Raw genomic sequence first — 72,089 nt, 5'->3', positions numbered from 1 at the left:
TTTATAAGGTTGATGGAAGATTTTGGGACCTCAAAAAAACGCTTTCACCTAGAAACTCCATTCACATCATTTGTGCTCCACCTTACTGTGGACATGCATGCTTGAGATTTTTTTTTTTAAATCATTTGTAGTTTTGGAGATATTTAACTTTAAGCGCCCCATGCATTGTCGATGCGGCAATGGACATTTAAAGGCAGGCTTACAACTACATACTTACGCCTAGTAACCTCATTCATACTTTAAAATGTTCATCTTACTGTGGACATGTTTGCCTGAAAAGGAATCTTTGAAATGTTGCATAGTTTTAGAATTGTACTCCTTTAAAAGTTCAGAGATTTATAATGGAGGCGGATGGAAGGTTTTGGGACCTCAAAAAAACACTTTCACCTAGAAACTCCATTCACAGTTAAAAAATTTCCCCTTACTGTGAACATGCATCCTTGAGATGTTTTACTTTGAAATGATTTGTAGTTTTTGAAATATTTAACTTTAAGTGCCTAATGCATTGTCTATGGCAATGGGTATTTCAGGCAATTTAGAGTTGATTGGTAGTACTTTGTAGTGACATTTTTTTTGGTCCCTAACATTCATCGAGCTCTGGACTTAGTAAATTCACCATTGGGTCACTACCGAAACGAAAGTTGGTCACTACCAAAACGAAAGTTAAATCCGAAAAAATCACTAAGTGTGGAGGCCAAAATCGTCCCCCCGAAAACCTGTTAGGAGTATGTTTCAGGCAATTTAGAGTTGATTGGTAGTACTTTGTAGTGACATTTCTTTTGGTCCCTAACATTCATCGAGCTCTGGACTTAGTAAATTCACCATTGGGTCACTACCGAAACGAAAGTTGGTCACTACCGAAACGAAAGTTAAATCCGAAAAAATCATTAAGTGTGGAGGCCAAAATCGTCCCCCCCAAAAACCTGTTAGGAGTACGTTTCAGGCAATTTAGAGTTGATTGGTAGCACTTTGTAGTGACATTTTTTTTGGTCCCTAACATTCATCGAGCTCTGGACTTAGTAAATTCACCATTGGGTCACTACCGAAACGAAAGTTGGTCACTACCTAAACGAAAGTTAAATCCGAAAAAATCACTAAGTGTGGAGGCCAAAATCGTCCCCCCGAAAACCTGTTAGGAGTACGTTTCAGGCAATTTAGAGTTGATTGGTAGCACTTTGTAGTGACATTTTTTTTGGTCCCTAACATTCATCGAGCTCTGGACTTAGTAAATTCACCATTGGGTCACTACCGAAACGAAAGTTGGTCACTACCGAAACGAAAGTTAAATCCGAAAAAATCACTAAGTGTGGAGGCCAAAATCGTCCCCCCGAAAACCTGTTAGGAGTACGTTTCAGGCAATTTAGAGTTGATTGGTAGTACTTTGTAGTGACATTTTTTTTGGTCCCTAACATTCATCGAGCTCTGGACTTAGTACATTTATTTTTTCACCATTGGGTCACTACCGAAACGAAAGTTGGTCACTACCGAAACGAAAGTTAAAAGGGAAAAGGGTACAAACTTTGCCAGGCTAAGTTAACAGAACAAGTCAGAACCTCTGTGCTGTAGTGGTTTAGATATACAGTAGGACTTGCAACCAGAAGGTTACCGGTTCGAATCCAACCAGGACAGGTTTCCAACCAATACCTGACTGTTGCACCTTTATCTGATCTTTCAGTGAAGAGCGTGTAAGAGACCACAGAAGTACGTACCATGGTGGAGCAGTGGTTAGGATTCAGGCCTTGCATACTGAAGGTCCTGAGTTCAAATCCCACAAGGACATCTTTCTAACTTTTACCTGGGGCTTTTACCTTTATATAATCTTTCAGAAAATTCCACGCAAGTCAACAGAACAGGTAAGGACCTCTCTGGTGCAGTGGTTTAGATACAGGACTTGCAACCACAAGGTTCCCGGTTCAAATTCAACTTGCGCACTTTTTTTTTCTTTCCCAAGACTCAAGACCCAAAAGAGTCTTGAGTTGAACCAATTACTCCCGCGGAGACATCAAATTTCTCTTTTGGGCCTTGAGTCCCAAGACTCAAGGTCCAAAAGAGAAATTTGATGTCTCCGCGGGAGTAATTGGTTCCACTCAAGACCCAAAAGAAGGTGAACTGACTGTAAAGATTCAAAATGTCATATAGAATAGAAACCCCATTCAAACTTTAAAATGTTCATCCTAATATGGACATTTTTTCCTGAAAAGGGATCTTTGAAATGTTTCATTGTTTTAGAATAGTACTCCTTTAAAAGTTCAGAGATTTATAATGGAGGTCGATGGAAGATTTTGGAACCTCAAAAAAACACTTTCACCTAGAAACTCCATTCACATCATTTGTGCTCCACCTTACTGTGGACATGCATGCTTGAGATTTTATCTTTGAAATCATTTGTAGTTTGGGAGATATTTAACTTTAAGCGCCCCATGCATTGTCGATGCGGCAATGGGAAACGAGTTCAGGCTACTAATCCTACATACTTACGCCTAGTAACCCCATTCATACTTTAAAATGTTCATCTTACTGTGGACATGTTTGCCTGAAAAGCAATCTTTGAAATGTTGCATAGTTCTAGAATTGTACTCCTTTAAAAGTTCAGAGATTTAGAATGGAGGCGGATGGAAGGTTAGGGTTAGGATTAAGGGACCTCAAAAAAACACTTTCACCTAGAAACTCCATTCACAGTTCAAAAAATCCACCTTACTGTGGACATGCATGCTTGAGATTTTTTATTTTGAAATCATTTGTAGTTTTGGAGATATTTAACTTTAAGCGCCCCATGCATTGTCGATGCGGCAATGGACATTTAAAGGCAGGCTTACAACTACATACTTACGCCTAGTAACCTCATTCATACTTTAAAATGTTCATCTTATTGTGGACATGTTTGCCTGAAAAGGAATCTTTGAAATGTTGCATAGTTTTAGAATTGTACTCCTTTAAAATTTCAGAGATTTATAATGGAGGCGGATGGAAGGTTTTGGGACCTCAAAAAAACACTTTCACCTAGAAACTCCATTCAAGGTTAAAAAATTCCCCCTTACTGTGAACATGCATCCTTGAGATGTTTTACTTTGAAATGATTTGTAGTTTTTGAAATATTTAACTTTAAGTGCCTAATGCATTGTCTATGGCAATGGATATTAAATCCCAAAAAATCACTAAGTGTGGAGGCCAAAATCGTCCCCCCGAAAACCTGTTAGGAGTACATTTCAAGCAATTTAGAGTTGATTGGTAGTACTTTGTAGTGACATTTTTTTTGGTCCCTAACATTCATCGAGCTCTGGACTTAGTAAATTCACCATTGGGTCACTACCGAAACGAAAGTTGGTCACTACCGAAACGAAAGTTAAAAGGGAAAAGGGTACAAACTTTGCCAGGCTAAGTTAACAGAACAAGTCAGAACCTCTGTGCTGTAGTGGTTTAGATATACAGTAGGACTTGCAACCAGAAGGTTACCGGTTCGAATCCAACCAGGACAGGTTTCCAACCAATACCTGACTGTTGCACCTTTATCTGATCTTTCAGTGAAGAGCGTGTAAGAGACCATAGAAGTACGTAACATGGTGGAGCAGTGGTTAGGATTCAGGCCTTGCATACTGAAGGTCCTGAGTTCAAATCCCACAAGGACATCTTTCTAACTTTTACCTGGGGCTTTTACCTTTATATAATCTTTGAGAAAATTCCACGCAAGTCAACAGAACAGGTAAGGACTTCTCTGGTGCAGTGGTTTAGATACAGGACTTGCAACCACAAGATTCCCGGTTCAAATTCAACTTGCGCACTTTTTTTTTCTTTCCCAAGACTCAAGACCCAAAAGAGTCTTGAGTGGAACCAATTACTCCCGCGGAGACATCAAATTTGATGTCTCCGCGGGAGTAATTGGTTCCACTCAAGACCCAAAAGAAGGTGAACTGACTGTAAAGATTCAAAATGTCATATATAGAATAGAAACCCCATTCAAACTTTAAAATGTTCATCCTAATATGGACATTTTTTCCTGAAAAGGGATCTTTGAAATGTTTCATTGTTTTAGAATAGTACTCCTTTAAAAGTTCAGAGATTTATAATGGAGGTCGATGGAAGATTTTGGGACCTCAAAAAAACACTTTCACCTAGAAACTCCATTCATATCAATTGTGCTCCACCTTACTGTGGACATGCATGCTTGAGATTTTTTCTTTGAAATCATTTGTAGTTTGGGAGATATTCAACTTTAAGCGCCCAATGCATTGTCAATGCGGCAATGGACATTTAAAGGCAGGCTTACAACTACATACTTACGCCTAGTACATTGGGTCACTACCGAAACGAAAGTTGGTCACTACCGAAACGAAAGTTAAATCCGAAAAAATCACTAAGTGTGGAGGCCAAAATCGTCCCCCCGAAAACCTGTTAGGAGTACGTTTCAGGCAATTTAGAGTTGATTGGTAGTACTTTGTAGTGACACTTTTTTTGGTCCCTAACATTCATCGAGCTCTGGACTTGGGTCACTACCGAAACGAAAGTTGGTCACTACTGAAACGAAAGTTAAATCCGAAAAAATCACTAAGTGTGGAGGCCAAAATCGTCCCCCCGAAAACCTGTTAGGAGTACGTTTCAGGCAATTTAGAGTTGATTGGTAGTACTTTGTAGTGACACTTTTTTTGGTCCCTAACATTCATCGAGCTCTGGACTTAGTAAATGTATTTTTCACCATAGTAACCTCATTCATACTTTAAAATGTTCATCTTACTGTGGACATGTTTGCCTGAAAAGGAATCTTTGAAATGTTGCATAGTTTTAGAATTGTACTCCTTTAAAAGTTCAGAGATTTAGAATGGAGGCGGATGGAAGGTCTTGGGACCTCAAAAAAACACTTTCACCTAGAAACTCCATTCACAGTTCAAAAAATCCACCTTACTGTGGACATGCATGCTTGAGATTAAAAAAAAAAAAATCATTTGTAGTTTTGGAGATATTTAACTTTAAGCGCCCCATTCATTGTCGATGCGGCAATGGACATTTAAAGGCAGGCTTACAACTACATACTTATGCCTAGTAACCTCATTCATACTTTAAAATGTTCATCTTACTGTGGACATGTTTGCCTGAAAAGGAATCTTTGAAATGTTGCATAGTTTTAGAATTGTACTCCTTTAAAAGTTCAGAGATTTAGAATGGAGGCGGATGGAAGGTCTTGGGACCTCAAAAAAACACTTTCACCTAGAAACTCCATTCACAGTTCAAAAAATCCACCTTACTGTGGACATGCATGCTTGAGATTTAAAAAAAAAAATCATTTGTAGTTTTGGAGATATTTAACTTTAAGCGCCCCATTCATTGTCGATGCGGCAATGGACATTTAAAGGCAGGCTTACAACTACATACTTATGCCTAGTAACCTCATTCATACTTTAAAATGTTCATCTTACTGTGGACATGTTTGCCTGAAAAGGAATCTTTGAAATGTTGCATAGTTTTAGAATTGTACTCCTTTAAAAGTTCAGAGATTTAGAATGGAGGCGGATGGAAGGTTAGGGTTAGGATTAAGGGACCTCAAAAAACACTTTCACCTAGAAACTCCATTCACAGTTCAAAAAATCCACCTTACTGTGGACATGCATGCTTGAGATTTTTTATTTTGAAATCATTTGTAGTTTTGGAGATATTTAACTTTAAGCGCCCCATTCATTGTCGATGCGGCAATGGACATTTAAAGGCAGGCTTACAACTACATACTTATGCCTAGTAACCTCATTCATACTTTAAAATGTTCGTCTTACTGTGGACATGTTTGCCTGAAAAGGAATCTTTGAAATGTTGCATAGTTTTAGAATTGTACTCCTTTAAAAGTTCAGAGATTTAGAATGGAGGCGGATGGAAGGTTAGGGTTAGGATTAAGGGACCTCAAAAAAACACTTTCACCTAGAAACTCCATTCACAGTTCAAAAAATCCACCTTACTGTGGACATGCATGCTTGAGATTTTTTATTTTGAAATCATTTGTAGTTTTGGAGATATTTAACTTTAAGCGCCCCATTCATTGTCGATGCGGCAATGGACATTTAAAGGCAGGCTTACAACTACATACTTATGCCTAGTAACCTCATTCATACTTTAAAATGTTCATCTTACTGTGGACATGTTTGCCTGAAAAGGAATCTTTGAAATGTTGCATAGTTTTAGAATTGTACTCCTTTAAAAGTTCAGAGATTTAGAATGGAGGCGGATGGAAGGTTAGGGTTAGGATTAAGGGACCTCAAAAAAACACTTTCACCTAGAAACTCCATTCACAGTTCAAAAAATCCACCTTACTGTGGACATGCATGCTTAAGATTTTTTATTTTGAAATCATTTGTAGTTTTGGAGATATTTAACTTTAAGCGCCCCATTCATTGTCGATGCGGCAATGGACATTTAAAGGCAGGCTTACAACTACATACTTATGCCTAGTAACCTCATTCATACTTTAAAATGTTCATCTTACTGTGGACATGTTTGCCTGAAAAGGAATCTTTGAAATGTTGCATAGTTTTAGAATTGTACTCCTTGAAAAGTTCAGAGATTTAGAATGGAGGCGGATGGAAGGTTTTGGGACCTCAAAAAAACACTTTCACCTAGAAACTCCATTCACAGTTCAAAAAATCCACCTTACTGTGGACATGCATGCTTGAGATTTTTTATTTTGAAATCATTTGTAGTTTTGGAGATATTTAACTTTAAGCGCCCCATTCATTGTCGATGCGGCAATGGACATTTAAAGGCAGGCTTACAACTACATACTTATGCCTAGTAACCTCATTCATACTTTAAAATGTTCGTCTTACTGTGGACATGTTTGCCTGAAAAGGAATCTTTGAAATGTTGCATAGTTTTAGAATTGTACTCCTTTAAAAGTTCAGAGATTTAGAATGGAGGCGGATGGAAGGTTTTGGGACCTCAAAAAAACACTTTCACCTAGAAACTCCATTCATATCAATTGTGCTCCACCTTACTGTGGACATGCATGCTTGAGATTATTTCTTTGAAATCATTTGTAGTTTGGGAGATATTCAACTTTAAGCGCCCAATGCATTGTCAATGCGGCAATGGACATTTAAAGGCAGGCTTACAACTACATACTTACGCCTAGTACATTGGGTCACTACCGAAACGAAAGTTGGTCACTACAGAAACGAAAGTTAAATCCGAAAAAATCACTAAGTGTGGAGGCCAAAATCGTCCCCCCGAAACCTGTTAGGAGTACGTTTCAGGCAATTTAGAGTTGATTGGTAGTACTTTGTAGTGACACTTTTTTTGGTCCCTAACATTCATCGAGCTCTGGACTTAGTACATTTATTTTTTCACCATTGGGTCACTACCGAAACGAAAGTTGGTCACTACTGAAACGAAAGTTAAATCCGAAAAAATCACTAAGTGTGGAGGCCAAAATCGTCCCCCCGAAAACCTGTTAGGAGTACGTTTCAGGCAATTTAGAGTTGATTGGTAGTACTTTGTAGTGACACTTTTTTTGGTCCCTAACATTCATCGAGCTCTGGACTTAGTAAATGTATTTTTCACCATAGTAACCTCATTCATACTTTAAAATGTTCATCTTACTGTGGACATGTTTGCCTGAAAAGGAATCTTTGAAATGTTGCATAGTTTTAGAATTGTACTCCTTTAAAAGTTCAGAGATTTAGAATGGAGGCGGATGGAAGGTCTTGGGACCTCAAAAAAACACTTTCACCTAGAAACTCCATTCACAGTTCAAAAAATCCACCTTACTGTGGACATGCATGCTTGAGATTTTTTATTTTGAAATCATTTGTAGTTTTGGAGATATTTAACTTTAAGCGCCCCATTCATTGTCGATGCGGCAATGGACATTTAAAGGCAGGCTTACAACTACATACTTATGCCTAGTAACCTCATTCATACTTTAAAATGTTCGTCTTACTGTGGACATGTTTGCCTGAAAAGGAATCTTTGAAATGTTGCATAGTTTTAGAATTGTACTCCTTTAAAAGTTCAGAGATTTAGAATGGAGGCGGATGGAAGGTTTTGGGACCTCAAAAAAACACTTTCACCTAGAAACTCCATTCACAGTTCAAAAAATCCACCTTACTGTGGACATGCATGCTTGAGATTTTTTATTTTGAAATCATTTGTAGTTTTGGAGATATTTAACTTTAAGCGCCCCATTCATTGTCGATGCGGCAATGGACATTTAAAGGCAGGCTTACAACTACATACTTATGCCTAGTAACCTCATTCATACTTTAAAATGTTCGTCTTACTGTGGACATGTTTGCCTGAAAAGGAATCTTTGAAATGTTGCATAGTTTTAGAATTGTACTCCTTTAAAAGTTCAGAGATTTAGAATGGAGGCGGATGGAAGGTTAGGGTTAGGATTAAGGGACCTCAAAAAAACACTTTCACCTAGAAACTCCATTCACAGTTCAAAAAATCCACCTTACTGTGGACATGCATGCTTGAGATTTTTTATTTTGAAATCATTTGTAGTTTTGGAGATATTTAACTTTAAGCGCCCCATTCATTGTCGATGCGGCAATGGACATTTAAAGGCAGGCTTACAACTACATACTTATGCCTAGTAACCTCATTCATACTTTAAAATGTTCATCTTACTGTGGACATGTTTGCCTGAAAAGGAATCTTTGAAATGTTGCATAGTTTTAGAATTGTACTCCTTTAAAAGTTCAGAGATTTAGAATGGAGGCGGATGGAAGGTTAGGGTTAGGATTAAGGGACCTCAAAAAAACACTTTCACCTAGAAACTCCATTCACAGTTCAAAAAATCCACCTTACTGTGGACATGCATGCTTGAGATTTTTTATTTTGAAATCATTTGTAGTTTTGGAGATATTTAACTTTAAGCGCCCCATTCATTGTCGATGCGGCAATGGACATTTAAAGGCAGGCTTACAACTACATACTTATGCCTAGTAACCTCATTCATACTTTAAAATGTTCGTCTTACTGTGGACATGTTTGCCTGAAAAGGAATCTTTGAAATGTTGCATAGTTTTAGAATTGTACTCCTTGAAAAGTTCAGAGATTTAGAATGGAGGCGGATGGAAGGTTTTGGGACCTCAAAAAAACACTTTCACCTAGAAACTCCATTCACAGTTCAAAAAATCCACCTTACTGTGGACATGCATGCTTGAGATTTTTTATTTTGAAATCATTTGTAGTTTTGGAGATATTTAACTTTAAGCGCCCCATTCATTGTCGATGCGGCAATGGACATTTAAAGGCAGGCTTACAACTACATACTTATGCCTAGTAACCTCATTCATACTTTAAAATGTTCGTCTTACTGTGGACATGTTTGCCTGAAAAGGAATCTTTGAAATGTTGCATAGTTTTAGAATTGTACTCCTTTAAAAGTTCAGAGATTTAGAATGGAGGCGGATGGAAGGTTTTGGGACCTCAAAAAAACACTTTCACCTAGAAACTCCATTCACAGTTCAAAAAATCCACCTTACTGTGGACATGCATGCTTGAGATTTTTTCTTTGAAATCATTTGTAGTTTGGGAGATATTCAACTTTAAGCGCCCAATGCATTGTCAATGCGGCAATGGACATTTAAAGGCAGGCTTACAACTACATACTTACGCCTAGTACATTGGGTCACTACCGAAACGAAAGTTGGTCACTACCGAAACGAAAGTTAAATCCGAAAAAATCACTAAGTGTGGAGGCCAAAATCGTCCCCCCGAAAACCTGTTAGGAGTACGTTTCAGGCAATTTAGAGTTGATTGGTAGTACTTTGTAGTGACACTTTTTTTGGTCCCTAACATTCATCGAGCTCTGGACTTAGTACATTTATTTTTTCACCATTGGGTCACTACCGAAACGAAAGTTGGTCACTACTGAAACGAAAGTTAAATCCGAAAAAATCACTAAGTGTGGAGGCCAAAATCGTCCCCCCGAAAACCTGTTAGGAGTACGTTTCAGGCAATTTAGAGTTGATTGGTAGTACTTTGTAGTGACACTTTTTTTGGTCCCTAACATTCATCGAGCTCTGGACTTAGTAAATGTATTTTTCACCATAGTAACCTCATTCATACTTTAAAATGTTCATCTTACTGTGGACATGTTTGCCTGAAAAGGAATCTTTGAAATGTTGCATAGTTTTAGAATTGTACTCCTTTAAAAGTTCAGAGATTTAGAATGGAGGCGGATGGAAGGTCTTGGGACCTCAAAAAAACACTTTCACCTAGAAACTCCATTCACAGTTCAAAAAATCCACCTTACTGTGGACATGCATGCTTGAGATTTAAAAAAAAAAAATCATTTGTAGTTTTGGAGATATTTAACTTTAAGCGCCCCATTCATTGTCGATGCGGCAATGGACATTTAAAGGCAGGCTTACAACTACATACTTATGCCTAGTAACCTCATTCATACTTTAAAATGTTCATCTTACTGTGGACATGTTTGCCTGAAAAGGAATCTTTGAAATGTTGCATAGTTTTAGAATTGTACTCCTTTAAAAGTTCAGAGATTTAGAATGGAGGCGGATGGAAGGTTAGGGTTAGGATTAAGGGACCTCAAAAAAACACTTTCACTTAGAAACTCCATTCACAGTTCAAAAAATCCACCTTACTGTGGACATGCATGCTTGAGATTTTTTATTTTGAAATCATTTGTAGTTTTGGAGATATTTAACTTTAAGCGCCCCATTCATTGTCGATGCGGCAATGGACATTTAAAGGCAGGCTTACAACTACATACTTATGCCTAGTAACCTCATTCATACTTTAAAATGTTCGTCTTACTGTGGACATGTTTGCCTGAAAAGGAATCTTTGAAATGTTGCATAGTTTTAGAATTGTACTCCTTTAAAAGTTCAGAGATTTAGAATGGAGGCGGATGGAAGGTTAGGGTTAGGATTAAGGGACCTCAAAAAAACACTTTCACCTAGAAACTCCATTCACAGTTCAAAAAATCCACCTTACTGTGGACATGCATGCTTGAGATTTTTTATTTTGAAATCATTTGTAGTTTTGGAGATATTTAACTTTAAGCGCCCCATTCATTGTCGATGCGGCAATGGACATTTAAAGGCAGGCTTACAACTACATACTTATGCCTAGTAACCTCATTCATACTTTAAAATGTTCATCTTACTGTGGACATGTTTGCCTGAAAAGGAATCTTTGAAATGTTGCATAGTTTTAGAATTGTACTCCTTTAAAAGTTCAGAGATTTAGAATGGAGGCGGATGGAAGGTTAGGGTTAGGATTAAGGGACCTCAAAAAAACACTTTCACCTAGAAACTCCATTCACAGTTCAAAAAATCCACCTTACTGTGGACATGCATGCTTGAGATTTTTTATTTTGAAATCATTTGTAGTTTTGGAGATATTTAACTTTAAGCGCCCCATTCATTGTCGATGCGGCAATGGACATTTAAAGGCAGGCTTACAACTACATACTTATGCCTAGTAACCTCATTCATACTTTAAAATGTTCGTCTTACTGTGGACATGTTTGCCTGAAAAGGAATCTTTGAAATGTTGCATAGTTTTAGAATTGTACTCCTTGAAAAGTTCAGAGATTTAGAATGGAGGCGGATGGAAGGTTTTGGGACCTCAAAAAAACACTTTCACCTAGAAACTCCATTCACAGTTCAAAAAATCCACCTTACTGTGGACATGCATGCTTGAGATTTTTTATTTTGAAATCATTTGTAGTTTTGGAGATATTTAACTTTAAGCGCCCCATTCATTGTCGATGCGGCAATGGACATTTAAAGGCAGGCTTACAACTACATACTTATGCCTAGTAACCTCATTCATACTTTAAAATGTTCGTCTTACTGTGGACATGTTTGCCTGAAAAGGAATCTTTGAAATGTTGCATAGTTTTAGAATTGTACTCCTTTAAAAGTTCAGAGATTTAGAATGGAGGCGGATGGAAGGTTTTGGGACCTCAAAAAAACACTTTCACCTAGAAACTCCATTCACAGTTCAAAAAATCCACCTTACTGTGGACATGCATGCTTGAGATTTTTTATTTTGAAATCATTTGTAGTTTTGGAGATATTTAACTTTAAGCGCCCCATTCATTGTCGATGCGGCAATGGACATTTAAAGGCAGGCTTACAACTACATACTTATGCCTAGTAACCTCATTCATACTTTAAAATGTTCGTCTTACTGTGGACATGTTTGCCTGAAAAGGAATCTTTGAAATGTTGCATAGTTTTAGAATTGTACTCCTTTAAAAGTTCAGAGATTTAGAATGGAGGCGGATGGAAGGTTTTGGGACCTCAAAAAAACACTTTCACCTAGAAACTCCATTCACAGTTCAAAAACTCCACCTTACTGTGGACATGCATGCTTGAGATTTTTTCTTTGAAATCATTTGTAGTTTGGGAGATATTCAACTTTAAGCGCCCAATGCATTGTCAATGCGGCAATGGACATTTAAAGGCAGGCTTACAACTACATACTTACGCCTAGTACATTGGGTCACTACCGAAACGAAAGTTGGTCACTACCGAAACGAAAGTTAAATCCGAAAAAATCACTAAGTGTGGAGGCCAAAATCGTCCCCCCGAAAACCTGTTAGGAGTACGTTTCAGGCAATTTAGAGTTGATTGGTAGTACTTTGTAGTGACACTTTTTTTGGTCCCTAACATTCATCGAGCTCTGGACTTAGTACATTTATTTTTTCACCATTGGGTCACTACCGAAACGAAAGTTGGTCACTACTGAAACGAAAGTTAAATCCGAAAAAATCACTAAGTGTGGAGGCCAAAATCGTCCCCCCGAAAACCTGTTAGGAGTACGTTTCAGGCAATTTAGAGTTGATTGGTAGTACTTTGTAGTGACACTTTTTTTGGTCCCTAACATTCATCGAGCTCTGGACTTAGTAAATGTATTTTTCACCATAGTAACCTCATTCATACTTTAAAATGTTCATCTTACTGTGGACATGTTTGCCTGAAAAGGAATCTTTGAAATGTTGCATAGTTTTAGAATTGTACTCCTTTAAAAGTTCAGAGATTTAGAATGGAGGCGGATGGAAGGTCTTGGGACCTCAAAAAAACACTTTCACCTAGAAACTCCATTCACAGTTCAAAAAATCCACCTTACTGTGGACATGCATGCTTGAGATTTAAAAAAAAAAAATCATTTGTAGTTTTGGAGATATTTAACTTTAAGCGCCCCATTCATTGTCGATGCGGCAATGGACATTTAAAGGCAGGCTTACAACTACATACTTATGCCTAGTAACCTCATTCATACTTTAAAATGTTCATCTTACTGTGGACATGTTTGCCTGAAAAGGAATCTTTGAAATGTTGCATAGTTTTAGAATTGTACTCCTTTAAAAGTTCAGAGATTTAGAATGGAGGCGGATGGAAGGTTAGGGTTAGGATTAAGGGACCTCAAAAAAACACTTTCACTTAGAAACTCCATTCACAGTTCAAAAAATCCACCTTACTGTGGACATGCATGCTTGAGATTTTTTATTTTGAAATCATTTGTAGTTTTGGAGATATTTAACTTTAAGCGCCCCATTCATTGTCGATGCGGCAATGGACATTTAAAGGCAGGCTTACAACTACATACTTATGCCTAGTAACCTCATTCATACTTTAAAATGTTCGTCTTACTGTGGACATGTTTGCCTGAAAAGGAATCTTTGAAATGTTGCATAGTTTTAGAATTGTACTCCTTTAAAAGTTCAGAGATTTAGAATGGAGGCGGATGGAAGGTTAGGGTTAGGATTAAGGGACCTCAAAAAAACACTTTCACCTAGAAACTCCATTCACAGTTCAAAAAATCCACCTTACTGTGGACATGCATGCTTGAGATTTTTTATTTTGAAATCATTTGTAGTTTTGGAGATATTTAACTTTAAGCGCCCCATTCATTGTCGATGCGGCAATGGACATTTAAAGGCAGGCTTACAACTACATACTTATGCCTAGTAACCTCATTCATACTTTAAAATGTTCATCTTACTGTGGACATGTTTGCCTGAAAAGGAATCTTTGAAATGTTGCATAGTTTTAGAATTGTACTCCTTTAAAAGTTCAGAGATTTAGAATGGAGGCGGATGGAAGGTTAGGGTTAGGATTAAGGGACCTCAAAAAAACACTTTCACCTAGAAACTCCATTCACAGTTCAAAAAATCCACCTTACTGTGGACATGCATGCTTGAGATTTTTTATTTTGAAATCATTTGTAGTTTTGGAGATATTTAACTTTAAGCGCCCCATTCATTGTCGATGCGGCAATGGACATTTAAAGGCAGGCTTACAACTACATACTTATGCCTAGTAACCTCATTCATACTTTAAAATGTTCGTCTTACTGTGGACATGTTTGCCTGAAAAGGAATCTTTGAAATGTTGCATAGTTTTAGAATTGTACTCCTTGAAAAGTTCAGAGATTTAGAATGGAGGCGGATGGAAGGTTTTGGGACCTCAAAAAAACACTTTCACCTAGAAACTCCATTCACAGTTCAAAAAATCCACCTTACTGTGGACATGCATGCTTGAGATTTTTTATTTTGAAATCATTTGTAGTTTTGGAGATATTTAACTTTAAGCGCCCCATTCATTGTCGATGCGGCAATGGACATTTAAAGGCAGGCTTACAACTACATACTTATGCCTAGTAACCTCATTCATACTTTAAAATGTTCGTCTTACTGTGGACATGTTTGCCTGAAAAGGAATCTTTGAAATGTTGCATAGTTTTAGAATTGTACTCCTTTAAAAGTTCAGAGATTTAGAATGGAGGCGGATGGAAGGTTTTGGGACCTCAAAAAAACACTTTCACCTAGAAACTCCATTCACAGTTCAAAAAATCCACCTTACTGTGGACATGCATGCTTGAGATTTTTTCTTTGAAATCATTTGTAGTTTGGGAGATATTCAACTTTAAGCGCCCAATGCATTGTCAATGCGGCAATGGACATTTAAAGGCAGGCTTACAACTACATACTTACGCCTAGTACATTGGGTCACTACCGAAACGAAAGTTGGTCACTACCGAAACGAAAGTTAAATCCGAAAAAATCACTAAGTGTGGAGGCCAAAATCGTCCCCCCGAAAACCTGTTAGGAGTACGTTTCAGGCAATTTAGAGTTGATTGGTAGTACTTTGTAGTGACACTTTTTTTGGTCCCTAACATTCATCGAGCTCTGGACTTAGTACATTTATTTTTTCACCATTGGGTCACTACCGAAACGAAAGTTGGTCACTACTGAAACGAAAGTTAAATCCGAAAAAATCACTAAGTGTGGAGGCCAAAATCGTCCCCCCGAAAACCTGTTAGGAGTACGTTTCAGGCAATTTAGAGTTGATTGGTAGTACTTTGTAGTGACACTTTTTTTGGTCCCTAACATTCATCGAGCTCTGGACTTAGTAAATGTATTTTTCACCATAGTAACCTCATTCATACTTTAAAATGTTCATCTTACTGTGGACATGTTTGCCTGAAAAGGAATCTTTGAAATGTTGCATAGTTTTAGAATTGTACTCCTTTAAAAGTTCAGAGATTTAGAATGGAGGCGGATGGAAGGTCTTGGGACCTCAAAAAAACACTTTCACCTAGAAACTCCATTCACAGTTCAAAAAATCCACCTTACTGTGGACATGCATGCTTGAGATTTAAAAAAAAAAAATCATTTGTAGTTTTGGAGATATTTAACTTTAAGCGCCCCATTCATTGTCGATGCGGCAATGGACATTTAAAGGCAGGCTTACAACTACATACTTATGCCTAGTAACCTCATTCATACTTTAAAATGTTCATCTTACTGTGGACATGTTTGCCTGAAAAGGAATCTTTGAAATGTTGCATAGTTTTAGAATTGTACTCCTTTAAAAGTTCAGAGATTTAGAATGGAGGCGGATGGAAGGTTAGGGTTAGGATTAAGGGACCTCAAAAAAACACTTTCACTTAGAAACTCCATTCACAGTTCAAAAAATCCACCTTACTGTGGACATGCATGCTTGAGATTTTTTATTTTGAAATCATTTGTAGTTTTGGAGATATTTAACTTTAAGCGCCCCATTCATTGTCGATGCGGCAATGGACATTTAAAGGCAGGCTTACAACTACATACTTATGCCTAGTAACCTCATTCATACTTTAAAATGTTCGTCTTACTGTGGACATGTTTGCCTGAAAAGGAATCTTTGAAATGTTGCATAGTTTTAGAATTGTACTCCTTTAAAAGTTCAGAGATTCAGAATGGAGGCGGATGGAAGGTTAGGGTTAGGATTAAGGGACCTCAAAAAAACACTTTCACCTAGAAACTCCATTCACAGTTCAAAAAATCCACCTTACTGTGGACATGCATGCTTGAGATTTTTTATTTTGAAATCATTTGTAGTTTTGGAGATATTTAACTTTAAGCGCCCCATTCATTGTCGATGCGGCAATGGACATTTAAAGGCAGGCTTACAACTACATACTTATGCCTAGTAACCTCATTCATACTTTAAAATGTTCATCTTACTGTGGACATGTTTGCCTGAAAAGGAATCTTTGAAATGTTGCATAGTTTTAGAATTGTACTCCTTTAAAAGTTCAGAGATTTAGAATGGAGGCGGATGGAAGGTCTTGGGACCTCAAAAAAACACTTTCACCTAGAAACTCCATTCACAGTTCAAAAAATCCACCTTACTGTGGACATGCATGCTTGAGATTTAAAAAAAAAAAATCATTTGTAGTTTTGGAGATATTTAACTTTAAGCGCCCCATTCATTGTCGATGCGGCAATGGACATTTAAAGGCAGGCTTACAACTACATACTTATGCCTAGTAACCTCATTCATACTTTAAAATGTTCATCTTACTGTGGACATGTTTGCCTGAAAAGGAATCTTTGAAATGTTGCATAGTTTTAGAATTGTACTCCTTTAAAAGTTCAGAGATTTAGAATGGAGGCGGATGGAAGGTTAGGGTTAGGATTAAGGGACCTCAAAAAAACACTTTCACTTAGAAACTCCATTCACAGTTCAAAAAATCCACCTTACTGTGGACATGCATGCTTGAGATTTTTTATTTTGAAATCATTTGTAGTTTTGGAGATATTTAACTTTAAGCGCCCCATTCATTGTCGATGCGGCAATGGACATTTAAAGGCAGGCTTACAACTACATACTTATGCCTAGTAACCTCATTCATACTTTAAAATGTTCGTCTTACTGTGGACATGTTTGCCTGAAAAGGAATCTTTGAAATGTTGCATAGTTTTAGAATTGTACTCCTTTAAAAGTTCAGAGATTCAGAATGGAGGCGGATGGAAGGTTAGGGTTAGGATTAAGGGACCTCAAAAAAACACTTTCACCTAGAAACTCCATTCACAGTTCAAAAAATCCACCTTACTGTGGACATGCATGCTTGAGATTTTTTATTTTGAAATCATTTGTAGTTTTGGAGATATTTAACTTTAAGCGCCCCATTCATTGTCGATGCGGCAATGGACATTTAAAGGCAGGCTTACAACTACATACTTATGCCTAGTAACCTCATTCATACTTTAAAATGTTCATCTTACTGTGGACATGTTTGCCTGAAAAGGAATCTTTGAAATGTTGCATAGTTTTAGAATTGTACTCCTTTAAAAGTTCAGAGATTTAGAATGGAGGCGGATGGAAGGTTAGGGTTAGGATTAAGGGACCTCAAAAAAACACTTTCACCTAGAAACTCCATTCACAGTTCAAAAAATCCACCTTACTGTGGACATGCATGCTTGAGATTTTTTATTTTGAAATCATTTGTAGTTTTGGAGATATTTAACTTTAAGCGCCCCATTCATTGTCGATGCGGCAATGGACATTTAAAGGCAGGCTTACAACTACATACTTATGCCTAGTAACCTCATTCATACTTTAAAATGTTCATCTTACTGTGGACATGTTTGCCTGAAAAGGAATCTTTGAAATGTTGCATAGTTTTAGAATTGTACTCCTTTAAAAGTTCAGAGATTTAGAATGGAGGCGGATGGAAGGTTTTGGGACCTCAAAAAAACACTTTCACCTAGAAACTCCATTCACAGTTCAAAAAATCCACCTTACTGTGGACATGCATGCTTGAGATTTTTTATTTTGAAATCATTTGTAGTTTTGGAGATATTTAACTTTAAGCGCCTCATGCATTGTCGATGGCAATGGATATTTAAAGGGAAAAGGGTACAAACTTTGGCAGGCTAAGTTAACAGAACAAGTCAGAACCTCTGTGGTGCAGTGGTTTAGATACAGGACTTGCAACCAGAAGGTTACAAGTTCAAATCCATCCAGGACAGGTATTCGACTCTTGCACCTTTATCTGATCTTTCACTGAACTGCGTGCAAGAGACCATAAAAAGTGTGTACCATGGTGGAGCAGTGGTTAAGATTCAGGCCTTGCACACTGAAGGTCCTGAGTTCAAATCCCGCAAGGACATCTTTCTAACTTTTACCTGGGGCTTTTACCTTTATATAATCTTTGAGAAAATAACATGCAAGTCAACAGAACAGGTAAGAACCTCTGTGGTGCAGTGGTTTAGATGCAGGACTTGTAACCAGAAGGTTCCCGGTTCAAAACTAACTGGGGCACTTTTTTTCCCCCCCAAGACTCAAGACCCAAAAGAGTCTTGAGTCGAACCAATTACTCCCGCGGACACATCAAATTTCTCGTTTGAGCCTTGAGTCCCAAGACTCAAGGCCCAAAAGAGAAATTTGATGTCTCCACGGGAGTAATTGGTTCGACTCAAGACCCAAAAGAAGGTGAACTGACTGTAAAGATTCAAAATGTCATATATAGAATAGAAACCCCATTCAAACTTTAAAATGTTCATCCTAATATGGACATTTTTGCCTGAAAAGGGATCTTTGAAATGTTTCATTGTTTGAGAATAGTACTCCTTTAAAAGTTCAGAGATTTATAATGGAGGTCGATGGAAGATTTTGGGACCTCAAAAAAACACTTTCACCTAGAAACTCCATTCATATCAATTGTGCTCCACCTTACTGTGGACATGCATGCTTGAGATTTTTTCTTTGAAATCATTTGTAGTTTGGGAGATATTCAACTTTAAGCGCCCAATGCATTGTCAATGCGGCAATGGACATTTAAAGGCAGGCTTACAACTACATACTTACGCCTAGTACATTGGGTCACTACCGAAACGAAAGTTGGTCACTACCGAAACGAAAGTTAAATCCGAAAAAATCACTAAGTGTGGAGGCCAAAATCGTCCCCCCGAAAACCTGTTAGGAGTACGTTTCAGGCAATTTAGAGTTGATTGGTAGTACTTTGTAGTGACACTTTTTTTGGTCCCTAACATTCATCGAGCTCTGGACTTAGTACATTTATTTTTTCACCATTGGGTCACTACCGAAACGAAAGTTGGTCACTACTGAAACGAAAGTTAAATCCGAAAAAATCACTAAGTGTGGAGGCCAAAATCGTCCCCCCGAAAACCTGTTAGGAGTACGTTTCAGGCAATTTAGAGTTGATTGGTAGTACTTTGTAGTGACACTTTTTTTGGTCCCTAACATTCATCGAGCTCTGGACTTAGTAAATGTATTTTTCACCATAGTAACCTCATTCATACTTTAAAATGTTCATCTTACTGTGGACATGTTTGCCTGAAAAGGAATCTTTGAAATGTTGCATAGTTTTAGAATTGTACTCCTTTAAAAGTTCAGAGATTTAGAATGGAGGCGGATGGAAGGTCTTGGGACCTCAAAAAAACACTTTCACCTAGAAACTCCATTCACAGTTCAAAAAATCCACCTTACTGTGGACATGCATGCTTGAGATTTAAAAAAAAAAAATCATTTGTAGTTTTGGAGATATTTAACTTTAAGCGCCCCATTCATTGTCGATGCGGCAATGGACATTTAAAGGCAGGCTTACAACTACATACTTATGCCTAGTAACCTCATTCATACTTTAAAATGTTCATCTTACTGTGGACATGTTTGCCTGAAAAGGAATCTTTGAAATGTTGCATAGTTTTAGAATTGTACTCCTTTAAAAGTTCAGAGATTTAGAATGGAGGCGGATGGAAGGTTAGGGTTAGGATTAAGGGACCTCAAAAAAACACTTTCACTTAGAAACTCCATTCACAGTTCAAAAAATCCACCTTACTGTGGACATGCATGCTTGAGATTTTTTATTTTGAAATCATTTGTAGTTTTGGAGATATTTAACTTTAAGCGCCCCATTCATTGTCGATGCGGCAATGGACATTTAAAGGCAGGCTTACAACTACATACTTATGCCTAGTAACCTCATTCATACTTTAAAATGTTCATCTTACTGTGGACATGTTTGCCTGAAAAGGAATCTTTGAAATGTTGCATAGTTTTAGAATTGTACTCCTTTAAAAGTTCAGAGATTTAGAATGGAGGCGGATGGAAGGTTAGGGTTAGGATTAAGGGACCTCAAAAAAACACTTTCACCTAGAAACTCCATTCACAGTTCAAAAAATCCACCTTACTGTGGACATGCATGCTTGAGATTTTTTATTTTGAAATCATTTGTAGTTTTGGAGATATTTAAGCGCCCCATTCATTGTCGATGCGGCAATGGACATTTAAAGGCAGGCTTACAACTACATACTTATGCCTAGTAACCTCATTCATACTTTAAAATGTTCATCTTACTGTGGACATGTTTGCCTGAAAAGGAATCTTTGAAATGTTGCATAGTTTTAGAATTGTACTCCTTTAAAAGTTCAGAGATTTAGAATGGAGGCGGATGGAAGGTTTTGGGACCTCAAAAAAACACTTTCACCTAGAAACTCCATTCACAGTTCAAAAAATCCACCTTACTGTGGACATGCATGCTTGAGATTTTTTATTTTGAAATCATTTGTAGTTTTGGAGATATTTAACTTTAAGCGCCTCATGCATTGTCGATGGCAATGGATATTTAAAGGGAAAAGGGTACAAACTTTGGCAGGCTAAGTTAACAGAACAAGTCAGAACCTCTGTGGTGCAGTGGTTTAGATACAGGACTTGCAACCAGAAGGTTACAAGTTCAAATCCATCCAGGACAGGTATTCGACTCTTGCACCTTTATCTGATCTTTCACTGAACTGCGTGCAAGAGACCATAAAAAGTGTGTACCATGGTGGAGCAGTGGTTAAGATTCAGGCCTTGCACACTGAAGGTCCTGAGTTCAAATCCCGCAAGGACATCTTTCTAACTTTTACCTGGGGCTTTTACCTTTATATAATCTTTGAGAAAATAACATGCAAGTCAACAGAACAGGTAAGAACCTCTGTGGTGCAGTGGTTTAGATGCAGGACTTGTAACCAGAAGGTTCCCGGTTCAAAACTAACTGGGGCACTTTTTTTCCCCCCCAAGACTCAAGACCCAAAAGAGTCTTGAGTCGAACCAATTACTCCCGCGGACACATCAAATTTCTCGTTTGAGCCTTGAGTCCCAAGACTCAAGGCCCAAAAGAGAAATTTGATGTCTCCACGGGAGTAATTGGTTCGACTCAAGACCCAAAAGAAGGTGAACTGACTGTAAAGATTCAAAATGTCATATATAGAATAGAAACCCCATTCAAACTTTAAAATGTTCATCCTAATATGGACATTTTTGCCTGAAAAGGGATCTTTGAAATGTTTCATTGTTTGAGAATAGTACTCCTTTAAAAGTTCAGAGATTTATAATGGAGGTCGATGGAAGATTTTGGGACCTCAAAAAAACACTTTCACCTAGAAACTCCATTCATATCAATTGTGCTCCACCTTACTGTGGACATGCATGCTTGAGATTTTTTCTTTGAAATCATTTGTAGTTTGGGAGATATTCAACTTTAAGCGCCCAATGCATTGTCAATGCGGCAATGGACATTTAAAGGCAGGCTTACAACTACATACTTACGCCTAGTACATTGGGTCACTACCGAAACGAAAGTTGGTCACTACCGAAACGAAAGTTAAATCCGAAAAAATCACTAAGTGTGGAGGCCAAAATCGTCCCCCCGAAAACCTGTTAGGAGTACGTTTCAGGCAATTTAGAGTTGATTGGTAGTACTTTGTAGTGACACTTTTTTTGGTCCCTAACATTCATCGAGCTCTGGACTTAGTACATTTATTTTTTCACCATTGGGTCACTACCGAAACGAAAGTTGGTCACTACTGAAACGAAAGTTAAATCCGAAAAAATCACTAAGTGTGGAGGCCAAAATCGTCCCCCCGAAAACCTGTTAGGAGTACGTTTCAGGCAATTTAGAGTTGATTGGTAGTACTTTGTAGTGACACTTTTTTTGGTCCCTAACATTCATCGAGCTCTGGACTTAGTAAATGTATTTTTCACCATAGTAACCTCATTCATACTTTAAAATGTTCATCTTACTGTGGACATGTTTGCCTGAAAAGGAATCTTTGAAATGTTGCATAGTTTTAGAATTGTACTCCTTTAAAAGTTCAGAGATTTAGAATGGAGGCGGATGGAAGGTCTTGGGACCTCAAAAAAACACTTTCACCTAGAAACTCCATTCACAGTTCAAAAAATCCACCTTACTGTGGACATGCATGCTTGAGATTTAAAAAAAAAAAATCATTTGTAGTTTTGGAGATATTTAACTTTAAGCGCCCCATTCATTGTCGATGCGGCAATGGACATTTAAAGGCAGGCTTACAACTACATACTTATGCCTAGTAACCTCATTCATACTTTAAAATGTTCATCTTACTGTGGACATGTTTGCCTGAAAAGGAATCTTTGAAATGTTGCATAGTTTTAGAATTGTACTCCTTTAAAAGTTCAGAGATTTAGAATGGAGGCGGATGGAAGGTTAGGGTTAGGATTAAGGGACCTCAAAAAAACACTTTCACCTAGAAACTCCATTCACAGTTCAAAAAATCCACCTTACTGTGGACATGCATGCTTGAGATTTTTTATTTTGAAATCATTTGTAGTTTTGGAGATATTTAACTTTAAGCGCCCCATTCATTGTCGATGCGGCAATGGACATTTAAAGGCAGGCTTACAACTACATACTTATGCCTAGTAACCTCATTCATACTTTAAAATGTTCATCTTACTGTGGACATGTTTGCCTGAAAAGGAATCTTTGAAATGTTGCATAGTTTTAGAATTGTACTCCTTTAAAAGTTCAGAGATTTAGAATGGAGGCGGATGGAAGGTTTTGGGACCTCAAAAAAACACTTTCACCTAGAAACTCCATTCACAGTTCAAAAAATCCACCTTACTGTGGACATGCATGCTTGAGATTTTTTATTTTGAAATCATTTGTAGTTTTGGAGATATTTAACTTTAAGCGCCTCATGCATTGTCGATGGCAATGGATATTTAAAGGGAAAAGGGTACAAACTTTGGCAGGCTAAGTTAACAGAACAAGTCAGAACCTCTGTGGTGCAGTGGTTTAGATACAGGACTTGCAACCAGAAGGTTACAAGTTCAAATCCATCCAGGACAGGTATTCGACTCTTGCACCTTTATCTGATCTTTCACTGAACTGCGTGCAAGAGACCATAAAAAGTGTGTACCATGGTGGAGCAGTGGTTAAGATTCAGGCCTTGCACACTGAAGGTCCTGAGTTCAAATCCCGCAAGGACATCTTTCTAACTTTTACCTGGGGCTTTTACCTTTATATAATCTTTGAGAAAATAACATGCAAGTCAACAGAACAGGTAAGAACCTCTGTGGTGCAGTGGTTTAGATGCAGGACTTGTAACCAGAAGGTTCCCGGTTCAAAACTAACTGGGGCACTTTTTTTCCCCCCCAAGACTCAAGACCCAAAAGAGTCTTGAGTCGAACCAATTACTCCCGCGGACACATCAAATTTCTCGTTTGAGCCTTGAGTCCCAAGACTCAAGGCCCAAAAGAGAAATTTGATGTCTCCACGGGAGTAATTGGTTCGACTCAAGACCCAAAAGAAGGTGAACTGACTGTAAAGATTCAAAATGTCATATATAGAATAGAAACCCCATTCAAACTTTAAAATGTTCATCCTAATATGGACATTTTTGCCTGAAAAGGGATCTTTGAAATGTTTCATTGTTTGAGAATAGTACTCCTTTAAAAGTTCAGAGATTTATAATGGAGGTCGATGGAAGATTTTGGGACCTCAAAAAAACACTTTCACCTAGAAACTCCATTCATATCAATTGTGCTCCACCTTACTGTGGACATGCATGCTTGAGATTTTTTCTTTGAAATCATTTGTAGTTTGGGAGATATTCAACTTTAAGCGCCCAATGCATTGTCAATGCGGCAATGGACATTTAAAGGCAGGCTTACAACTACATACTTACGCCTAGTACATTGGGTCACTACCGAAACGAAAGTTGGTCACTACCGAAACGAAAGTTAAATCCGAAAAAATCACTAAGTGTGGAGGCCAAAATCGTCCCCCCGAAAACCTGTTAGGAGTACGTTTCAGGCAATTTAGAGTTGATTGGTAGTACTTTGTAGTGACACTTTTTTTGGTCCCTAACATTCATCGAGCTCTGGACTTAGTACATTTATTTTTTCACCATTGGGTCACTACCGAAACGAAAGTTGGTCACTACTGAAACGAAAGTTAAATCCGAAAAAATCACTAAGTGTGGAGGCCAAAATCGTCCCCCCGAAAACCTGTTAGGAGTACGTTTCAGGCAATTTAGAGTTGATTGGTAGTACTTTGTAGTGACACTTTTTTTGGTCCCTAACATTCATCGAGCTCTGGACTTAGTAAATGTATTTTTCACCATAGTAACCTCATTCATACTTTAAAATGTTCATCTTACTGTGGACATGTTTGCCTGAAAAGGAATCTTTGAAATGTTGCATAGTTTTAGAATTGTACTCCTTTAAAAGTTCAGAGATTTAGAATGGAGGCGGATGGAAGGTCTTGGGACCTCAAAAAAACACTTTCACCTAGAAACTCCATTCACAGTTCAAAAAATCCACCTTACTGTGGACATGCATGCTTGAGATTTAAAAAAAAAAAATCATTTGTAGTTTTGGAGATATTTAACTTTAAGCGCCCCATTCATTGTCGATGCGGCAATGGACATTTAAAGGCAGGCTTACAACTACATACTTATGCCTAGTAACCTCATTCATACTTTAAAATGTTCATCTTACTGTGGACATGTTTGCCTGAAAAGGAATCTTTGAAATGTTGCATAGTTTTAGAATTGTACTCCTTTAAAAGTTCAGAGATTTAGAATGGAGGCGGATGGAAGGTTAGGGTTAGGATTAAGGGACCTCAAAAAAACACTTTCACTTAGAAACTCCATTCACAGTTCGAAAAATCCACCTTACTGTGGACATGCATGCTTGAGATTTTTTATTTTGAAATCATTTGTAGTTTTGGAGATATTTAACTTTAAGCGCCCCATTCATTGTCGATGCGGCAATGGACATTTAAAGGCAGGCTTACAACTACATACTTATGCCTAGTAACCTCATTCATACTTTAAAATGTTCGTCTTACTGTGGACATGTTTGCCTGAAAAGGAATCTTTGAAATGTTGCATAGTTTTAGAATTGTACTCCTTTAAAAGTTCAGAGATTTAGAATGGAGGCGGATGGAAGGTTAGGGTTAGGATTAAGGGACCTCAAAAAAACACTTTCACCTAGAAACTCCATTCACAGTTCAAAAAATCCACCTTACTGTGGACATGCATGCTTGAGATTTTTTATTTTGAAATCATTTGTAGTTTTGGAGATATTTAACTTTAAGCGCCCCATTCATTGTCGATGCGGCAATGGACATTTAAAGGCAGGCTTACAACTACATACTTATGCCTAGTAACCTCATTCATACTTTAAAATGTTCATCTTACTGTGGACATGTTTGCCTGAAAAGGAATCTTTGAAATGTTGCATAGTTTTAGAATTGTACTCCTTTAAAAGTTCAGAGATTTAGAATGGAGGCGGATGGAAGGTTAGGGTTAGGATTAAGGGACCTCAAAAAAACACTTTCACCTAGAAACTCCATTCACAGTTCAAAAAATCCACCTTACTGTGGACATGCATGCTTGAGATTTTTTATTTTGAAATCATTTGTAGTTTTGGAGATATTTAACTTTAAGCGCCCCATTCATTGTCGATGCGGCAATGGACATTTAAAGGCAGGCTTACAACTACATACTTATGCCTAGTAACCTCATTCATACTTTAAAATGTTCATCTTACTGTGGACATGTTTGCCTGAAAAGGAATCTTTGAAATGTTGCATAGTTTTAGAATTGTACTCCTTTAAAAGTTCAGAGATTTAGAATGGAGGCGGATGGAAGGTTTTGGGACCTCAAAAAAACACTTTCACCTAGAAACTCCATTCACAGTTCAAAAAATCCACCTTACTGTGGACATGCATGCTTGAGATTTTTTATTTTGAAATCATTTGTAGTTTTGGAGATATTTAACTTTAAGCGCCTCATGCATTGTCGATGGCAATGGATATTTAAAGGGAAAAGGGTACAAACTTTGGCAGGCTAAGTTAACAGAACAAGTCAGAACCTCTGTGGTGCAGTGGTTTAGATACAGGACTTGCAACCAGAAGGTTACAAGTTCAAATCCATCCAGGACAGGTATTCGACTCTTGCACCTTTATCTGATCTTTCACTGAACTGCGTGCAAGAGACCATAAAAAGTGTGTACCATGGTGGAGCAGTGGTTAAGATTCAGGCCTTGCACACTGAAGGTCCTGAGTTCAAATCCCGCAAGGACATCTTTCTAACTTTTACCTGGGGCTTTTACCTTTATATAATCTTTGAGAAAATGACATGCAAGTCAACAGAACAGGTAAGAACCTCTGTGGTGCAGTGGTTTAGATGCAGGACTTGTAACCAGAAGGTTCCCGGTTCAAAACTAACTGGGGCACTTTTTTTCCCCCCCAAGACTCAAGACCCAAAAGAGTCTTGAGTCGAACCAATTACTCCCGCGGACACATCAAATTTCTCGTTTGAGCCTTGAGTCCCAAGACTCAAGGCCCAAAAGAGAAATTTGATGTCTCCACGGGAGTAATTGGTTCGACTCAAGACCCAAAAGAAGGTGAACTGACTGTAAAGATTCAAAATGTCATATATAGAATAGAAACCCCATTCAAACTTTAAAATGTTCATCCTAATATGGACATTTTTGCCTGAAAAGGGATCTTTGAAATGTTTCATTGTTTGAGAATAGTACTCCTTTAAAAGTTCAGAGATTTATAATGGAGGTCGATGGAAGATTTTGGGACCTCAAAAAAACACTTTCACCTAGAAACTCCATTCATATCAATTGTGCTCCACCTTACTGTGGACATGCATGCTTGAGATTTTTTCTTTGAAATCATTTGTAGTTTGGGAGATATTCAACTTTAAGCGCCCAATGCATTGTCAATGCGGCAATGGACATTTAAAGGCAGGCTTACAACTACATACTTACGCCTAGTACATTGGGTCACTACCGAAACGAAAGTTGGTCACTACCGAAACGAAAGTTAAATCCGAAAAAATCACTAAGTGTGGAGGCCAAAATCGTCCCCCCGAAAACCTGTTAGGAGTACGTTTCAGGCAATTTAGAGTTGATTGGTAGTACTTTGTAGTGACACTTTTTTTGGTCCCTAACATTCATCGAGCTCTGGACTTAGTACATTTATTTTTTCACCATTGGGTCACTACCGAAACGAAAGTTGGTCACTACTGAAACGAAAGTTAAATCCGAAAAAATCACTAAGTGTGGAGGCCAAAATCGTCCCCCCGAAAACCTGTTAGGAGTACGTTTCAGGCAATTTAGAGTTGATTGGTAGTACTTTGTAGTGACACTTTTTTTGGTCCCTAACATTCATCGAGCTCTGGACTTAGTAAATGTATTTTTCACCATAGTAACCTCATTCATACTTTAAAATGTTCATCTTACTGTGGACATGTTTGCCTGAAAAGGAATCTTTGAAATGTTGCATAGTTTTAGAATTGTACTCCTTTAAAAGTTCAGAGATTTAGAATGGAGGCGGATGGAAGGTCTTGGGACCTCAAAAAAACACTTTCACCTAGAAACTCCATTCACAGTTCAAAAAATCCACCTTACTGTGGACATGCATGCTTGAGATTTTTTTTTTTAAATCATTTGTAGTTTTGGAGATATTTAACTTTAAGCGCCCCATTCATTGTCGATGCGGCAATGGACATTTAAAGGCAGGCTTACAACTACATACTTATGCCTAGTAACCTCATTCATACTTTAAAATGTTCATCTTACTGTGGACATGTTTGCCTGAAAAGGAATCTTTGAAATGTTGCATAGTTTTAGAATTGTACTCCTTTAAAAGTTCAGAGATTTAGAATGGAGGCGGATGGAAGGTTAGGGTTAGGATTAAGGGACCTCAAAAAAACACTTTCACCTAGAAACTCCATTCACAGTTCAAAAAATCCACCTTACTGTGGACATGCATGCTTGAGATTTTTTATTTTGAAATCATTTGTAGTTTTGGAGATATTTAACTTTAAGCGCCCCATTCATTGTCGATGCGGCAATGGACATTTAAAGGCAGGCTTACAACTACATACTTATGCCTAGTAACCTCATTCATACTTTAAAATGTTCGTCTTACTGTGGACATGTTTGCCTGAAAAGGAATCTTTGAAATGTTGCATAGTTTTAGAATTGTACTCCTTTAAAAGTTCAGAGATTTAGAATGGAGGCGGATGGAAGGTTAGGGTTAGGATTAAGGGACCTCAAAAAAACACTTTCACCTAGAAACTCCATTCACAGTTCAAAAAATCCACCTTACTGTGGACATGCATGCTTGAGATTTTTTTTTTTTAAATCATTTGTAGTTTTGGAGATATTTAACTTTAAGCGCCCCATTCATTGTCGATGCGGCAATGGACATTTAAAGGCAGGCTTACAACTACATACTTATGCCTAGTAACCTCATTCATACTTTAAAATGTTCATCTTACTGTGGACATGTTTGCCTGAAAAGGAATCTTTGAAATGTTGCATAGTTTTAGAATTGTACTCCTTTAAAAGTTCAGAGATTTAGAATGGAGGCGGATGGAAGGTTTTGGGACCTCAAAAAAACACTTTCACCTAGAAACTCCATTCACAGTTCAAAAAATCCACCTTACTGTGGACATGCATGCTTGAGATTTTTTATTTTGAAATCATTTGTAGTTTTGGAGATATTTAACTTTAAGCGCCTCATGCATTGTCAATGGCAATGGATATTTAAAGGGAAAAGGGTACAAACTTTGGCAGGCTAAGTTAACAGAACAAGTCAGAACCTCTGTGGTGCAGTGGTTTAGATACAGGACTTGCAACCAGAAGGTTACAAGTTCAAATCCATCCAGGACAGGTATTCGACTCTTGCACCTTTATCTGATCTTTCACTGAACTGCGTGCAAGAGACCATAGAAAGTGTGTACCATGGTGGAGCAGTGGTTAAGATTCAGGCCTTGCACACTGAAGGTCCTGAGTTCAAATCCCGCAAGGACATCTTTCTAACTTTTACCTGGGGCTTTTACCTTTATATAATCTTTCAGAAAATGAAAGGCAAGTCAACAGAACAGGTAAGAACCTCTGTGGTGCAGTGGTTTAGATGCAGGACTTGTAACCAGAAGGTTCCCGGTTCAAAACTAACTGGGGCACTTTTTTCCCCCCCAAGACTCAAGACCCAAAAGAGTCTTGAGTCGAACCAATTACTCCCGCGGACACATCAAATTTCTCGTTTGAGCCTTGAGTCCCAAGACTCAAGGCCCAAAAGAGAAATTTGATGTCTCCGCGGGAGTAATTGGTTCGACTCAAGACCCAAAAGAAGGTGAACTGACTGTAAAGATTCAAAATGTCATATATAGAATAGAAACCCCATTCAAACTTTAAAATGTTCATCCTAATATGGACATTTTTGCCTGAAAAGGGATATTTGAAATGTTTCATTGTTTGAGAATAGTACTCCTTTAAAAGTTCAGAGATTTATAATGGAGGTCGATGGAAGATTTTGGGACCTCAAAAAAACACTTTCACCTAGAAACTCCATTCATATCAATTGTGCTCCACCTTACTGTGGACATGCATGCTTGAGATTTTTTCTTTGAAATCATTTGTAGTTTGGGAGATATTCAACTTTAAGCGCCCAATGCATTGTCAATGCGGCAATGGACATTTAAAGGCAGGCTTACAACTACATACTTACGCCTAGTACATTGGGTCACTACCGAAACGAAAGTTGGTCACTACCGAAACGAAAGTTAAATCCGAAAAAATCACTAAGTGTGGAGGCCAAAATCGTCCCCCCGAAAACCTGTTAGGAGTACGTTTCAGGCAATTTAGAGTTGATTGGTAGTACTTTGTAGTGACTTTTTTTGGTCCCTAACATTCATCGAGCTCTGGACTTAGTACATTTATTTTTTCACCATTGTGTCACTACCGAAACGAAAGTTGGTCACTACCGAAACGAAAGTTGAATCCGAAAAAATCACTAAGTGTGGAGGGCAAAATCGTCCCCCCAAAAACCTGTTAGGAGTACGTTTCAGGCAATTTAGAGTTGATTGGTAGTACTTTGTAGTGACTTTTTTTGGTCCCTAACATTCATCGAGCTCTGGACTTAGTAATTTTATTTTTTCACCATTGTGTCACTACCGAAACGAAAGTTGGTCCCTACCGAAACGAAAGTTAAATCCGAAAAAATCACTAAGTGTGGAGGCCAAAATTGTCCCCCCAACAACCTGTTAGGAGTACGTTTCAGGCAATTTAGAGTTGATTGGTAGTACTTTGTAGTGACTTTTTTTGGTCCCTAACATTCATCGAGCTCTGGACTTAGTAAATTTATTTTTTCACCATTGTGTCACTACCGAAACGAAAGTTGGTCACTACCGAAACGAAAGTTAAATCCAAAAAAATCACTAAGTGTGGAGGCCAAAATCGTCCCCCCGAAAACCTGTTAGGAGTACGTTTCAGGCAATTTAGAGTTGATTGGTAGTACTTTGTAGTGACTTTTTTTGGTCCCTAACATTCATCGAGCTCTGGACTTAGTACATTTATTTTTTCACCATTGTGTCACTACCGAAACGAAAGTTGGTCACTACCGAAACGAAAGTTGAATCCGAAAAAATCACTAAGTGTGGAGGGCAAAATCGTCCCCCCAAAAACCTGTTAGGAGTACGTTTCAGGCAATTTAGAGTTGATTGGTAGTACTTTGTAGTGACTTTTTTTGGTCCCTAACATTCATCGAGCTCTGGACTTAGTAATTTTATTTTTTCACCATTGTGTCACTACCGAAACGAAAGTTGGTCCCTACCGAAACGAAAGTTAAATCCGAAAAAATCACTAAGTGTGGAGGCCAAAATTGTCCCCCCAACAACCTGTTAGGAGTACGTTTCAGGCAATTTAGAGTTGATTGGTAGTACTTTGTAGTGACTTTTTTTGGTCCCTAACATTCATCGAGCTCTGGACTTAGTAAATTTATTTTTTCACCATTGTGTCACTACCGAAACGAAAGTTGGTCACTACCGAAACGAAAGTTGAATCCGAAAAAATCGCTAAGTGTGGAGGCCAAAATCGTCCCCCCAAAAACCTGTTAGGAGTACGTTTCAGGCAATTTAGAGTTGATTGGTAGTACTTTGTAGTGACTTTTTTTGGTCCCTAACATTCATCGAGCTCTGGACTTAGTAATTTTATTTTTTCACCATTGTGTCACTACCGAAACGAAAGTTGGTCCCTACCGAAACGAAAGTTAAATCCGAAAAAATCACTAAGTGTGGAGGCCAAAATTGTCCCCCCAAAAACCTGTTAGGAGTACGTTTCAGGCAATTTAGAGTTGATTGGTAGTACTTTGTAGTGACTTTTTTTGGTCCCTAACATTCATCGAGCTCTGGACTTAGTAAATTTATTTTTTCACCATTGTGTCACTACCGAAACGAAAGTTGGTCACTACCGAAACGAAAGTTAAATCCGAAAAAATCACTAAGTGTGGAGGCAAAAATCGTCCCCCCAAAAACCTGTTAGGAGTACAGACAATTTCAATTTCAGTTTCAGGCAATTTAGAGTTGATTGGTAGTACTTTGTAGTGACTTTTTTTGGTCCCTGGTGGTTCTTTTGCTTTAAAATATTTTCGGCTTCAACTAACTACCTGTTTTATTCTTATTTTTTGTCTTTATTCCATTTCTGCAGTGGTGGAAAAAGTATTTTGAAATGTATATAGGGCTGAAGTTGTTAATGCTGTTTTGTAATAATAATCAAAATCTAAGTAACAAGTATCTAAAGTTTTCAAATAATTGTAGTGGAATGAAATTACAATATTTGCCTCTGAGAAGTAGTGGAGTAGAAGTAAAAGTACAGAAAACTGGAAATACCTAAAAAGTACAGTAGTACAGTAGGCCTACTTGAGTAAATGTTCTTAGTCACTTTACACCACTGCATTTTTGTACTTCTATTGTTATTAAGTTATTTATAGCAAAAAACAACATCCGACTCCAATATACCTGCACCCCACCGGAGCATAGGCCTAACTAACTAAGTTAGGCCCCAAGTTACAACTCCTACAGCTCTGTCATTTGCTGGGACTATACCTACTTACCTAGTCAACGGTAGGGTTCGAGGGGACTCAGGTATCATCTGGGTAACTGTAAGGTATAGATTACTTCAGCACTGATCTCAGCCTGGTGTCTCTCAGAGTGTTCACAATCTGCCCTGTCAGACCACAGCAAAACCACCACAAAGACTGTCAATCATCTGTGTATTCTTACACTATCTGCACCAAACAGATCTACAGACTACATACTGTAGTACTACAGACATACATACATACATACAGTACACATATCTACCATACAGTACATTAACAGAGCAACAATCATTAAACACATTTAAAAACATTGCTGCTATTTTTAAAAAACGTTTTTATATTGTTATTGTTGTTTATATGTATACCTTGTAATGACATGAGAGGTATCTAGAGTGGGCTAGTGTGAGGCAGTGCAGAACAAACAGGCCAAATCCAGGGTTCAAATGAAATGAGGTTTAATTAACTCAGATAATTAACTCAGGAAGGCCAACATGAGGCAATTTGCAAAGACAACATAAAACGTCCCAGAGGGAGAATAATGTTCTTTAAGTCCAAATAATGTCCAAACTGCTACTTAACATAAACAGACAGAGTGTGTCCAGCTCTGGAGTCCAGCCATCAGCTCTCTGCCCACCTTGCATTGTTTGTCCCCTCTCTCTTATAGTCTCCCAGCTCTGCCTCAAACACCTACACCTGTCTGTGTGTTGAGGTCCTCTGGGAATTGTGGTTGTTGCCACGGCAGCAAGTTTGTGTGTGGGAATGTAGCATCCTTCTGCCACCTGTGATGCCAGAACCTGTTGCAATGTTGCACAGCTCTGCTTACACATTTCTCTATTTTAGTAGGCCTATGCAGAGGTGGATCCCTGAACAAAAAAAAGATTATTGACTGTGGGGGTGGACTGGAAACAAATCAATAATGAAATTGGGAACAAACTAAAAAAGGGAACTCACCAACACACATTATTCCCACTCTGCTCATTCTGCCGACATCCATAATCACACTATGTTCGCAAGTTGGACCAAAATGTCTGCATGTCTTCATTATAATAATAGAGGGCAATACAAGGCAATATACAACATGACCCCACACACATCGTAAAGAAACTATTTCAAATATTCTATTTTATTTTTCCCATTAATTCGATTTATTGCTTTTCAGTTTTGGACAAATACAGAATGATCTTAAACAGGCGTAAACCTCTTGGATAGAACAACACAAGCAATAACAAATGTTCCATTTTCATAAATATGTCATAACATCAAAAGTCCTAAAAATCCAAGTGTATTACAAAATGCTACAATTTCCGTTAAATTAATATGTATTTATGCACTTCTTGTCTCAGTTGTCTGATGTCCACACAAAGGGTTCAGTACTGTCTCCATTTCTTAACCCTTAGATACATAAATTGGTCATAATTACCTGGTTGATTAGAAATGTTGTAATATCCTTGTAATGAAAGTTTTTTTTTTATATTCCATGTATTCCTCAGAAAACTTTATTTCAGACATTTACATATTGAGTTTATCCTTTTATACTTTTTAAATAATTAGTATAAAAAATAGTTTTTATATTTTGACACAACATCAGCATGAGTGCATCGAGAGAATGGGAAATATTGTATGTGTTTGTGTGTGTGTGACTGATTTCTAAAGAGGGTCTGTTGAAATATTGAACTTTGAGGAAATGTGTCAACACTGATAAGCATCACACAATCTTCCGGGCTTCCTGCAGCTGTCCTTGAGGCAAACAACATCAAAAGGTTCCTCTTTGCTTGGTCACTGGTGATGAGCACAGAGCATTTAGTGGTCACTCTTCATTGGTACAGAGACCTAGTTGGGGGGAAAAAAAGGTGAACTGGTGTGCACATACAAATGGGTTCAGATGCAGGGTAAAACAAGAAATGACACAGTCATATATATCAGCTCGCAGCAAGCTAAACCACTTGAAAACTACTGTCAACTACACTGTTTCAGAGACATGTCAGTCTTATTTAGCTATTCTTTTGTATGTAATATATAATCCTGACCTGAGCACAGAGTTTCTAATGATCTAATAATCGAACTAGGCTAACTAGACAGAGCGCTGACAACATCATCAGATGGGGTAGGGGTCTCTGTAAGCTGTGTTTATCAGACAACGTCACACTGATAAGTAGCAGTATGCGCACAGTTTTAGTTAAAGAGAGCATTCCGTTCACCATTCAGTCCGGGTTTAGATCCTGCCTACCTTACCCGATCAGTTCCACACACATGCACGCACGCACGCACGCACGCACGCACGCACGCACGCACGCACACACACACACACACACACACACACACACACACACACACACACACACACACACACACACACACACACACACACACACACACACACAGCTGTTTCCTTGCCCGCTCTAGACTGGATATGCAAATTACAAAGCATCGAACATGGCCGGCATAGCCTTCTGAATAAACACATTATGTCAATGTGTTTAGTAATGTACTTTTGCGTATCGTTAAATAAAACCATATTTAACAGTCTGTGAACCTGGATCCAGGATCCAGTCCTGTGAGCCTTTTACCAAGGCCAGCCAATGAGGAAAAAGTGACGAGATAGTGACGACTAGTTGCAGCGTCTCTTGTGCAAGAGAACACCACTACCTAAAGTACATTTACTCAGTTACCTTGAAGATTTAACATGTGGTAGGCTACATTAACCAATTAAGCCCTATTTTATACGTTCTCTATTTGAAAATAGCCGATCTACAAGCTCACATCGCGTCACATCTTGTTTTGAGCTTGTAGATCTGCTACTTTGAAAGGTTTTGAAAAAAAGGTGACACATGAGTACTTCTATTTTTGGTACTTAGTATATTTTGATGCCAATACTTTTGTATTTATTTTGCCAATGTAGAATAAACATAATGGTTTCAATGCCAATAAAGCCCCTTTGAATTAAGAGAAAACAAGCAACATGTTGTAGATTTTATAACAAAGTAAAAAATAAGAGAGAGAGAGAGAGAGAGAGAGAGAGAGAGAGAGAGAGAGAGAGAGAGAGAGAGAGAGAGAGAGAGAGAGAGAGAACTACAATATTCTACAGAGAGGCAAAGGTATAAACTTAACTTACAGTAGGCTACATTTCAAATTCTGCATGTGGTTTCTGTTGGAGACACTGGTCCTGTGTTTCTCACTGCAGCCAGCAGGTGACACTAAATCACTATTTTGATAAGTTTCTGTATGCAGGCCTGTGAGTTTGTCTTCTCCTTTTTTTCTTTCTTCTTTTTTGGCAAAAATTACAAAATGATTGATTTTAATTTGTAACTGCAAGTTCATTATTTAATTAATTAATGAATTAATTAATTAATTCTTAATTATTTATATTTTGTATCTTGTAGAACTAGAAAAAGTACTCAAATGTTTTACTTAAGTAAAAGTATCCATAGACCAATTATTTGTTTACTAACATTGAGCCTGGACGCACAGGTGATTGTTTCACGCAATCAATTCCCAAACTGTTTCGGGGTGCACTGGTTTCAGCACACCCCAACCCCCTCTTGTGTGTGTTGGCTAGTGAGACGCGTCCTAACGAGACCTGATATAGCCTAATGGGTTTCGTTGCGCGCATACTGGCTGCACGCAGCCAGTATGACGTCGTCTGTTAAGGGGTCTATATGCAATGTAGAAATACTCTGTTACAAGTAAAAGTCCGGAATTCAAACTTTTTTCGAGTAAAAGTATAAAAGTATTGGCATCAAAATGTACTTGAAGTAAAAGTAAAAGTAGGTACTCATTATTCACAAGTTTTCAAAGAAATCTTTTGGGCCGAAATATAGGCTATATGGCTGCTGAAGTGGTTAGTGTGTTTTGTAATAATAATACAAATCTACAAAGTAACTGCTAAAGTTTTCAAATCATTGTGGTGGACCTCTAAGATGTAGTGGAGTAGAAGTACAAGTACAACAAAAAGTTATGGAACCACACATTTACAACCGATACATCTGCTTGAACGTTCACATTTCAAATATAAAGTGCTTACCCTACGGCCACAAATGTAAAAAGTTAAAGCGCCTAAGTCTAAATACACGTATCTTCCGTATTCATCAATAAAACGCATTTTTTATCCGATTGGTGGCCATTTTTCTCTAAATGCTTTCAACCACGCGCCCTTATTGGTTTGGAAGTGTATTGCACTCTGATACTTAACACAAAAATAAAAATAAAAAAAAAAATGGCCGCCAATCGGATAAAATGCTTTTTATTAAACAATACAGAAAATACAGGTACTTAGAACCTAGCGTTTTAACTTGTTACATCTGTCGCCGTAGGGTCACTACTTTATATTTGAAATGTAAACGTTTAAGTAGATGTACTGGTTGTAAATGTAAATTATTCTCAAACCAGGAACAAGTGGTTCCATGACGCTTGTGACAGACGAGCGTCATGTGAACCATGGCTGCATCAGCCTACGTTATACTGCAGGAGGCAGGAGGCAGGACGAATGTGTAACCGCCCATTAGAATAGAATGCATCTCTGACAGCCAGTCAGTGAGGCCTGATGTTGCAAGTGGTCCTGCATGCTTTTCATTTTTACTGCATGAGAGCAACGAGTGACAGCGATCCGTCCGGGATGACTGATCTATGACTGATCTATGACTGATCTCTGATCTATGACGATGACAGTGACTTCACCTTACCTGTCTGCTTTAAGTTCATCACGACCCACATATGATCTGCTGGAGAACATCAAGACAGGTGAGTGAAGACTTTAGTGTTCTCTTGCAGTTTAGCAGTGGTGTAAAGTAACTACATTCACTCAAGTACTAGTCTTTACTTAAGTACACTTTGGAGGATTTTTTACTTTAAGTATTTCTAATTGTCAGTAATTTTACTTCTACTCCACCACATCTTAGAGGCAAATATTATACCTTTTCTCCACTAAATTATTTGAAAACTTTAGATATTAGTTACTCTGTAGATTTGCATTATTATGCTCTGTATACATTTTGGCCATTTGAAAATGCAGATCTACAAGCTCAAAATGCGTCATGATGCGATGCATTGTGAGCTTGTATATCTGCTATTTTCAAAAGTTGTCTTTCAAAACTTGTGAAAACTCGTGAAATGGGACATTCTGCATAATGAGTACTTTTACTTTTAGGTACTTTAGTGTTTAAGTATACTTTTGTACTTTTACTCAAGTCAATTTTGATTACCGAACTTTTACTGTATTTCTACATTGCATTATTGATACTTTTACTTAAGTAAAACATGAGTACTTTTTACACCACTGTATGTGATACATATCTTCATTATCAGCCAACTGAACTGTATTTGTGAAATTAGGCCTAGTATTTGTACTTTTCTGAAGTATGTTTTAAATGGAAAAATATGAATCCAATGTTGTTTCCTCCAGATTTTTGCGTCATGTCCATTTGGGTATTTGTGTCCCTCTTGCTGCTGCTACAAGTGTCATCTTCTGTTGGTGAAAGTGGCTTCAGTGGTGAGTTATCTGATTCTGAACCCGCCTTCACCATAGAGTTAAAAATAAGGTCTTTGCTCGTACATGAAGCTTCGACTGACTTGCCATTCTTAAAGCTGCAAATTCGAAACTTATTTTAATGAATAAAATGTCATTTAAGCAATCTATATGGCAGGTAGAGTATGTTAATAAAATCAGGTTCGGAAATCCGGAAATATTTTGTGCCAGGGACCCACATTCACTTATGGAGCTTGAACATCAACAATTTAAAAAAATAGTTGATTAGCTAAAGGGGGCTAACAACTTTAGGGCTGAAGTTGTTGATTTTGATGCTATATTATCTACAGTAATTTTGGGGACCTCTGGAACCCCTTCAAGGACCCCTGGGGGTTCACTTTGAGAACCACTGGTCTAGCACATCTGCAATAATAATAATAATAATAACTTGGATTTATATAGTGCCTTATTTAACATGGCAAAAGGACAAAAGGTATAGTTCTGTTAGCCAGGAGGTCCAGCTCACATAATATCAAACACTTTATAGCTCCACCTATCGTATGACAATAGCATACTGGGTTTGAAACGAGACTCTCCATCTGTTCCCAGCAAACCCCTGCTGCCACTACCCATGCCAGAACTCTGGCGTGTGTGTGAGATTTGGCACTGACCGCTATGAATGTGACTGCACCCGCACTGGCTTCTATGGGGATAATTGCACTGACCGTAAGTTAAACCAAATAATGTTTCTTTCCATTTAACTGTTGTGTGTTTTACTAGCCCCCCTCCTTTTTCCTTCTTTAATGATAAACCTTTACCGTAAAACATCATGACTCGTGTGACCAGTTGTGAGGTTGTAGTGTAGAGCACATTGGCCTGTTACATGATAGTGATTTGAAACATTTTGGGCAGAGGTTCCTCCTTTGTCTACAGGGACTGTGCGTGCACAGTTTCATGCCAAGTTCATGTGGTTAAAACAAGGACCATGTTCTAGATGATAAAAAAGGAAAAACAAATAAGAGAGAGAGAGAGAGAAAGAGGGGGGGGGGGAATGCACAGTGACAAATCAATAATCAGTTTGTGGTTGAAGGCCTATGTCATTTCATCCAGCTGCAGTGGGACATCCTCCAGTATAAATATTTTGTGTCTTGTCTAACGATGAGAGAGAAGTGCCATTGAACGAATGTTTCTTTGTCCTGTCTGACACAGATGAGCCTCACCAGCTACCAGGGAGCTGACCTTTTTACATAACTCAGCTTCTAACCAGTCCAGTTCACGACAGCACTAAGCACAGCCATTGAGATAGAAAGTGTTGCATCATCTTTGTTCACTCCATCCTGTCAATGGTTTTACAGCTATGGCAGATCATTTAAAACAGTACGTGGCTCTCAAACGTATTTATTTCAAAGACCCCCAGTTTGGTATACATTATACCACGGACCCCCATAGCTCAGAGAGTGTAAATATGGAACCAAAACGTAAGGATACACTCTAAGAGTTACAGACCTGTAAGGGTCAATTTTGTTCCTAGCTAGGGAACCCCTGGAACCCCCTCAAGGACCCCTGGGGGTCCCTTGACCCCACTTTAAGAACCATTGATTTAAAAAAGGAATATTCATATAATATTCAACATTCAATAATCTCCAAAGCCAGTTTACAGTTGATTTGGATTGGAATTTGTTTTGGTGTGCTCAGCGATATCAACAAGAATATGAAGAATGCAGAAGTAATGCTTGCCATCGGACAACCAATAGTTTGACACACTACTGTACAGTTGCAAAAATGGAATTCACATAATGGGTGTCAATGAAGCACACGCGATACATGAGTCACGTGACCTGTAGTGTTTCTGACCCCTCATTGATGTAACTCTTGCTATCTTATATATATTTTTTCTCATAATTTTTATCCCGCGATTTTTGTAACACATTTTTTTTCACCCGGTGCCAATTTCCTAAGTGATCCTGGGCGCTACACCAGCCCTACACCAGCGCTACACCAGTCCCCCACAGCCAGGGAGGCCAGGGCCGAGCTCATGCTTCCTTCAGTGCATGAGAGCCAACTGACATTCTTGTCACCTGACAGGGGGGAGTTTCCCTGGTTGGACGTAGCGCGTGGAAGGAACACGTTATTCCAACCAGTTCCCTTCCCCTCCATCAGGCGCCCCGGCTGTCATGGGGGAGGCGGTATAGCGACCAGGATTACTACATGTTTTTGTGAGGGTATTAACTACCCTAGGAGACACGGGGAGAACATACAAACTCCACACAGAGTAGGCCCTTTCGCTAACCCCACCCTGGGTATGGGCGCTGATGACGCGGAGGAGAAGACACGCCCCCAGCGCCCACAGCGTCCCTGGCGGGAATCGAACCCAGGACCTTCTAGCTGTGAACTCTTGCTATCTTAAAGGAGAATTTTGGACTAAAGTTTTCTTACCTTTTCTATGGCGCTATGATATCTTAGGATGAATGGTACAGTAGAAACATTTCATAACTCCACCCCTGAGCCACCACAGCTTAAAAGGTGCGCGGATAGGCCTTAGGTTAGATCACATATTGTAATAGCTTTTTTTTTTTTTTTTTGAGATCTGACGTTCATAGTGACAGAACACTGTCCCCCCAAAAAAACAGAAGTCTCGCTAGACGAGACTTCTCGTCTAGCGAGACTTCTGTTTTTCTTTTTTGAGTGGTGCCAACCACTCCTATACGTGACTTTGTTTGTGTCCGTGTGTGTGTGTGTGTGTCTGTATGTATGTTTGAGCGCGACCTCACCATGACCTCAACAGCTGCGGCTGATTGCAACACAAAGATGCAACCAGTTACACTAATTACACACAAACAGGAGTGCAACACACACGCGCGCGCACACACACACACACACACACACACACTTTTGAGTAAAAATACTTAAACTGAGTAAAAATACGTAAAATGAGTAAAAATACGTAAAAGATGTTAAAATTAGTAAAAACACATAAAGGCACCACTCTCTTCACACTGGGTGTGATTTTTTTTTTGCATAGTGTTCTGTCACTATGAACGTCAATCTAAAAAAAAAAAGAAAAAAAAAAGCTATTCAAATATGTGATCTAACCTAAGGCCTATCCGCGCACCTTTTAAGCTGTGGCGGCTCAGGGGTGGAGTTATGAACATTTTCTACTGTACCATTCATCCTAAGATATCATAACGTCATAGAAAAGGTAAGAAAACTTTAGTCCAAAATTCTCCTTTAATGGCTCTAAGCATGGGTCCATGCACTTATTTGTGGGACATTCATATCTGTTCATTCACATCAAACAAAAAGCAGGTTGGAGAAGCTCTGCAAAAGCAAGGGAAAAACAAAAAAAAAACAGACTTACGGTAATACTGCACGTGCCCTTTCCAAAAGCCAAATGACTCACAGTTAAATTGGAGTTGAAGTATATTCTACCCAGGGCTATAAACAAGCAATAATTCAGCACGCACGTAACTGCTATGACACATTTCCTTGGAAGTATGAGATATGTAAGAGGGAAATAAAGTACTAGTCTTGGGGTTCCTCTTACACCTTAGCTTGTTCAAGTTATAATGCTTTTGTTGTGCTATGAACTTCAAGTTTGTTACAAACAGCATTGTTTCCACTTTTGAGGGTGAATATTTCAAAATGTTAGGTTACTGTCTCTTAAAACAAGACCAGGAGACCTGGTTCTGCCAGACCCAGAATAAATTCCCTTTTATGCCCATGTATGGACGAAAGGGGACGAAATTCAGAGGTCCCTTTTATGCTCATGTATGGACGAAAGGGGGACAGACTTTTCCACAAAGTGGACAGACTTTTATGCCCATGTATGGACGAAAGGGGGACAGAAAAGTGACATGCCCATGTATGGACGAAAGGGGGACAGAGCCTCATGTAGGCCGACCCCTTGGGTCTGGCAACAAGGTTTTTATTAAAGCTCAAGGTTTATAATTTAGTACTACCAGTTGTTTCTCTTTATCCGTTGGGTCAAAGTGCAACTGGAGGCCTTTTTGGTAGCTACAGATAAGGGGACACATTTTAAATACTGCCCAAAAAAGAAACAAAAGGAAATACATGCCAACGGGCAGATAAGGGTGCTGTCGCCTGGCCATCGACGACGTCGTTCTTGGGTCTTAACTTTCTACATCCAGGGTCTTACATCTTAACCACTTAACCGCTATAGTTGACCCACCAGAGTTTCCCCGGGGTCTATACTAGGCCCCATCCTTTTTTCCCTCTACACCAAATCTATTTGCTGAAAATAGCCGATCTGCAAGCTCATGACGCATTGTGAGCTTGTAGATCAGTATCGCCTGAATGTCCCCCCCCCCCCCCAGAATAGGGACGCTAGCCATTCATTAAAGCTTGTTATGTCAAGAGTTTTCCTTTTTAATAACATAAGCTGAATTGTTCACACTGTGTGTCTGTAGCCGAGTTCTGGACCAGGGTTCACCTCCTGCTGAAGCCCAGCCCAGATACGCTCCACTACATCCTCACACATTTCCACTGGCTCTGGAGTCTCATCAACAACAGCTTCCTGCGAGACAAGCTCATGACAATAGTTCTCACAGGTTAGTGGTCTGCAGCACAAATGCTGCTGCGCCCCGGGCCAGTGTAATAACTGGATGAGGGGGCGCACTACAAATTCCGAAAATTGAACCTATGTTGTACAATGAAAACGAGATTGGAGATGACTCTAAAGCCTTTTTGGAAGATCAAACTGGTACAACCCAGCCTAGGGGTCACTAAAGTGTAACGTAAAGAATGAACTCCCTCCTTCCCAGTCCCCAAACACAGCCAGTCCACACCGGATAACATCCCCAAAGTCAAGGATATATTTTATATTTAGGATAAAAACAGGTGAACATTACATCAGGGTGGGACCATAAACTCCTAAATCCAGAACAAAATCTACCCGTATCCAGTTTAGAAGGCAGTCATAGCCAATTGGAATGGAACCTGTGAAATCTGACCGATAGGCATACATCTTGATCAATGCAGAGATAATATGTACCGATTTGTTTGAGGTTTGGACAGAATTTGTGTAGTGTAAAAAGTGTGTTTTGAAGAAAACGCGAAATGGCAGAGAATCTAGTCCGGCACCAATGGCCTGGGCCTATACGCGGAGTTGCGTCATGATCCAAGGAATCTAGGCAAAAAACTAGATTGTACGACCTACTGTTCAAGTGGTTGTTATAGCGCCACCATCTGGCTGATTTGAAAAAGAGTTACGGTGGAGGCTCATCACGATAATCGTTCTAACTCGAGTGGATGGCAGAGTCAATATACAATGTAGTTATTGTTATAGTGCTTGGTGTGGATGGCCCTTCAGACCAAAGCTACCGATTAATCAATAATTCAACTATGTGGGGACATCCCTAGGGCTGTCCTCGACTAAAGAAGTTCTTAGTTGAATAATTGTCACAGTAATTTGTCAACGAATCGGTTTGTTGATTTAATCAACAAATCTGTGAAATTATGATGATGCATACAAGGCAGAGACAAGCTTTGAATTGAACATTCTAATGGTGATTTCACGGCTACTCAGTGTTGACAATGATAGAATGGCAGAATTAAAGGGTTATATCTACAGTATCTAGAGTTTATAACAGATGTGTATAGAAAAAAGCATAAAAAATGACTAACAAATTCTTGCTCGACTAAGACCAAACAGACAGATTAATCGATTTATAGACTAAGCAAAAGGTATCTATATTATGAGAAAGTTGTCCTTCACTAGTGCAGTGAAGGGGTCAGGGACCCCAGGGGTCCTTGAAGGGTTTCCAGGGGGTCCTCAGCTAAATGATTGATAGTTTGTAACTCGGAGAGTGTACAAATGGAATTGGTTCCAATCTCTCAAAGTTACTGAGGATTTTAAAGTTTAGTCTGGGGTCCCAGATATTTAAAATAATCTAATTCATATCTAACTGGGGGACCTTGAAATGAAAAAGCTTGAGAATTACTTCAATAGTGGACTCCGACAACAACAGATAAATCAGCTTGCTTACAACTAACGTCTTTCTGCCATTAGCCTCAGTTCCCTTCTGTTATGTTCACGACATGTAAATATTTGGATAGGCCGCATTGGCAGGGATTTCTGGTCACTTCAGTGCTGCCTCAATGGAGCAGACAAGGCAGGTTGTGAACTATGGTTGTGACAGAGATATTGCTGAGCGTGGGTCGGACAGACATAGTGAGGTAATGTTAATGTTATGTGAGAGGCACGGGTTGTTCTCAACAGAAAAAAGGAAGAGGGAATTCACGGAGGGCTCGTCTCATCTGCAGATGTACAACACACACACACACACACACATGCACACGCACACACAGACCAATAGAATTTTTATAGTCACAATAACATCTGCAGCAGCTGTTCCGTTGGTCATTTAAATGTTTGCGTGTTTATCCGAGATTGCCAAATTGCATTTTAAAAATCCTATTTAATCAGTTTATTTCCTGCCATTAAGATGCCCCATGGACAGTTAGAGCAAAGAGATACTGTATGCAAAAGGCAAAAACAACATTACTGACTTTAAAAGCTGCTATTTCTATTATTTTGAATGGCGAGGTGCCATTTTTTTGTTGAGGAATGTACACGAGAGGGCCTTACAAACTCTCTTGAAGAGGATTTAATTCAATCCGGAAGGTGTAGGAAGTGTGTTGTCCTGAAAATATTATTCCAGCACGGAGTAACCAGGGAGGAGAATAGTCAGGCTGGGTAAGGTGATTGAAAAGATCACCAAGGGGCTGCAGGTATGTACATACAGCTCATCTACCGGTCTTGTATATCAGCACTGCACAGCAAAATGTGGAGTGGTATTTCAAGTCTTCAGAGTGAAAAAATATTCTTCGGTATGCCCATGTATGCTTTTAGTTTGACACCAGTAACCACATGGGGCCTGGGAGTGTTGGTGTGTGGTGATGTGAGATTGAATACAGATACAAAGCAGGCTAGAGTATTCTAGAATTGTTAGTAATTGGATGCAATGCATATGCAAGGCAGTCCGTCATGCACACAAAAAGATCTGTGATCATGCTTAATTGATATGGGATTCTGCTTAACTTTGCTTCTGTATCTGCTCTCTGTTCTGAAATCATCTTTTTCACTCTTTCTTGGCCTATGTTCAGTAATTGTATGCTTTATTTCTTAGATAGGATAGTGTACAGAAACAAGAAACTAAGGGCAGAGAGAGAGAGAGAGAGAGAGAGAGAGAGAGAGAGAGAGAGAGAGAGAAGAGACATGCAAGACAAGACTGGGAGTCGGATTCAAACTCGGGTCTTCATAGCTCACAAGTCTGTGTGCCAACTGACTGCACACTCCAACTTGCTTCTGATTTAGTTAGATGTCCAAATAGATATTCCACCATCACTGTCGGATGGAAACCTTGTATCTCGATACTGTATCTCCTTTTTTTTTTTGCTACAGTAAATATCAATGCTAGACATTAGTATCTCTGTGGGTTTTACAAATATTTAACCACTTAAGCACTATGTTTATGTGTATGTACTTTTAAAATGTTATAAAAATAGTTAAAATTGCTGATCTTCAAGCTTGTCGATATGCTATTATAGCTATTTTTCCAAAGATTTTGAGTTAATTACATGCCGAAAAATAGGTACACCTGGTTGAAAGTGGTTAACGTTAATCAATGAAAAGTATTAGTATTACATCTCATTACTCCAATTAGGTTTTTTTCTTTTTTCATATCATGAAAATTAACCGTTTTGGACATAGAAGGTTTCCACCCGAGTGACCCGACGGCGACGGCCATGCCTGCATAATCCACTCCCTTGTGCATGCCTCTCTGCGTGCCAACTGGTAGAGGGTGGAGCGGCCTTCCCTATCCAGACATCCTGCTCATATTTACTCAGTCTCTCCCATGGCTCCATGCTGGATGCTCCTGCTGGTCATCTACCAGCTCACTAATGGATACGACTTCCACCAAGGAGCTCGGATATATGGAGTGTTTGATCCCTAGGTCACTTGAAAGTGCTTTGGTGGAGGAAGGGAGGAGTGCAGGGGGAAGTGCGGGTCTCTGTAGCCGCAGGAGTAGAGCATGGTACGGACACAGCAACACGCTTATCTCTTACGCAGGCCACACCTGCTCAAAGTATATACACGTTCCCGGTACTGGAAGGTACTGCGGATAAAACCTTCACTTGGATCTGTTTATAGATTATGTGGAAGCCTCTGTTTGGACTGAACAGAATACGCTGAGCTAACACACTATTTAGTTTAACGAATATAACTCACACTCAAAGTTCTGTACACTCTAATCGTCTATGAGATATAGCAAACATTTGTTAGTTGACTGGGTGTCCTCAGCTCACTTCTCTGGCAACGGAACTCACCTACATTCCACTGAAGATTACATTCCCTCCTTGAGCACCGGAGACATTTCCCCCCCAAAGGACATGTTTTATTACTCTGCCTCATTGGAAATGATTTGTTACATTTCGATGTTACAAAATAGAAAAACAGAGTCTGCACTCTGCCCTCTGCTCAATGGATCATGCTCCCATAGTGACTTAACTGTAATAGATTACCACCAAGGTGGTCTTTGTATTTTACTATATTCTTCTATCCAGCACATGGGATCTGTCGGATGTGTGTGCTTTGTTAAATTCTTTACATGTTTGAAATTCAAACATAAAGAGGTCCGGCTAAATGTATATGTGGAAAGTTCCATAACCTCTGTGTTCAGATGCAAACTAACACATGTAATGGTCATCATCATAGTGGCATAAAGAAGCAGTTTAAAGCTGCAATCCATAAGTTTTAAGAGAGTTAATTGCATTCATTAGAATAAGTTCTGAATCGAAGCTTTAACTTACCATTCCAATCCAAATGCAACATGTTGGAAAGCAGAATAGCTGCTGAAAAAGGCAAATGTTACATTATACTGTATGTATGATACTAACACTGTAAAATGCAGATCCATTTTATGATTAAAAGCAGCACTATGTAACTTTTTTTTTATTGATAAAATGTAATTTTGTCCAATCTGAATGGTAGAGTATGTTAATACAATTTAACTTATACAATTGGGGTGGTTGTATTTTGTCTCCCTGCCCTTCCATTGAGACATTTAGATCGTGTCAAAGGTCATGTCTCACCTAAACACAAGGATCTGACACACATTTTGACCTGATGGTCAAGATACAATTTATCCCCTGAGCAAGCGGGCAGGCTCTATTAGATCAATGGTATAAATGTCAGCACTTGCGCAGGAAACTACATAGTGCTTCTTTAATATATATATATATACACACACACACACACACACACACACACACACACACACACACACACACACACACACACACACACACACACACACACGTGTGTGGCGTGCATGTGTGCAGTACTGAAACTATTAATTTAACCCAGTGAGCTACTCGCACAAACTATTGATGGCATATTTATTTGCCCGGGATGCTGGTACTGTATAATCAATACATTAATTGATTTGACGTTGTCTTCTTCTTCCCAAAGTCAGATCCAACCTCATTCCAAGCCCCCCGACGTACAACTCCAAATATGGCTACCTCAGCTGGGAGTCGTACGCCAACGTGACGTACTACACCCGGATCCTTCCCCCTGTGCCAGAGGACTGCCCTACACCCATGGGAACTAAAGGTGCTAGTCTGCGTGGGAAGGTTTAGCCTGTAACACACCACTTAAGCACATGAAAACGGAATATCCTGTCACATGTGGCTAAGAGTCTACTGTAAAATAGTGTTAATTTAACTCTTGAGAGTGAAATGTTGAGTACCAAAAGGTTTTATTTTAGAAATGTACAGTATGTGGCCCCAGCATTTAGAAACTGCTGCTAACTTGTGTATGTTGGCATATGTAATATTTGCCAAATATATATAATTCACATTCATTAGAATCTATATGGGCATATTTCAACTCCTGTGGGACCATTTTTGTGATGTTTGAGTTGATTTTAGGTTATTTATGTTTAATACATGGATGTGCTTTTCAGAATCAAGAAAGCTCAATGTCATTGGTGAAATATCTATCTAGCCTACTTCTAAAGCATCTCCTGGGGTCGTTTGTTTGAGTTTGTTTGAAGTTTGTTTGAGTAAACTCAAAAGACAAACTATCTGGTTAAATAACTGTATGATTGAGGTGATTGGCTGTCTGGTTAAATAGCTGGTTGGTTTGGTTGGGTTGGGTGACTGACTGACTAACTGCCTGACTGGCTGCTTCTCTGGTTAACAAGCTGGATGTTTGGCTGATTGGTTAGTGATGGGTGTTGGTTTGAGCTTCTTGTTGGGTTACCTTGTTTTCTACACACCATCACACTGTGTGTGTGTGTGTGTGTGTGTGTGTGTGTGTGTGTGTGTGTGTGTGTGTGTGTGTGTGTGTGTGTGTGTGTGTGTGTGTGTGTGTGTGTGTGTGTGTGTGTGTGTGTGTGTGTGTGTGTGTGTGTGTGTGTGTGTGTGTGTGTGTGTGTGTGTGTGCGTGCGTGCGTGTGTTAACTAGCTGGAAGGGTGGCTGATCAACCATTAAGGATGTAGGTTTGAGGTTCTTGTTGGGTTAGCTTATTTTCCACACACCATCATACTTCTCTTTTGAGGTGTGTGTGTGTGTGTGTGTGTGTGTGTGTGTGTGTGTGTGTGTGTGTGTGTGTGTGTGTGTGTGTGTGTGTGTGTGTGTGTGTGTGTGTGTGTGTGTGTGTGTGTGTGTGTGTGTGTGTGTGTGTGTGTGTGTGTGTGAGAGTAAGTGTCATGTTCCTGACTTCCTTGAATGTAAACCACCAGCACCTCTGTGGTGTCAGCATTTCTGAAGAAAGTCTTGCACATACAGTACATGCATCTACAATACACTCACAACTGCACTTGTACATTCATGTATTGTAAATGGTACCGTATGTATACAGCGCCTTTCTCCAAAGCGCTTTACAATGTATTTCACAGTCACCCATTCACACACACCGATGGCAGAGGAAACCATACCTGGTACCAACCTGCTCATTGGGCACCGGGAGCAGTTAGGGGGGGGTGTGTGTATATATAAATTGTACCAATGGCGGACACAAGTCATTGTCAGGGGACTCAACACTGGTAAAACAGATATGAACAAGTAAGACGCGCGAACGCTGGAAGCGAACGCAGCTTGACTGTACTATTTCAGCCACACTGTAGTAGTGCACTCTGTTGTCAGGGGACTCAACACTGGTAAAACAGATATGAACAACATGGGACGTGATGTGATAGAACGTGTGTGACGTTTCCTCCCTTCATGGGATGTGGTTGACTTAGTTTGTTAGTGACAATCTGTCTTACTGTGTTACTAAGTGACAATGTAAGAATCTGACTTGGTGTGCTACTTTACTACAATTTATAACTGAGTTGACGTTATTTCAAATACATAAGTTCTCTGTCCAATCCTCTAAAAACCACCGGGGGTTATTATGTCAACTTCTGTCTGAAACCATTTACAATGCTGAAAATGTCAGAAATGGATTCAGCATCCTCAACCCTTAAAACCACTTCAATATTTTCCATATAGGTGATTGATTATGCTAATTTTACTAATTATGCAAATTGCCCAACATATGCAAGTTAACATACAGCAGTTTCTAAATGCTGGGGACCCATACTGTACATTTCTAAGATAAAACTTTGTGCTACTCAACATTTATGGGTTCACAATACTACCAAGTAGACTGTATAACCTTTTTTTTTTTAATCTTCAGGGAAAACCACTCTCCCAGACTCCAAGCACCTGGTTGAACGTTTTTTACGAAGGACAGAGTTTAAGCCAGATCCACAGGGGACCAACTTGATGTTTGCCTTCTTTGCCCAGCATTTCACCCACCAGTTCTTCAAGACCCACAATCGATTGGGACTGGGCTTCACCAAGGCTCTGGGACATGGGGTGAGATGGATAATTCACTTCAATTCAATTAGACAACCTCTGTATACAGTATCTGATCAAAACTAACGCCCGAATTATACATAGTTGCCCGTCAGTGGCTAACACAGAAAATAGCCCCTCTATAAGCTCAAGACAAATTATGAGCGGCTATTTTGGGCGCAAGACATGATGCGCAATCAAGTATAAAGAAATCTGGCTTTAGGCCTAAACATAACCAGCCTCATGCTTTAGATGTCAGTACTTGTTCTGGTACTTTTTTACGTACAATTATTGATGTGTGTAACTAACTGATTCATTATTAGTTTTAAGCAAGTGTCTGCTTCTCTGACTGACCCAGGTGGACGCTGGACACGTCTATGGAGATAATCTTGTCCGACAGCTCAACCTCAGGCTTCATAAGGATGGAAAGCTTAAATATCAGGTACTGCAGATTATCAGGCCAGTACCAATGGCCTATAAGGGATGTGTACTTTGTTTTGTTGTAGCTGATGTGTTACTCAAGTGCCATGTATTGCTGTATTGCTTGTGTGTTTTTAGTGTCCTGATGGCTGTATGGCACAAAACGAACAAATAGACGAATGAAGGATTAATAAAGAATCAGTCAGTCAGTCAGTAAGTCACTGATGCAAGCTGTAACGTACAATTTACTACCATTAGACTGACTATGAAATCACAGACATTCACTTCCATTATAAACTGCAACGCAATGCAATGTCTAAAATGGGGAAACTTTCAATAAGACCTCTTTTTTGTCTGTACAGGCCTTTTTTTCCCCACAACTGACTCATGTGATTTTAAATAAATCTTTTTAAACAGAGAGTTTTATTACATTCAGAAGCGCCTTGTGCAACTTTTGGGCGCGATTCCCGCAAGTCCTCTAATCTTAAACTTCTTTGCTCAGATTGAGTTCTGAGAAGGCTATCTGAGATTCAGATGGCGGTGTGGAAGATGATCCACCACAGCTGGTATAAGAAGCTGGCTGTATATGGGGCCTTCTCTTTATGACCTGCTTCAAGCTGTGATAAGATTCTGAGATTGGCGCCATGCAGTGGTGGAAGTACTTTGTTTTACTTAAAAAAACAATACCGCAAAATATGACTGTTTTTTTCTGTTACAAGTAACAGGCCAGTAATATAATGTAAAAAATAGAATATCTACAAGCTCACTGCGTGTCGCATCGCGAAACGTTGTGAGCTTATAGATAACTATAAAATAGGGCTTGATAATCAAAACCTGCAAAGTAACTTGTAGCTACAATTTTTAAATAATTGCAGTGGAGTAAAAACTACAATATATACCTCAGAGATGTAGTGGAGTAGAATATAGAAAAATAAGACATACTCAAGTAAAGTAAAAGTACCTCAAAAAAGTAGAATACTTAAGTAAATGTACTTAGTTACTTGCACCGCTGTTGCCGTGTGGACATAAGACTTTCTTTCTATCTGAAAGCATCTCTGCTTGACAGCAATTCACAAATACATCCAAGAATCACTTTGAATTTCACAACTCCTGCGCTGCTTGTATGTGAGTCACAAAAAAAACTCACAAGCGTGGATTCTCGCACGACTCTGTGGTTTTTAATAAAAAGGCCAACGGGGGGAAAAAAAGAAAAGAAAGTTGGATGTTTACCCCCTTATACTTTCGCTATTCAAAAATAGCAGATATACAAGCTCACACATAGCGCGGCACCGAGTGCCACGCTATGTGTGAGCTTGTAGATCTGCTATTTTTTGAAAAATCATGAACATTTTTGCAAATCTTAATATATATAGTTTTAAAGCAAATCTTTGCTTCTGGGGATTCTACAAATGTAAAAAATGTTTTTACAAAATTATATGTATAATTCAAAATATCTCAAAATATGTTGTTCCAGGGACCCCCAGGTGTGACACTGGGTGCCGCACTATGAGCTTGCATATCTGCAATTTTTGAATAGCCAAAGTATAAAATAATGGTTTAAGTGGTTACACAGATGCATTCCCGGTTTTACATACATACATACATATGTTACATATAAACATATAAAGTCAACGTTTCTTGTTCCGTTCATGTAGGTGATCGACGGCGAGGTTTACCCCCCGACCGTCTCGGAGGCCCCCGTGAACATGAGTTACCCCGCCGGCGTGCCCGCCGCCCAACGCATGGCCATCGGTCAGGAGGTGTTTGGCCTGCTGCCGGGCCTCACCATGTTCGCCACCCTGTGGCTCAGAGAGCACAACAGAGTGTGTGACATCCTGAAGGGGGAGCACCCCACCTGGGCAGACGAGCAGCTCTTCCAGACCGCCAGACTCATCATCATCGGTGAGGGATGAGAGGCTGGCTGGCCGACGTAGTTCTTTTTAGTTTACGTTCGGGGGGGAAATATTCCCTGACACAGTTTACACAGTGGAGATCATCTGGGGGAAGCAAGCTGTGTAAATAAATGAACCACACAGACGTCAGAGGAGAATCCAGACTGTGTAACTCGGGCGATGATGATGGAATATTATCACTTAAATGTGATTAGATGGGAGCTGAATTGATGCAGAAAAAAGTCTCTGACTCACTTCACTTTAACAAAAATTAGATTCAAGCACAATTTTCAAGCGTCACAATTTGCACTTGAAAATGAACTATTCTTGGCGAGCTACACCGTCGTGTGACAAGGTATGATTGTGAATGAGGCTTTACAGAAAAATCCTCAGTGTTAATGCATCATGCAAGAGGTATTTGCATGAAACTCAAATGGAAATAACTTGCCTTCCCAAACGTGCTGTAAGTTGTAGCTCAACACATTTTGGGACCCAGGTTTGAAACTTGGGTAGGATATGAAGGATATTTATGTTTGATAATATCCGTGGTGGAAAGCTACTAACTTTATGTACTTAAGTACAATTTTGAGTTACTAATTTCCAATTTTCCAATTTGCATTACTTTTACTTCTACTCCACTACATCTCAGAGGCAAATATTGTACTTTTACTATAATACAATTATTTGAAAACTTGAGTTTTTATACATACTGTAGGCTATTTGAAAACAGCTGATCTACAAGCTCACAATGTGACTCGTTGTGAGCTTGTAGATCTGCTATTTAAGTATATTTGATACAATACTTTTGTATTTACTTAAGTACATTTTGAATTCCAGACTTTTATTTGTAACAGAGCATTTCTACAATGCAGTATTGATAATTTTACTAAGTAAAACATTTGAGTACTTTTTCCACCACCGATAATATCACAATTTAACAACAACAAAAAATGTCCCCGCTGTTTGTTCCGCCTGCGTAGGGGAGACCATCCGCATCGTGATCGAGGACTACGTACAGCACCTGAGCGGCTACTTGCTGGACCTAAAGTTTGACCCCACCCTGCTCTTCAAGTCCCAGTTCCAGTACCGCAACCGCATCGCCGTGGAGTTCAACCAGTTGTACCACTGGCATCCGCTCATGCCCGACCACTTCCACATAGACGGCACGGACATCCCCTACTCCCAGTTCCTCTTCAACACCTCTGTCCTCACACACTACGGGGTGGAGAAGCTGGTGGACAGCTTCTCTCGACAGCACGCTGGAAAGGTACTGTAGGTTGTCTTGACCCCATCTACAGTTAGAGTATGTGGTCCACCAAACAGACTACTTCAGACTAAAGTTGGCATTTACATTGTTGTTGTTTTGTTTTTATCCCACGATATTTGTAACCCATTTTTTCACCCAGTGCCAATTGCCTAAGATGTAATCCTGGGCGCTACTCTCCCTCTGCCAGCCTGGGGAGAGCCCCGAACTGAGCTCATGCCTCCTTCGATGCATGAGGAGTGAGCAGACCGCGTCTTATCACCTGACAGGGGCGAGTTTCCCCGGTAGGACGTAGCGCGTGGAAGGAACACGTTATTCCAACCAGTTCCTTTCCGCTCCATCAGGCGCCCCGGCTGACCAGGGGGAGGCTGTTTTTTGTGAGGGTAACCACCCTAGGAGACACGGGGAGAAACTCCACACAGAAAGGCCCTTTCGCCAACCCCAACTAGGGTATGGGCATTGGCAAATACCCAAAACAGTTTTAAGGTCAACCGCACTAATGCAACTCCTTGCAACTGCCATTGGGGATAATGGTTGCAAGTACTTGCATGTTGCAAGGAGTTGCATGTTGCAAGGAGTTGCATGGCGAATCATTGGTGTGGAGTGGGCTATAAGTGGTGTTGCTTATTTGGGCTTGTTTCCTGATGTTTAAACCAGTGGTTCACACACATTTTCATGTCAAGGACCCACAAGTTAATATGTATTTGTCTGCAGACCCATTTGAAAATATGTTATGCCATGGACGCACATAGAAGATTTGTGTTAAAATGTGTAAAGAATATTCCACATTTTCTTCAAGATTAAAAAAATAAATATATATAGCAGAATAGTTGACTCATTGACTGTAACAAAGGATACTTACTTTTGACCAAGACTTATTCCTTTATTATTTATGTTCTACGGTCACAAACCATTTTTAGAAATTGTTGCAATGCATTTTTATTTTTTGAAAGACAGTGAGTTTGTTAACAAGAATCACTGTTCAACTAACGACCAGCCCCTTCCGGTCCACCCTTCAACAATAATAGTCTCCCCATTAGCTCCCAGTGCACCATATTTCATACTGGTCATAGTTAACTGGAAACAGTATTAACTTAACAGTGAAGAAATGCGAAACTGAAAGACGGAGTTCTACGGAGCGTTATCATGCTCAGATGATCCACAGGCTTATCTAGGTAGGTGGGGTATCCCCGCTTCCTGTGTTGATAAGCGCTTCCTGCGTTGATAAGCAAGAAAGTCAAATAATATTTCATCAGAATAAAATGTGCTCGTTGTTCTGTGTCTCTCAGATTGGCGGCGGTCAAAACATCCACCCGGTGGTGACCCACGTGGCAGAAGGTGCCATCAAAGAGTCCAGAGCACTGCGTCTACAGCCATTTAACGAATACAGGAAGAAGTTCCACCTCAAGCCATACACGTCTTTCTCCGACCTGACAGGTGAGCCTTATTGGCCTATTGTACACACTGTACCATTCTTTAGAAGACATCAGCGCCTGCCCGGCAAGAATGAGGACATATTTCAATTTCCTGTTCAGTGGTACCAAATAACTCTCCCGTCCCTCACGTTTGTGCAGTCAATTGTAAACTACTTCAGTATCAGCTGACTCTCGCTGTGACATACAAAATGTTTTAAGGGATTGCTATTTATTACTAAGTGCTTATTTGTGGATGACCCTCTTGCACAAATCATTATTAGGCAGAATGATCACATGTTGCATGTTGAGCTGGCTGAATGTGTTTCATCACAATCAAACTAGTTGTTTGGTTTCATTTTAACCACTTAAACCCCCAGGGGTATATACTGGGCCCCCTCTTTTTTTCTCTCTCCACCAAATAGAAGGAGTAGACCTACAAGCTCACGATGCTTCTCTTTGTCCTTTTGTCTTAAGTAGGAAGTAGGAACTGAGACTCTGATTACCATTTCACGTTGTCTTCATGATTTAATACTGAAGTCGTGGCCTTTTCCAAATAGGAGAGAAGAAGTTCGCCAAGGAGTTGGAGGAACTCTACGGAGACATAGATGCCCTGGAGTTCTACGTGGGCCTCATGCTGGAAAAAACGCGTCCTGGCGCCATTTTTGGAGAGAGCATAGTGGAGATGGGTGCTCCTTTCTCCCTGAAGGGCCTTTTAGGAAACCCCATCTGCTCCCCGGAATACTGGAAGCCCAGCACCTTTGGAGGACAGACAGGCTTTGATATAGTCAACTCAGCCACACTGAAGAGTCTGGTGTGCCTCAACACCAAGTGGTGTCCTTATGTAGCCTTTAGTATTCCAACCAACGCGGAGGACGAGATGCCAAGAAAACCATCCACAGAACTATAAAGGCCTTTTCACACGGGGAGCCAGGGTTCGATTTGAAAACAAAAACCGAGCGGGTTACATTTTCTTAACCACAAAAACGCTATTTACAGTAATTCTTCTTACGACAAATAAAATATAAAAACAAAGATGACATTTTGATTTGTTAAATTGTGATCAAACAACATTTCACCAAAGGAAATGCATGTATTTAATTCAGTTTGACCAGAAGCAGGGATAAAACATAATCCCCCACCAGCCATAAAAAATGAACGATGTCAAATCAATGATGTCAAAAGCAGTCAATCCCTCCCAGCAAATCGAACCCTGCGGGGAACGACACCGTGCCTGTGCATTCGCCTGGATCCATGGGGTCGCAGTGCACTCCTCATGGGAATGTCGTAGATACGTTTTCACGCATTGTGTAAAATAAAGTTAAACACATTTCAACTCAGCAGCCGGGCGGCGAGTGTGTGCATGAGACGAGCTTGTCCCTTCACCTGGCAGATTGCCCACGCCTCTCTACCGGCCCGCTCGTCTCTCATTGAAAATGAATTGCTAGGTGCTTCATTCGCTCCCCGTGTGAAAAGACCTTAATGATGATAATGAGCCATTCCCAATGCTAAATTATTAATATTACGATATATACTATGTCTTTATTTTTGTGAATTTAGTTTGGGTAACTAAACAGCCTTCTTTGTACACATTAATTGAATAAATCAAGTCAGAGATTGTAATTTACAGTATTTGTTTGCCAGACCCAAGGGGTGTACCTGTTTTCTTCATACATGGGCATGCCCCCTTTGTCCTTAGGTCCCAGCCAGAAAAATCTGTCCCCCTTTCGTCCATACATGGGCATGTTTTGTACCTGTTTTCTCCATACATGGGCAAAAAACATGGCCCCGTCCGTTTGTCCTTAGGTCCCAGCTAGAAAAGTCTGTCCCCCTTTCGTCCATATATGGGCATACACAGGCTGACACGTCATGTGAAGTCCGGCTTATAAAAGTCTGTCCCCCTTTCGTCCATACATGGGCATAGACACATGGGCATCTGCCAGGTCTGGCAGAACCAGGTCCCTGGTCTTGTTTATAGACTGAACCCATTATAGCCTAGACCAGTGTTTTTCAAAGTGGAGGTCGCCAGGAGAGGAAATATATAATATTAATTCATTATTCTTTAAATTAAAATGTTTTCCTTACTGTCAACATATTTTATAACTGTTCCATTTACTTTTTTATTAATTTATTTATGTTTTTATAGAGAGTAAATATTTTCTGCCCCATAATCTGTGCAAAACAAATCTCAAGTCAAAATGTGTTAATAAAGGCTGTGTTTATTAATTGTAGCCTATATAATGATTTCTCCCATTCATATTGTGAACACAGACTTGTGTCATCTTGAGAAATAGTGGAGGCTTTCGGCAAATATCACAGAATTACAGTAAGTTTATCCACTAAGTAGCCTATTAGCACAACCAATATGTAATATGGTCTCCCTTATTTATGGTATTAGTAGAGTACCTTCAAATAAATAGATATGTATCTATTACATTATGCAAACAACAATATTTTATACACACATTTTTACAGAAAAGTGTCTCGAGTGACCTAGAATACTGTATAATCATTTTAAGTATCTATATATACAATTTGAATCCTGCGCCATGTCGGTTGTCAGTATGTACGAACGTTGTATGTGGCCAGTGTGACGTAATCTGACATCACGCCACATCACGCCAGTGTGACGTAATCTCACGACAGCATGACATCACGCATGACATCACATCCTACCTATAAATTCTAGGATGCCGTCAGATCGCACCAGTTCGACGGCTTCCATAGTGGGTTTTGGTCATTGGAGAGGTGATGCACGTCACCTCTTTCTGAAGTGGGTACTTTCAAAGCCTGCCGTGGATTTAGGAGAGCACAAAACTCTCTCTCACACTGTGAGGTGCCTGTAAGGTGGCACTGCAAAGTGAACGACGCGTCACGCTAGACGTTCGGGCCGCGTAGCGGCCCGAACTTCTAGTGCAATACATATCCCTGTGTTGCCTAAATTTGATAAATATAGCCCCACTGCAAAGTGCTTTGGTTTCAATAGAGGTATTAACAGTCACTAGCTTGATGCAAAAACATTACCTCAATTTACTATAATGTACTTGTAACAAACTGCAATATTTGACTGAACAAGTGCAGTTTCTATCCTTGGCAGTTTTGATGAAGAATGCTATACATACGTACCAATACATGTCAATCATCTTAAATAAACAACTTGTTACATGATATGAACAGGAATGAAAGATTCTACGGTAAACAAAGTAAGCCCATGAGTGCAGTAAGTTTACACATACAGCACTGTTTCTTAGCCATCTTTATCATTTAAAATATAATTGAACAAGAAGTAGAAAATAAGAGGTTACCTTGAACACATACAGTATAATTATGATCAAGTAACGAGCAACATAAATAATGAGCACATTAAGTGATGCAAAACCTGTCATACTGGAGCTACAAAGCATACATTAACACAATCACACAGGCATACACAGTATTATCCTTAACGTACGTTAGTCTGAGCTCTTGTACTTTTTTTGCTTAAGATGATTACAAATTCACCATATGCTACAGTAGTTATTTTCCAAGGCTGGAACAGGCCATAAAGAAAACAAAATTGGAAAAACATTCAGTGATGAGGATAGAATGTTCCACACAAGGACGTTTTGGACATTGTATTCCCAGGTGGGGCCATGCCCCCACCCCACCACACCACTTACTTATTGTGATGCATTCTGGGAGTCGCCTGCTCATTCTCCTGACTGTTCGCCAGCGAGGAGGTGAACAGGGGTCCCGTCATCGAAGTGGCGCTTGAAACAGAGTTAATATGCGTGCTGCTCCACACGCCCACTGCGCCCGTGGCTGCCGGGTAAAAATGGACGTCCACCGCCACAGTGGTGAGCCCCACGGTGGCACGGTCTGAGTCAGGGCAGATTGTAGGACCCAAGTGCAGGAGAGACAGAGGCAGAACTGGTCGGTTTAACGGGTTTATTAACTCAAAAGGTATTAATACAAGCAAGGGACTGAACTCACGATGTAACTACACGTAACACAATACAATGGACAAGCTAGGACAGGTTGCAAACACAGGGGTTAAATAGACAGGGAAATAATAAGACACAGGTGAACTCAACAGACAATCAACACTGGGATAGGCTGAGAGACTAAGAGGACACAGGAGGACAACATGACTAATCAACAGGGAGGTGAGACAAGACAGGTAACAGTAACAAGGCACAACAGGAAACAATACTACAAAATAAGGTACAAAACATCAGCAGGGCTACAACAACAGAGTAACAGAATAACAAGACTACATACAGAACAGAACAAAGGCCTAATAAGTCCAAGACCTTATAAGGGCAGGAAGGTCTAAATAATAAAGTCAGAGTGTGCGCCCCGAGGAGCGGACCGTGACAGGCCTACAGAACAGGCCTAAAGTGTCCACGACCATATAAGGGCAATGGTGGTCTAAATAATAACATCAAAGTCCACAGCCCGAGGAGCGGACCGTGACACACGGAGACGTGGTGGGAGAGGAGGAGGGGCGGGCTGCCATGCGAGATGCTGAGGCGAATCGGTGGCACGCAGGACTCGGTGGTCCGTAGGGTCAGCGAGGATCGCAGGCCCTCCTCGCGGGCTGGCGGCGGGGAGGGTGAAGGGCACCCGGAGGGCAGGGATGACGGAGGAGGTGGTGGCAGGCCCTCCTCCTGACATTGACTGTGGTTGTCCCCTCTGTTACCGTTACCGGCCCAGTCCTCCACGCACTGCAGCTGGATGCTGGGCTGGGACAGGCTGCGGCCTTCCTCCCCCTCGATCTGGGGGGGGGGGGGGGTGGGACAATAAAATAGGATAAACTCTCTAAGTATCCATACATACTTTTTTACACACACACACACACACACACACACACAAGTTATTAAAAGATTACCAGATGATATTACACACAACTAGACAAAGTGCTCCTCGGAGCACAGGTCTCCACCAGGTCAGGTAGGTCATTGTGATCCAGTAATGATCAGAATCGGACAGATCAGTCTTGATCACATGACTATAGAGATAATGTGTACCGATTTGCGTAATGTTTGGACTGAAATCTGTAGGAGTAATATAAAAAAATATGTTTTTGTTCAAAACGGGCCACTCCTGTAAACTTTAGACGCCAATCTTAGCCAATCAGGTTAGAATATGAAAAAGATCTGACAGATCCGTGTTGATCACATGACTATAGAGATAATCTAATCTGTACTGATTTGCGTGATGTTTGGACATAATCTGTAGGAGTAATATCAAGACATGTGTTTTGCATAAATCGGCCTCCTGTTGGATCTATAAAAGGCAGATATGAAAAATGCAGGCAGATGTGAAAAACGTTTCACGCTGATTGGTCCATTCATAGGTAAAAATGTGAATATTGTACCGATATTGTGAATAGAGGCAGGCGCTGCCTCAGTTGGAAGAAGAACAGGAGCAGGGGAGATCGCTGCCACAGTTTGTGACTGGCCAGACTCTAGGCCCAGTTTACGCAGCCTGACGGCCGTCTCCAACTGGAATTCCAGCTCGAACCATCCAATGACCCTGTTGAGGTCGGTGTGAATGCCATGGGGTCCCCCGCCCCCCCCCGTCTCCACCGTTTCAGGGAGGACCACCCGGCCCTGCCTCCGGAGAACGCACCAAGACACCCTTGTCCACTAAATTGTCCAACACCACTGGCTTAATCTCCCTTTTAAGGGACAGGCTACTAATTGGTATGCCAAAATGTTCGGCTATCAAAATTAAATCTGACTTTCGACATAATTCAAAAGCTTTGAGCGTAGGACCGGCCACAAAATGTTTCAAATCGAAACTAGAAGCCATAGTGCAACAAGTAGTCACAAAATTTTCAAAATGCAATACCACTCTCCTGCAGTAAAATACCAGTACCTAAGTTATTTATTTGCACCTCTAATGCTCAACAATCCCGGACGAGCCCCCAATTATGTTACGAAACCCTTTAGGGTCTAGGTTTGGGTTTGTAACACAATGATGATAAACGGGTTGTTGAGCATAGGTAGTGCAAATAATGGAGGCCACACAAGGGTTTGAGCAAAAGGTGCTGTGTGCTTTTACTCTTCAAGCAAGTTCTTTACAATAATTACATTTCTAAATGCATAGGACAGAAGATTAACCAAAAGAAAAGTAAGCCACTACCAGGGGACTCGGGTGTTGCCAAAATAACAAACAAAGCAGCTAGGGAAACAAAAGCCTGCCTACCTAACTACTCTACCAGTGACAAAAATACATAGGTGGCAAACACCGGGGACCAGTCGAAATTTACAGAAGGGGGTCCCTGGAGGAAAATAGGGGAGGGTCATGCCTTTCTAATTTTAGTACAAGGGAGGGTCAGCTAATTTTACTTTGAATCCAAGGGAGGGTCATGCAATTTTGAATTGATAAAATAGTCCATTTTTTATATAGGCTACCTTTTTAGTACAGCAGAACAGTGGTCAATTACCCCTCTCTATTTCAAAGGATACAAAGGATTCAAATCCAGTCAACATCTTGGTCTATTTAGAATCAATGACGGTCGTTAACAAGCCATCAACGAACGCACATCAAGTGTGAACGACCCAGTCAAATCTATTCAGCGTCTTAACGATGGTGGTTGAACAATTAAGCAACACTTCAACAGGTGTTAGGCATATTAGAGAGATGCATTATCCCAATTTCCAACACAGACATATCTTCTTTTAAGTGTGTTTTTGTTGATCATAGAATTACATACACCAGGTAGGTTACAATGACCAATTTATAACAGGATATTCATAATCATTTGAAGTAATTCTGTGCATGTGATTAATTTGGATCTATATGGACAGTTGTGCAGATGCCAGCCTAGCTCCACAAGTAAAACCAGAATCATCAGGCCATAATTGATACCCTAATTTGTTACATGTAGGCCATGGATTTTCAACTGATTATGAACCAGGGATCACCACCCTGACTGAGAATCAACCTGGGGACCACTGTTGTGTTGGGAGGGGGATATGGGCGTGGTGTGGGGGAAAAAGCTTGAAATTAAATAATGACTGTTAAGGCCTTCATTTAATTTGTTAATTCGAGTTGAATTAAATTAAAGCCCTTAAAGGACGACTTCACCACTTTTCAACATATCTTCATATAATAGGTCCTCACTAATGCTCATGATAAAATGGTACAATTTTTTCCTAATCAGTCTGTGTCTCAGAGGAGGGCTGTAGACAGTTCAGAATCCTGTCTACCAGTGACATCATCGATGTGGAATCCAAGCTAATAGAAACTGCAGGCTTTGTATTCCTGGAAAGTTGCAATGCAATAATAGATCCCATTGTTCTCGCCTTAATAAAAATCTGAATAAAAAAATTGTAATCTTTTTGGAAAAAAAAAATCCTGCCTAACGATGATGTCACTGGTAGACGGGTTTCTGGACTGTCCACAGCCCTCCTATGAGACGCAGACCAAGTAGAAAAAAATGGTATAATTTTATCATGAGCATTAGTGAGGACCTATTATATGAAGATATGTTGAAAAGTGGTGAAGTCGTCCTTTAACAGTCATTATTTAACTGCGATTATGCTAGTGGTCCAGAGCTCAGAAAAGATTGAGAACCACTGATCCATTCCTTTCCCATGGTTGCCCCTATTCTGTTCTCTTAATCTTCCATATTAAACTCATGTTAACTGATTCATTGCAACATATATGAGCAAGCATGTGCAATTGATATGGGCACATTTCCTACTAATGATGACTCAACCAGGTAAACCGGTAGGCCTACAGTTTCCCTTGAAATTCTAACTCCCATTTCTGTGGAAGTTCTTGAAATCCGACTTCCAAGTGACAACATTTATGCGTCATCATACATCATACTGTTTCTCAACTAGTGGTCGATAAAATAAAATATAATACAAATCTTCACTTTCCTACATTACTAAATGCATGGTCAGGGACCACATGCAATACCTTCACGGACCACCAGTGGTCCACAGACCACCAGTTGAAAACCCATGATGTAGGCAACAGTGTATAGTCACTGTAGTTAATAATTAAAAGTGCAGAGTGACAAAAGTTGTAAACTACTGAATACCAAATACTCAACTTTCTTCAATCTGACCAGGATTCAATGGGTTTCTGTTGAGAGCGAGGCCCAAGCCATCAATGTGACCCCTAGACCCCGAGCTCCTGTAAGGCCCTTGCCCCAAGCGCCTGCCGTGTCGGCCGGCAAGAAGAAAAGAGAGAAGCTGAAACACAACCGTGCTGCCAGGGCACCTGCTGCTGCCGCTGGCTGGCCCGGAAGCAGCGAGCGATGGAGCAATTGGAATGCTCCCTACAACGCTGTCCCTACAGCAGGGGGGGGGGTGTTTACCATGGGTTACACCACCATACCCCCACCCGTATGCATCGAGGGAACCCCAGCAAGGACCCTGCCCCAGCCCCGATCCTACAACAGGATTCTACGGGGCACCCCCCAGCCAATACCGACCCGATCCAAGAAGCCAACATGGTCCATACTATTAGAGATCATTGAAACATGCAAAACTGATATTTAGCTTATAGCATTATAGCTCTGCTATGTTTTTGCTTAGATCGCTTCCCACACACTTTCTCACCAGCTGCCTGTGTAAGCTGATAACAGGCCAGACAGCCAAGGTCACGCACTGTCTGCTTGGCGGAGGTGAGACGTGACAGGAAGTAACCACGTGCTTCGAGAGTTGGAAATTGGACTGGAAGGGAGGGGTGAGATGATGCCATGTAATGACAGTGTTCTGCCACAGGGGTTGATGTACTTAACCTCCGGTCGCCCAGGGATGGGCAGATTTTTCCTGGACTTTGCATCTAGAGACTTCTGTTTTGCTCATATTTTGCTGCTAGCCACTTCGGTGGCCTTTTCCTCTTCTCAATACTTTACTCTCTATATTTGTAACTCACTTCCTTAATAAATCTTTTTATTGAACTTCATTTTCGTGTGACGGCTGCCTCCCCACTGCCTCATTAGCCAAGAAAGATATCCGGGTATTTTGTCCTTTTCCTGTATTTTTGTGGTAAGATTGCTAACACATATTATTACATTAATATAGGAGCTAACCTGTGTTTGAGAAATTCTCTCTAACCGACACAGGTTGGGACAGGCCCTGTCAACGGTCTAAAGTTTCATTCTCAGCTATCTGCTATTTATTACTAAGTAAGGTGGTTGGTGCTAGGTTCATTTCTCAACGAGTGGCTCTCATTTATTTCCTATAAAAGCAGGATACAGAGCGCTACTCACGAGAGATCACTAGACACTAGCTGCCGTGTAATAACGCAGAGCCAGGAGTGAAATTAGGTCTGTTACAGTTGATGTTGGAGCACACGCAGATACAACAGTAGTTGTGTCCCGTAACTGCTGGTCAAAGACGCCAAGGAAACAGTATTGGTCTCCGATCACTGAGTGTTATTAAATCTTATTTTAGATTTGTGCCTGAGTTTTGAGCAATGTCTAGTCCAAGTCTGAGTCTAGTCGTTGTCGGAAGCCACTTGTAATCTACCGAGAATAGATCCTTAAGGTTGAACTCAAGAGACAAGAGTTTATCCATTCTAGATATAAGCGATAAGTAGGAGTAAGGTTAAAATTCCAGTAACCGGAGAGGAACTAGCACACCTCGAAGGGGTTCTGGTGAGGGAGTCTGGGTCTAGTTGGCTCAGGGTCTGATTCCCTTTACATGGCGTCCCTGGGTGGACTTGAGACCACCGTTATCTAGGAGTTACAAGCCGTATATCAGAACTCAGGAAGTATAGCTATTATTACTCTAATTTGTGAGCCTAGAGCTAACTTGTACCGGAGGCTGTATCCGCTAGCGTATCCCTCCTAACAGGGTGAAACAGAGGCTGGACTGCGCAACCAGCGGCCACAGGTGGTAAAAACATCTCTGTGAAGGACCAACATAATTGCTCAAAAGCCACGAAATAAGAGTTAGAGATAATATTACTTGTGCGATAGCTTAGAAAAATCCAACCTAGCTAAAAGGATATGGCAACCTCAAATCCCACTCCCACAGAGGGAGCGAGTAATGAGGATTTTTCCTCCTCATCAGACGAGGAAGAAGGGGACGATCGTAGCGATCCTCCCCAAGCCTTTCCTGCCCGGTTACATATTACTGTTGCATTTAGGCATCTGGGCATGAGACAAATTACCATTGTAAGCCCCCCACCGGGCTGCAATGAAGCCTCCCCTAGTGAAGGGCAGGAACAACTCAGTCATGAGGTTATCGATTGGGATCGACGTGATGCACTAGCACCGCATCGACGCTCGAATCAAACGAAAACCTCAGAGGTAACAGAACCCCGGGCTACAGGTTCCCCAAACGAACCGCCACCCCGGGGGCTCAGTCATGAGGTTGTCGATTGGGATCGACGCGATGCACTAGCACCGCATCGACGCTCGAATCAAACGAAAACCTCAGGGGTAACAGAACCCCGGGCTACAGGTTCCCCTAACGAACCGCCACCCCGGGGGGAAAGAAAGGCCAGAGAGAAAAACACCTCTCAGCCAAAAAACGGGAAAAAGGGAGGGAAGCCTCAGAGCCCCCCCCCGAATGCCCGGAGCCCGAAGTCCCAGGGGGAACCCCGGACCACGGGCCAAAAACCATTGGTACCCTACCTCGAGAAGGAGGAATGGGGCAAACTCTCCAAGGAGGAGCAAGAAGCGTATCGCGCCAAGCGCGCTGCCCGGAAAGCTCCAGTCCAAGAGCAAGAGTGAATACCATAATCTTGGCAGTTTCAGAATACAGGCCTCTATTAGCGGCACTGGAAATGAATACTACTGAGAAAGACGGAACGCTCCTCTGTAATATAAACGGGGAAGAATACCTCGTAGACACAGGAGCTGAAGTCACATTGCATGCTAACATCAGCTATATGCCTGTGTAATGTACGTGTGTATATGTATGTATACATAGTGTGTATGTATATATATGTATATGTGTGTGTATGTACATATGTGCATATGTGTATATGTGCATGTCACTCTTTAATGCCCACTGCTGGAAAGCATGGGATTGAAGGGATAGTGGCCTGGTTTGGCGCCTTTATTGGCCCCAAAAGACCTCTTGGCCTTAGCAAAACCAGATGATGAAACCATCATTCAGGTTTGATAAAGGTGTTTCCTACGTTTGCACCTACTGGCTTGCAAGTAGCTATCTAATTATGCAGCGTACTGTAGGAGTGACCAGCAATGGAATCCCTCCGGACGGACAATGCAACCTACTTCAAAGCCGAACCAGTAACCAGGGTATTGGAAGATAGGGGAACCCAGGGTCTCTGGTCAGTACCCTATCTAGCTAGTACCAGTGGTGTGGCCGAACGCACTGTGCGGGAGGTCAAGGATTTCATAACGTGTGAGGGGGTGGAGAGTACATGGGACGAACCCCTCCCTCTCCTCAGGTTACATGACACTGTAAACCTAGGAAGAGAGCTGAAGGTATGTGCCAGGCACTAATCCCTCTCCTCCTCTCTTTTCCGTAGGTGAAGAAGTGTGGGTGTGCCGCAAACCTGAGGGGCGAAATCCTAAGCTGTAGAGTGAAGGACGTGACACTGTGTTAGAAGTGTTGAGTCCACACGGGTTGGTATTACAGGAATTTAGTGTAGTTCATACTATACAGATTCGCAAAACTCAGTGATCAGTACTATGGCGTCGAAGCATTCTAAGGCAGAAAGGAAGGTTGGAACCCAGGAGTCCCTACCTTTCGCTTTGGAGTGTGCCAACAAACGGGCACTCTTTGTTATGTCTCCAGGCACTAACGGAAAGGATATCTGGCTAGGGAGAGGCATGGGGATGGCTAAGGAGGCGAGGAATGGGTTCTTGCCAATAATAGGTTTTGACAAGAAGCCCATAGAGTGGTTGTGGAGAAACTCCCCCTGCCTGTGTGCAGTGTGCGACGTCATAGTTGCAGCACAGCGCTGGGCGGGGCAGGGTAAATGCAAGCCAGCTGCGGTTCCACCAGGGTACGTAACACAGCTGAGTATGAGTGAGAGTGCGACTATAGACCTAGGCCCTAGAGAAGGCCCTAGGGGTTGTCGCATCCTACTCTGTGGCATGTGTTACGTTAAGTGGTGTGGCAGAATAGCACTGGCGAGTTATCCTCCCATGAGTAAATCATGGGCCAGCAAGTGCCAGTGCACTTGGACGGGAGATGAGTTGTTCCCATGCCCCTTGCATAAGGGCGCAAAGGTTAACTCTGGCGTTTGTATTACAACGGGAAAAGGTTACCTGCAGAGTGGGATGACCCCGGTTCGAAAGGCTCTGGCCAATAAGGCTGGGATCCAGTTCAAAGGGAGCACGGAGGACTTACACCTCCTAACCCTGTCTGACCTGGAAAAGTCTATCAACTGGTGTTATTCCATCCCCGTGCCTTCCCGTTCCTCTCGCACCCATTGGAAAAAGGGCCGAGAGACCATAAGCATCGCCGACACTCCATCACGGCGGATGGTCCTAGGGGTCGACCCCAAGGGCAAGTCTGCTGAGAGGATGGTGGGCAAAGCAGTGGTACTGAGCGTACAGGCATTGATAAAATGCATGCTGGGGGCTCGTACTGCACTAATAGTGGAGTGTGAGCATGTACCATACCAAGATGATAGTTATAGTCTATCTCACTGGGACTGGTACACTGAACACACTAGCTATATGAGGAAGAACCTAACAAGAGAAAGTCTGGTATGGGAGATCCTCGCTAGCGATGGCCCGGATAGCGCCCCACGTGGCGCGCCCCACGTGCCACCCAACGTGGCACCCATCGGGTCTGAGGTTGCCGGGCTGGCATTAGGTTCCTGTATAACCCATGGTGAACACCCTGAGAAGGAGGGATACCAGTGGGTCAGGGCGACCGTGTCAATGGACGTGGACCCTGAAGGTAATGTGATCTCATTTGGGTTTGGAGTTATTCCCGTACCCGATAGGACCCTTACGCCTAAACTGCAACGGGTTTCATATGCTGACGCCCTACAGGGCGTGCGTGGCGTACCCAACGTGTCTCTGCCCTTAGGGGAGAGACAGGTGCAGCCTGGTGGTTGGGTGGAAGGGACCGAGAAAGGGGGCCTATGGCGCAAAGCCGTAAGGACTTTCATGAGAGATAGAAAGGATGCAGGGACCTCTTAAGGTGGTCTTGACTGTGGCCCTTCTCCCCGCAGGTCTCCGGCGGTGACAAGGGGAGGGGGAGTGTCAGGATGACCGACCGTGCAGTTGAAAGGGATGACGGAGGAGATGATAATATCTTTAGAGAAACTTTCCTGGGCGCCAGGACAAGTATTACTCCTCCAGAGATTCCCCGAAAAATCAGTATTACCCGTATGACGGCGAAACTGCTAGTAAAAGTCACCTTCACGGCCATAGCTCTGATAGTGACTTTAGGACTCATAAGGGCCCTTTCACACCCCCAGACACGGGTGCAATGGGAATATGAGTACCCCCCTACCCTCAATACCAGGGAAGGGGGGGTGATGGGTGTCCTTACAATAGTAAGTCCCCTACCATGCATGAGACAGAATGACCCCCAGACACATTGGGAGTTATGGAAATCATTCCAAAACGCTGAGAATGGAGGCCCTCCTTTGGACGTAACAAAGCTAGGGCCACCACCTCAGTGTTCCCATATGGAGAATGACATCGACTGTCACGTCATGAATCCCGAGCACTGTAACTCGCACCTTACATGGCCCGAGCTAACGGAGCAGAGGGAGGAGGAAGTAAAAGGATTGTTAGACTACGAAGTAGACTCAATCGGCGTAAACAGGCTACGTGGTGAGGTGGTCCAGAAGCTGAGAACAGTAAAAAGGCCCCGAACCGCATATGCTTGTATGACTGTGACAACACGCTTCCGCTATGAGGGGGACCCACGATGGGAACCTTGGGAAGAAGTTTCCAATTGTGTTCTGACCCAAGTCAATCAGACTAAGGCAGTAAAATTGGAAAACAGTCGCAAATTCGTATCTGTGTTGAACCCTGAAACTGCTGAGGTGCAAGTTGTTACTACTGTGACAAAATGGCCCATTAGTGAGACAAGAGAGCTAGACGCTTTCTTAAAGGAAATGGCAGATCTTATAGAGGTTATCCTAGTTATGGACGAGCTAGGTCTTAAAGAAACCCCTCAGGAAGATACGCCAATAGCAATTCCTTTAATGGCTGCACCTCTGGTAAAACATGGTTCAAAACAATTGGCCCGGGAAAGACTAGCCTCAGGGTTCTCTTTATCCCCGGTCAAAAAATGGTTCCCTTGGGTCCTCGCCAAAAAGAAGCCAGGACCTGGAGGATACCGAGCCTACCCACCTGGTTTGCCATGGATTCTTAAAGAAACCATGGCAGGGGGCCATACTCTGTACACATTTGAGGCTCCTGTCCTCGACCCAGAGCAAGTAAGCAAAATCACTGGCTCCTTTGGGACCCGGGTGATGGACGCTCTCTTGCACTGCGTGGAAGGAGGCCTGAATGAAACAGATAGGCCATGGAGAGACCTGGATAAAACCACGTTTCTCAAAAAGGCAATCCGCGAGGAAGGAACCTTAGTCCCTATGTGCCGCGAGGCACGGACTATGGGAATCCAACTTGGCGGAAATGGAACAGTGGGAGAACCGGCCTCCTGTCGATTCAACTTAAGGAGATATAGAATGACGTTGAACAGAGACGGAAACGCTCTCAATGACTGGGGCTATTATGCGGGTCTGGGGCTAACCCATGACGAGACACTGCTAATAGAGCACTGTTGGCATAAGAGCCGCAAGTCAGAGGACGATAAGCTAGTCATGTTCCTACATCAGCAATTCGCAGCTATGGTCACAGGTCTCCAGTTATCCACCGAAAGAGTAATCTCCGAGGAGATGCCCTTCCTCCCTGGGATGTTGCGGGTGACTCTAGGCAAGATGGCTAGAGACATAATACCCCCAACTACGGTAAGGGGAAATACTCTTGAGGAAATACTGGAAAATCATGGCCCTAAGCGCGAAGGCAAAAAGGTTCTCCCACCAAAATTACACAAGTCATTAAACCCAATCCATGATTCCCCAGGGGAACTGGATATCCCCCCACCCTTGCTTTTAACCAGGAAAACGAAAGACGGTTACAAAGTAAGGTGGGGCCTGGAGCCCTCCTTCGGGGCGACGGGTGCGGAGTTGGGCGACTACCCGGACACCACCTATGGGTATCCGGGGAAGCAGTATTGCACTAAAGAGAACTGGATGTGGTGCTACCAGGTAGATTCGTTCCCCCAAACTCATGTGGTCGAAGCCACATCCGCGATGGTGGATTTGGCATCCACTAGGAGGGTAACCCACGTCAATAACCAGACCTGGGTGACCTGGGGAACACAGCCATTAGGCATAACACAGACTTTTGGCCAAGACATGGACAAAATTCTGGACTGGTACTACGTTGCGCGTAACCCACCCCCCCAGCCGGGGGCTTGGGCTAACATGCACTGGTATGACGCTCCTATAGCTGCAACGCCTTTAGATGGAAAAAGGTGGAGGGCCGTACATGGGGATATAGGTACAGAGTACTTAGACCCCAACTACCCTCGTAATATAGGAGCCCCGTTGGCGATGCTTAATTGTCACCGCACTTCACCTGCCGGCTCTTTGGGTGTACGCCAGGCAACGGTCACTTGGCGGGGCAGGACCCTGAAATGTGGAACCTCAATGAATATCAATGAGGAGGTCTACGTTAAAGGGTACCCATACTTTTTCCCGCCTTCAGCGTACCTTCTGAATAGATGGAGCTATGCTAATTCCCGATTCTGCAATGACAGAGATCGGACGAGGCGAGAAAAACAATTATATGATTGCAATAGTTACAATAAGTATGCTGCAGTCACTGGGCAGTGCGCCAGAGCCACCTTCGATTACCAGTCTCCCTGGCAAGGCCCCTCATACTATCTCCAGGAGGGGGGGTCAGTCACGGCTCCTGGTGAAGGATGGACCACTAAGAAATTCTCTCTTGAGGGGATCTGGCCCATAACTCACGGCTGGAACCTTAGCGAGGGGAATTGTTCACAAGATAGATCTCCAAGGGATCGGTGGAATTACAGTGATTTCACAGCTACCATGATAATCTTAGCAGCGGCTACAGGTAGCGCTGCCAAAGATTTGGGGAATTCTATCATAGAAGGAGCCTCTGAAATTTACACTCAGGTTACCTCTATTATTCAGACAGCTTGGGTTACCATAACAACCATCCTCAAATGGGGGGTGCCTGTGATGTTGGCCGTGGGAGTTGTTATCTTAGTCTCACTCCTGCACAAAGCTGGCCTCTTTCCAATAGTGGGCGAGACCGTGAAGGCAGTAGGCCAATCTGTAGTAAGAAGAATCAAGCCTCCCCTTGAGGGGGAGGATGTCTTCCTGCTGTAAGTTATGTCACGATTCCCCGAGGAGAGAAATCATCCCTTAATATACAAGGGTGGGTTGGGTTAATGCACACTCCGATGTTTACTCTCCGAGGTACAGTGCCACTGCCAACATGTCTCTCTTCCAAGGAAACGAGATCGAGATGGCAGGGGAAACAGTGGGGCCTTCTGGTCACATGACAGACGCCGAAATCACTGTTTTCCTATCTGAGGACCAAGTCCTGGCACCCCCGACTGAGACCCAAGCTCCGAGTGGTCCGGTTAAGGCTGCTGGGGTCTGGCGAACAGCAGGGCCTTCTGCTCATATGGCAGACGCCGAGGAAACTGTTTTCCTGTATGAAGACCAGACTTCGGCACCCCCAATGAGTTTTGTTGAGGCTGCCAGGGTCTGGTCAACTCTAGGGGTGTATCTCCAAGAGACCCCCAGACCCGTTGGGTGTCCCATATCCTCCTCTACCCAGAAGGGCGGGAGAAGCTCGAGCAAGATAACTTCCACCTGGGAGTCGGTAACCGAGACCAGAGGTTTGACCAGTCGCATGGCTAGGCTTCACCTCATCGATCTTGCTGGAGTACGGATGTCTGACTTGAGACTGCGGGATCCTAAAAATTGGATCAATATCATGGGAATCCAACCTGGGAGGAGGCCTATTAGAGAGCCCTACCACCCTATGGGATGGCATGGTAAAGCACGTTTTGAGGAAGTGTCCAAACTCATATCACGCGTCACCAATCTTCTTCTTGGGGATGGATGGGGTTCTACGTTCCCGACCAGAGTCTCCATCTACAAGGTCGTCCGAGCTGACCAGACCATGACCGGATGGAAGAACATGCTGTGGGCCTGCATCGACGAGATCCAGAGTCATGACTGGGTCTGTGACACAACTAGGTCACGAATGGAACTGTTCCGCGAGGGTGCCGTGTTGGGCCCGTGTGTTGAACCTGACAAGATGTGCCACTTCACTGGGATCCGAGCTACGAGGAAA

The 72,089-nt window shown here is 41.0% G+C and overlaps 1 protein-coding gene across 1 annotated transcript; it reads left to right on the top strand.

The window, feature by feature from the left end:
* The first annotated feature begins 37,011 nt into the window (after positions 1–37,011).
* Positions 37,012–56,993, top strand: ptgs1 (prostaglandin-endoperoxide synthase 1). Its single transcript, XM_084055670.1, has 11 exons — positions 37,012–37,206; positions 37,868–37,954; positions 38,540–38,656; positions 42,358–42,498; positions 47,424–47,567; positions 49,639–49,820; positions 50,158–50,241; positions 51,875–52,121; positions 53,092–53,378; positions 54,665–54,812; positions 55,348–56,993. The coding sequence occupies exons 1-11, from the start codon at positions 37,122–37,124 to the stop codon at positions 55,695–55,697; spliced, it is 1,872 nt and encodes a 623-aa protein (XP_083911796.1). The 5' UTR covers positions 37,012–37,121; the 3' UTR covers positions 55,698–56,993.
* The last annotated feature ends 15,096 nt before the right edge of the window (positions 56,994–72,089 follow it).

This window comes from Gymnoscopelus microlampas, assembly GCF_963454915.1.
Source record: "Gymnoscopelus microlampas genome assembly, chromosome: 4".
In the NCBI taxonomy this organism is placed as follows: Eukaryota; Metazoa; Chordata; class Actinopteri; order Myctophiformes; family Myctophidae; genus Gymnoscopelus; species Gymnoscopelus microlampas.
The sequence above is the reverse complement of the archived record's forward strand: the minus strand, read 5'-3'. Positions and strand labels throughout refer to the sequence as shown.

Bases quoted from the DNA above. Each gene is read 5' to 3' on its own strand.
- ptgs1 (XM_084055670.1), top strand. From the start codon at position 37,122: ATGACGATGACAGTGACTTCACCTTACCTGTCTGCTTTAAGTTCATCA. The intron at 50,242-51,874 runs GTACTGCAGATT...CCGTTCATGTAG, and splicing joins ATGGAAAGCTTAAATATCAG to GTGATCGACGGCGAGGTTTA. The intron at 52,122-53,091 runs GTGAGGGATGAG...CCGCCTGCGTAG, and splicing joins CGCCAGACTCATCATCATCG to GGGAGACCATCCGCATCGTG.